At 43.8% G+C, this 60,948-nt stretch overlaps 10 pseudogenes; all 10 read right to left on the bottom strand.

The window, feature by feature from the left end:
• Positions 1-47,442: 47,442 nt before the first annotated feature.
• Positions 47,443-47,561, bottom strand: LOC142666406 (5S ribosomal RNA; annotated as a pseudogene).
• A 246-nt stretch (positions 47,562-47,807) lies between these two features.
• On the bottom strand, positions 47,808-47,925 carry LOC142711905 (5S ribosomal RNA; annotated as a pseudogene).
• A 253-nt stretch (positions 47,926-48,178) lies between these two features.
• Positions 48,179-48,297, bottom strand: LOC142689964 (5S ribosomal RNA; annotated as a pseudogene).
• Positions 48,298-48,364: 67 nt separating this feature from the next.
• LOC142706734 (5S ribosomal RNA) lies at positions 48,365-48,483 on the bottom strand (annotated as a pseudogene).
• A 68-nt stretch (positions 48,484-48,551) lies between these two features.
• On the bottom strand, positions 48,552-48,670 carry LOC142707419 (5S ribosomal RNA; annotated as a pseudogene).
• Positions 48,671-49,668: 998 nt separating this feature from the next.
• Positions 49,669-49,787, bottom strand: LOC142692444 (5S ribosomal RNA; annotated as a pseudogene).
• A 1,730-nt stretch (positions 49,788-51,517) lies between these two features.
• Positions 51,518-51,636, bottom strand: LOC142692455 (5S ribosomal RNA; annotated as a pseudogene).
• Positions 51,637-51,704: 68 nt separating this feature from the next.
• LOC142695954 (5S ribosomal RNA) lies at positions 51,705-51,823 on the bottom strand (annotated as a pseudogene).
• A 67-nt stretch (positions 51,824-51,890) lies between these two features.
• On the bottom strand, positions 51,891-52,009 carry LOC142702906 (5S ribosomal RNA; annotated as a pseudogene).
• Positions 52,010-59,741: 7,732 nt separating this feature from the next.
• Positions 59,742-59,860, bottom strand: LOC142736070 (5S ribosomal RNA; annotated as a pseudogene).
• Between the last annotated feature and the right edge of the window lie 1,088 nt (positions 59,861-60,948).

The raw sequence follows: 60,948 nt of genomic DNA on the forward strand, positions 1-60,948 counted from the left end.
TGAGGGCATTGTGTCTGGCAGGGGTCATGGCTAGCATGGGGATTTGTGTCTGTCATGTGCTAGTTGGCAAAGGGGGAAGTGAGCGCATTGTTGCTTTTTATTGCAGCATAGTGGCTCGTAAAGGGATATTGCCAGTTTTTAAATACCGCTTGGGCATAGGGGCTGGCTTAAAGGGCATTGATTATTGCATGGAAGAGAGTTGATTGTGACTTAAAAGGAGGCAATATGGCTGGCATAAGGCATAGTGGCTCTTATAAGAACCTGGTGGCTGGCATGGGGCATAGTAAACGGCATAAGGTACTTTGTGGGTGTTATGGGGGCATTATGGCTGGCCTGAAGAGCATTGTGGCTTTTTTTGGGGTATTGTGGCTGGTATAGAGGGCACTCTGGTTGTCATGTGGGAATTTTGGTTGGCCTAGCAGGTATTGTGGCTTGCATAGGGTTCATTAAAGGCATTGTGGTTGTCATGGGGAAAGGTGGTTGGCACTGAGGACTTTGTGGCAGGTACTGCAGCTTTTTAGGTATTTTTGTTCTCAAACGGGCATTGTGCTGTGATTGGAACATTGTGACTTTCGTGACTTCTTAATTCAGGAGAGCAAAGAAGAAAAAATAACTTTACTCAAAAGGGTTTTTGTTCCAGGAGGCATAAATTAAGTGAGAAATGGTTACTTATACTTTTGGGTAAAAGTATGTTTTCAGTCTTTTGTGGGGCTAATAAATGTTGATAAAATTACTCTTGAAAGTATTATCATTACGTAAAGTAGGTGTGATAGAAATAATTCACACAGTTTTGATAATAAAATGATTTTGAGTTGGATTTCCCTGGTCAGGTTGTGTTTTGGTTGTGGTTTGCAAAAGGTTTTTTTTTCGATAGTAATTGTTCTTGTAGGATATTCTTGAGAATGTGATTGGTGAGTAAATTAGGGAATGTGGTCAGAGACATTTCTATGCTACTTGTGGCTTCTAGTCAGAATGGGGTGGACGGTGCAGATTCTTGGATAGGAATTCTTCAGGTGGGATCTCTAGTTTGGCTCATCAGAAGGTATCCCAGAAAGGGTTCAATTGCCCTTTTAAAATTACTTTTGTTTTATGAGAAACTAGGCACACTAACATCTCTTTACTGATCCAATACATCTATAGCATATACCAGGAACGTATTATCACACCTTTTTTTTTTTCTAGGTGTCTATTTGAAAGTGAAAAGAAGCAAGATATGGAATCCTCCAATCAGCGGCAATAGAGGAATCAGAGAACCGGTAATTAATATTATTATTAATTACTGATAATTATCAGGCTAGTTTCTAGCTCTGGACTTTCAGAGGTGTGGTAATACCTTCTTAGTATATAAGAATACATGTCTAGTAGTACATATATTGGCTACAGATATTTCAGGGCATTGTAAATGCCTTTGCATTATGCACATGGATTCACTGCATTTACATTCCAACATACACATTCATCACCATCTCCCCTTTCCCAATAGGAAATTTTTGCTGTCATGTGGGCATTGTGGCAGGTATAGCGGGCCCTGTGGCCGGCATTGAGAGAAATGAGGTAACTGTGGCTGTCATGGGGCATTATGACTGGCAAAAGCAGAAATGATGGCATTTTGCCTGGCATAGAGGACATTTTGGCTGTCATGGAGATATTGTGGCCGGGATAAGGGACATTGTGGGTAAAATTTGTTCAAAGTGGCTCTTATGGGAGTATTATGGCTTGCATTTAGGCATTGTTGCTTGAATCGGAGCCATTTTGGCTGGCGTTGGAGCATTCCAGGTGGAATAAGGCATATAGCGGGTGTCATGTGGGCATTGTGGCTTAAGTTAGCGGCATTATGGTTAGAACAAGGCCATTCTAGTTTGCATAGGCTAATAATGGCATTGTGACTGGCATGGAGGGCATTGTGGCTGACATGTGCCATCATTGCTGGCATAGGGATTTGTGACTGTCATGTGGACATTGTGGTTGACAAAGAGGAAATGAGTACATTGTAGCTGGCATGAAGGGCTTTGTTTTTAGGCAAATGAGAGCATTTTGTCTGTCATGGGCATTGATTATATGTAGCTGTCAGTGTGTCCTTGTGGCTGGCATAAGGGGCATTGGCAGCATTGTTACTGGCTGTTATGGCGGCATTTTGACTGGAATAACAGACATATCGGGTGTTATTGTGGCTGGCATGGGGGCTTTGTGGTTGTCATGTTGTCATTGTTTTTGGCCAAGGGTGAAGTGAGGGCGTTGTGACTGGCATGGATGGTATTGTGTCTCGGAAAAGGGGATGTGAGGACATTTTGGCTGTCATGGAGGCAATATGGTTGGTATACGGGCATTGGAGGTTTATGGTTGTCGTTTTGACAATTTGGCTGGCATAAGGGGTATTGTTTCCGGGATTAAGTACATTGTATCTGGCATTGTGGCTGGAATGTGGAATTATGGCTGGCATGAGGGCTTTGTGGTTGCCTTGGGGATATTGTGGTTGGCTAAAAGGAAATTAAGGGCATTCTGGCTGGCATGGAGGTCATTGTAACTGGCAAAGGAGGAAGTGAGGGCATTTTGGTTATAGTGGGGATTTGTGGCTGGCATAAGGGCATTAAAGGCTTTTGCTGGTCAAAGAGGCATTGTGGCGAGCATAAGGTGCATTGACAGCATTGTTGCTTTAATAAAGTACATTGTGGCTGGCATAGGGGATTTGTGACTGCGAAAATGGATATAGCTGTTGTCATTTTGGCTTTGTAGATTGCACAGGAGCATTGTGGGTGGTATGGAGACTTTCCTTTTGGAAAGGTGGCGATGAGGGCATTCTGGCTGGCATGAATTTAATTGTGGCTGTAATAAGGACATAGTAGCTGAGATAAGAGATATTGTGGATGTCATGGTGGCATATTGGCTCTTATGGTCAGCATTGTGACTGGAAAATATGAGTTTTTGCTGGCATGGAGCATTATAGCTGGTATAAAGGCTATGATGGCCTTCATGGGGCAATGAGACTGATTAGAGGATCATTAAGCTTATTGCAGTTGTCTTTGAGGAATTCTAATTCAGTGTGGCTGTCATGGGGGCATTTTAATAGTTATGAAGGTATTAGGGCTGGCATGGAGGGCATTGAGGTATTTATGTGGGCATTATGACTGGTAAAATGGGCAATGAGAGCATTGTACTTGTAATTGGGGCATTTTGGCCATTGTAGGGCAATAGTTTCTGTCATGGGCACTGTGGCTCTCATGTGGGCTTTATTGTGAGTTTCATGGGGTATTGTGACTGGGATTATGAACATTGTGGATGTCATGAGGGCATTTTGAGGAGATAAGGAATATTGCAGATGGGGGTTTAGTAAATTTCATGGAGTAATTTTGGCTGGCAAGATGACTTTTTTGACTGTCATAGGGCATTATAGTTGTCATAGGGGCACTGAGGCCATTGTGGTTGTCATGGTTTTATTGTGATTGGCTAAGAGGGCATTGAGGGCAATGTGTCTGAAATAAGGGGAATTGTGAGAGGTATAAAGGATACTGGGGACATTGTAGCTGTAATGGGGGCATTTTGGTTTGGATATGGGATATTGCTGATTTCATATAAGCATGTTGTCTGCCACGGGGTACTTTGACTGTCATGGTGTTATTGTGGTTAGTTAGCATTGTGGCTGGCATGGATGAAATTGTGGCTAACATTGGGGGCATTTTAACTGGGATAAGGGACATAGCAGGGGTCATGAGGGCATTGTGTCTGGCAGGGGTCATGGCTAGCATGGGGATTTGTGTCTGTCATGTGCTAGTTGGCAAAGGGGGAAGTGAGCGCATTGTTGCTTTTTATTGCGGTATAGTGGCTCGTAAAGGGATATTGCCAGTTTTTAAATACCGCTTGGGCATAGGGGCTGGCTTAAAGGGCATTGATTATTGCATGGAAGAGAGTTGATTGTGACTTAAAAGGAGGCAATATGGCTGGCATAAGGCATAGTGGCTCTTATAAGAACCTGGTGGCTGGCATGGGGCATAGTAAATGGCATAAGGTACTTTGTGGGTGTCATGGGGGCATTATGGCTGGCCTGAAGAGCATTGTGGCTTTTTTTGGGGTATTGTGGCTGGTATAGAGGGCACTCTGGTTGTCATGTGGGAATTTTGGTTGGCCTAGCAGGTATTGTGGCTTGCATAGGGTTCATTAAAGGCATTGTGGTTGTCATGGGGAAAGGTGGTTGGCACTGAGGACTTTGTGGCAGGTACTGCAGCTTTTTAGGTATTTTTGTTCTCAAACGGGCATTGTGCTGTGATTGGAACATTGTGACTTTCGTGACTTCTTAATTCAGGAGAGCAAAGAAGAAAAAATAACTTTACTCAAAAGGGTTTTTGTTCCAGGAGGCATAAATTAAGTGAGAAATGGTTACTTATACTTTTGGGTAAAAGTATGTTTTCAGTCTTTTGTGGGGCTAATAAATGTTGATAAAATTACTCTTGAAAGTATTATCATTACGTAAAGTAGGTGTGATAGAAATAATTCACACAGTTTTGATAATAAAATTATTTTGAGTTGGATTTCCCTGGTCAGGTTGTGTTTTGGTTGTGGTTTGCAAAAGGTTTTTTTTTTCGATAGTAATTGTTCTTGTAGGATATTCTTGAGAATGTGATTGGTGAGTAAATTAGGGAATGTGGTCAGAGACATTTCTATGCTACTTGTGGCTTCTAGTCAGAATGGGGTGGACGGTGCAGATTCTTGGATAGGAATTCTTCAGGTGGGATCTCTAGTTTGGCTCATCAGAAGGTATCCCAGAAAGGGTTCAATTGCCCTTTTAAAATTACTTTTGTTTTATGAGAAACTAGGCACACTAACATCTCTTTACTGATCCAATACATCTATAGCATATACCAGGAACGTATTATCACACCTTTTTTTTTTTCTAGGTGTCTATTTGAAAGTGAAAAGAAGCAAGATATGGAATCCTCCAATCAGCGGCAATAGAGGAATCAGAGAACCGGTAATTAATATTATTATTAATTACTGATAATTATCAGGCTAGTTTCTAGCTCTGGACTTTCAGAGGTGTGGTAATACCTTCTTAGTATATAAGAATACATGTCTAGTAGTACATATATTGGCTACAGATATTTCAGGGCATTGTAAATGCCTTTGCATTATGCACATGGATTCACTGCATTTACATTCCAACATACACATTCATCACCATCTCCCCTTTCCCAATAGGAAATTTTTGCTGTCATGTGGGCATTGTGGCAGGTATAGCGGGCCCTGTGGCCGGCATTGAGAGAAATGAGGTAACTGTGGCTGTCATGGGGCATTATGACTGGCAAAAGCAGAAATGAGGGCATTTTGCCTGGCATAGAGGACATTTTGGCTGTCATGGAGATATTGTGGCCGGGATAAGGGACATTGTGGGTAAAATGGGTTCAAAGTGGCTCTTATGGGAGTATTATGGCTTGCATTTAGGCATTGTTGCTTGAATGGGAGCCATTTTGGCTGGCGTTGGAGCATTCCAGGTGGAATAAGGCATATAGCGGGTGTCATGTGGGCATTGTGGCTTAAATTAGCGGCATTATGGTTAGAACAAGGCCATTCTAGTTTGCATAGGCTAATAATGGCATTGTGACTGGCATGGAGGGCATTGTGGCTGACATGTGCCATCATTGCTGGCATAGGGATTTGTGACTGTCATGTGGACATTGTGGTTGACAAAGAGGAAATGAGTACATTGTAGCTGGCATGAAGGGCTTTGTTTTTAGGCAAATGAGAGCATTTTGTCTGTCATATGGGCATTGATTATATGTAGCTGTCAGTGTGTCCTGTCCTTGTGGTTGGCATAAGGGGCATTGGCAGCATTGTTACTGGCTGTTATGGCGGCATTTTGACTGGAATAACAGACATATCGAGTGTTATTGTGGCTGGCATGGGGGCTTTGTGGTTGTCATGTTGTCATTGTTTTTGGCCAAGGGTGAAGTGAGGGCATTGTGACTGGCATGGATGGTATTGTGTCTCGGAAAAGGGGATGTGAGGACATTTTGGCTGTCATGGAGGCAATATGGTTGGTATACGGGCATTGGAGGTTTATGGTTGTCGTTTTGACAATTTGGCTGGCATAAGGGGTATTGTTTCCGGGATTAAGTACATTGTATCTGGCATTGTGGCTGGAATGTGGAATTATGGCTGGCATGAGGGCTTTGTGGTTGCCTTGGGGATATTGTGGTTGGCTAAAAGGAAATTAAGGGCATTCTGGCTGGCATGGAGGTCATTGTAACTGGCAAAGGAGGAAGTGAGGGCATTTTGGTTATAGTGGGGATATGTGGCTGGCATAAGGGCATTAAAGGCTTTTGCTGGTCAAAGAGGCATTGTGGCGAGCATAAGGTGCATTGACAGCATTGTTGCTTTAATAAAGTACATTGTGGCTGGCATAGGGGATTTGTGACTGCGAAAATGGATATAGCTGTTGTCATTTTGGCTTTGTAGATTGCACAGGAGCATTGTGGGTGGTATGGAGACTTTCCTTTTGGAAAGGTGGCGATGAGGGCATTCTGGCTGGCATGAATTTAATTGTGGCTGTAATAAGGACATAGTGGCTGAGATAAGAGATATTGTGGATGTCATGGTGGCATATTGGCTCTTATGGTCAGCATTGTGACTGGAAAATATGAGTTTTTGCTGGCATGGAGCATTATAGCTGGTATAAAGGCTATGATGGCCTTCATGGGGCAATGAGATTGATTAGAGGATCATTAAGCTTATTGCAGTTGTCTTTGAGGAATTCTAATTCAGTGTGGCTGTCATGGGGGCATTTTAATAGTTATGAAGGTATTAGGGCTGGCATGGAGGGCATTGAGGTATTTATGTGGGCATTATGACTGGTAAAATGGGCAATGAGAGCAATGTACTTGTAATTGGGGCATTTTGGCCATTGTAGGGCAATAGTTTCTGTCATGGGCACTGTGGCTCTCATGTGGGCTTTATTGTGAGTTTCATGGGGTATTGTGACTGGGATTATGAACATTGTGGATGTCATGAGGGCATTTTGAGGAGATAAGGAATATTGCAGATGGGGGTTTAGTAAATTTCATGGAGTCATTTTGGCTGGCAAGATGACTTTTTTGACTGTCATAGGGCATTATAGTTGTCATAGGGGCACTGAGGCCATTGTGGTTGTCATGGTTTTATTGCGATTGGCTAAGAGGGCATTGAGGGCAATGTGTCTGAAATAAGGGGAATTGTGAGAGGTATAAAGGATACTGGGGACATTGTAGCTGTAATGGGGGCATTTTGGTTTGGATATGGGATATTGCTGATTTCATATAAGCATGTTGTCTGCCACGGGGTACTTTGACTGTCATGGTGTTTTTGTGGTTAGTTAGCATTGTGGCTGGCATGGATGAAATTGTGGCTAACATTGGGGGCATTTTAACTGGGATAAGGGACATAGCAGGGGTCATGAGGGCATTGTGTCTGGCAGGGGTCATGGCTAGCATGGGGATTTGTGTCTGTCATGTGCTAGTTGGCAAAGGGGGAAGTGAGCGCATTGTTGCTTTTTATTGCAGCATAGTGGCTCGTAAAGGGATATTGCCAGTTTTTAAATACCGCTTGGGCATAGGGGCTGGCTTAAAGGGCATTGATTATTGCATGGAAGAGAGTTGATTGTGACTTAAAAGGAGGCAATATGGCTGGCATAAGGCATAGTGGCTCTTATAAGAACCTGGTGGCTGGCATGGGGCATAGTAAATGGCATAAGGTACTTTGTGGGTGTTATGGGGGCATTATGGCTGGCCTGAAGAGCATTGTGGCTTTTTTTGGGGTATTGTGGCTGGTATAGAGGGCACTCTGGTTGTCATGTGGGAATTTTGGTTGGCCTAGCAGGTATTGTGGCTTGCATAGGGTTCATTAAAGGCATTGTGGTTGTCATGGGGAAAGGTGGTTGGCACTGAGGACTTTGTGGCAGGTACTGCAGCTTTTTAGGTATTTTTGTTCTCAAACGGGCATTGTGCTGTGATTGGAACATTGTGACTTTCGTGACTTCTTAATTCAGGAGAGCAAAGAAGAAAAAATAACTTTACTCAAAAGGGTTTTTGTTCCAGGAGGCATAAATTAAGTGAGAAATGGTTACTTATACTTTTGGGTAAAAGTATGTTTTCAGTCTTTTGTGGGGCTAATAAATGTTGATAAAATTACTCTTGAAAGTATTATCATTACGTAAAGTAGGTGTGATAGAAATAATTCACACAGTTTTGATAATAAAATGATTTTGAGTTGGATTTCCCTGGTCAGGTTGTGTTTTGGTTGTGGTTTGCAAAAGGTTTTTTTTTCGATAGTAATTGTTCTTGTAGGATATTCTTGAGAATGTGATTGGTGAGTAAATTAGGGAATGTGGTCAGAGACATTTCTATGCTACTTGTGGCTTCTAGTCAGAATGGGGTGGACGGTGCAGATTCTTGGATAGGAATTCTTCAGGTGGGATCTCTAGTTTGGCTCATCAGAAGGTATCCCAGAAAGGGTTCAATTGCCCTTTTAAAATTACTTTTGTTTTATGAGAAACTAGGCACACTAACATCTCTTTACTGATCCAATACATCTATAGCATATACAAGGAACGTATTATCACACCTCTTTTTTTTTTTCTAGGTGTCTATTTGAAAGTGAAAAGAAGCAAGATATGGAATCCTCCAGTCAGCGGCAATAGAGGAATCCGAGAACTGGTAATTAATATTATTATTAATTACTGATAATTATCAGGCTAGTTTCTAGCTCTGGACTTTCAGAGGTGTGGTAATACCTTCTTAGTATATAAGAATACATGTCTTTTTTTTTTTAATCAGTTCAAGTTTATTCAACAAAACTCCACATTATTACAGGTCATTGTACGTTCTCATACAGTGTACAAGCAATTTTTAACAGACCCAATTCTTTACATTTAATCAAACATTCCCTTCCCCCCAACTCCCCCCTGTATCCCCCCCAGCCGATCTTCTCAGTACCACTTTTCCAATCCTCTCCCCTCAGTGGCCCTATACCTGCACTTGTTGCCTTAGTGTCATTAGCTCCACAGAAGCATACCCAGATTGATCAATCCACCTAGCCCATTGTTTATCGAACTTGACCCTGGACCCCCTCTTGGAGTATATCCTATACTCCATCAGAACCTGTGAGTTAAGTGCCCCTATGATTTCTTGTTTTGATGGTGGCTCCGCATCTAGCCAGTGCTTTGCAATTCCTTTCCGAACTTGATACAGTATTTTAGCAATTGCCAACCCTGACATCCTATCTCCCCCCAAATCTCCAACATACCCTAGCAGCATTACTACAGGATCCCATGGGATCTGTACCTCAAACACTCTCCCCACTAGTTCCAATATTTCCGTCCATAGACTCCCCAGCTTCCCACATGTCCAGAACATATGAAGGATGTCTGCTTTTTCTTCCGGGCACCTAGGGCATTTTGCATCCGCTCTTAATCCCATTTGTTTCAGCACCCACGGGGTCCTGTACACCCTATGTATCAGAAACAACTGCGATCTTCTTTGTGCTATATTAATGGACAAGGTACATGTTGCTGCCAATACCGCCTCCCAGTGGTCTGTTGTAATAGGCCCCACATCTCTTTCCCATACTGCTTTCACTGGTGCCATAGGATCTCCCAGATGTTCCACCAACAACCTGCGATAAACCAATGAGATTAATCCTTTTGACGTTACTGCCTTTGCAATATGCTCCAACACCCCCGCGGCATGTATCGTCAGGTCCACACTGACTGCTTGTGTTTGCACTGCGTGCCGAATCTGCAGGTACTGATAAAACATGCGGGAGTCCAGTTGAAACTCCTCCCTTACTTGCTGAAAAGATTTGAGTATGTCTCCCTCATACAACTGATTCAACCGTATTATGCCTTGCTGCTCCCACCCCTGCATCCCTTCCAATTTACCCAATTCCCCCAAATAAGCATTTCTCCAAAGCGGTGTATATTTAGTGCACTCCCCTATCCCCAGCAATTGCTTGCACTGCCACCACACCTTATGTATGAGAAGCAGAGTGGGTCTGGTACTCGCCATCTGTTTATATCTGTGCGCTTCCAGTCCTGCCAGCGGGTTCTCCCCCCCCCAGATATGATAGGATGCGCGCACTGGACCCCCATGTCTCTTCCTGCTCCCACCCCCAGAAATGCTGACATTGGGCAGCTAAATAATACACCCAAGCATTGGGAACAGCCAGGCCCCCCTCCTCCTTTGGCAGCTGTAATTTCTCCAGTTTAATCCTAGGTACCCCCTTTTTCCATACTAGGTCCCTAAAAAGGTTATGCAATCTCCTGAACCAATATTTGGGGATCCATACCGGTGAGTTATGTAGTACATACAACACCTGGGGCATAAGGATCATTTTAATCAAATTTGTCCTACCCAGAGCCGATAGGGGCAACTTATTCCACGCCTCTACTTTGGCTTTTATCTTTGTTAACAGTGGCATTACATTAAGGGACATATAATCCTGTACTTTCGCCGTCACCCTCACCCCCAAGTACTTAAACTCCTTCACCACAGGTATCTCCACCTCCTCTTCCCCATTCTGAACTTCCCCCGGGTCCATGAGCATTAGGGCCGATTTTGACCAATTAATGAGTAGTCCTGAGTATTTCCCAAACCGCTTAATTAGGGCCATCACTAACGGTAATGTGCGTTCGGTATCCGCCATGAATAGCAGCATATCATCTGCGTATAATGCAATTCTTTCCTCCACCCCCCCATATCTCAACCCCTGAATTTGTTCATGCTGTCTCACTGCACACGCCAAGGGTTCCACCGCCAACGCAAACAACAATGGGGACAATGGACATCCCTGACGCGTTCCCCGCTCCAGCGCAAACCGATCCGATAACACCCCATTCACCCTTATCTTTGCTGTCGGGGCTACATACAACAATTTTACCCATTTTATATAATTCGGGCCAAATCCCATTTTTCCCAGAACTGACCACAAATAGTTCCACTCCACACAATCGAATGCTTTGGCCGCATCTAAGGACATTATGGCTCTCCCCCCACGATTATCCGGCATAACTTGTAGATTCAAAAACAGCCTCCTCAGATTTACCGCCGTCGATTTGGATGGCATAAAACCGGCCTGATCTCCGTGTACCACCCCAGCTACTACTTTAGCTAGTCGAAGCGCCAATACTTTCGCCATGATTTTAATATCCGCCGTCAGCAGTGAGACTGGTCTATAAGAGCCCGGGAGTTGAGGATCCTTCCCCTCTTTAGGCAGAACTACTATAGTCGCTTCATACATTGTTTCTGGAAGCCGCCCCCTATTGAAGCTATCCAAAAGAGTGGCCAGTAACTGCGGCGCAAGCTCTTCCCCATATTCCTTAAAAACTTCCACCGGAAGACCGTCCGGCCCCGGCGCCTTTTCACTGGCTAGTATCCCTATAGCCGCCTGTATTTCCTCCAGAGATATTGGCTCCTCCAATGTCCCTCTCTCCTCCCCCCCCAACCTAGGAAATTCTATCTCCCCTATATACTCTTCCAGCTGTTGAGGTGTGTGCTCTGCCCTAGAGGCATACAAATCCGAGTAGAACTGCTGAAACACTTTCAAAATCTGTCCTGTATCAGTCTCCAACTTCCCCCCCTCCCCTTTAATGGTGTGTACGTAGTTATTCTCCCTCTGAGCCTGCGCCATCCTTGCCAGTAACCGTCCAGTGGTTTCCCCCTCCTCATAGTATTGGCGTTTTAAAAACATCCTTTTGTTATCTGCCCTCTCCAACTGATGTTGCTTTAACAACCGCTGCGCCTCCACCCAATGCTTCAATGTGTCTGTTGTGTTATCTATTATATGCAGCCTTTCTGTCTCCTCTACCCTTTCCAACAGCGCTTCTCCTAATTGTCTAGACCTTGTTTTTACTGCTGAAATGTGCTGGATGAACACCCCTCTCAGCCACGCCTTCATCGCGTCCCACAGTATCTCTTGCGGTACCGTTCCTGAATTGAACTGAAAGTATTCCTTTATGAGGTTTAAAATTTGTTTATTGTCTATCAGCTTTAGCCAAAAGGCATTAAGTTTCCAGCACCCTTGCCCCCGCCCTGTCCTCTCCTCTGTCTCTACCTTCATTAACACAGGAGAATGATCCGATAACGCTCTTTGCAAGTATTCTATCTGAGCTACAAATGGTACCGCTGTCGGTGAGCACAAGATTAAGTCTATCCTGGATAACGACTGATATGTGGAAGACGCACAAGAATACTGAAAGCTATTTGGATGTTTATCCCTCCATATGTCCCGCCAGCCCATTTCCGCAACCAGATGGCCAAAAGCTGTTACACCTCCCCCTGTCATGCCAAATTTATCCATATTAGTATTCAATACTGCGTTAAAATCCCCCATCACTAGTAACGGCACCTCCGGGTACCTAGCCAGTTCCTCCACCACTTTCTTGATACATCCACTAGAAAACGGAGGGGGTACATACAACACCACCAACACACAGTTCCAATGATACATAGTACAGTGTACCCCCACATACCGCCCCTCCCCATCCTGGAAGGAGTCGTGACATACAAATGGCACTGCCCTATGTATGAGAAGACTCACCCCCCTTGAATATGTAGTATGATAAGAATGAAAACTATGGCCTACCCAGGCCCTATGCATCATGGAAACTGAATCCCTAGTCATATGTGTCTCTTGTAGTCCTATCACCCTCGACTCCTGTTTTCTAATAAAATCAAATACCGCCTGTCGTTTTCTGGCTTCCCGCAGGCCCCGTACATTCCAGGACAAACAATTAAGTGATCCCATCATCCCTCCACATATCACAGCTCCTCCTATCCTGTTCTCTTAATTTTACATATCCGACCGGCTGGGTCTTTTTTCCCTCCCTCCCCTGCACCCTCCCCTCCCCCCCCTGCAACCTCCCCCGTAAACCTACCCCTTTCCAAGGGTTGGGGCAACAGAACGTATCTGCCATTACCCATAACAAACATCGGCAGGTCAACTCCGCCCACCATACATTCAACAATGCCATAACTCGTTATGTGCTTTTCCCGCTTAACTGACCATCCCTCCCGCTGCCATTTTCTTACAAATAAACTACCATCCCTTCAGCATATCAATACCCCTCAATGTCCATAAACACATTCCTCCTCTTCCGGTCTTCCGCGGTTCCCGCAACCATGCCCTCCAACTCCAAGTCCAATCAAATGCCAAATCTTGCAATTTTTCCTACGACACCTGGTTCAGTCCTGCATCCCCAGCCTCCTTTTGCCAACCGGTCTGTTCCGGATCAACGCCGTCCCTCTGCCGGTCTCAGCTGACTTTCATGGCTATCCAACCATCTAACCGCTTCTCTCGGTGTCTCAAAAAAGGAAGTTGTTCCCAGCGCCACCACTCTCAAACGGGCAGGATACATCATCGAATATTGCACTTGTAATGCCCTTAGTCGTCTTTTTATATCCATAAACTGTGATCTTTTCCGTTGTACTTCCAAAGAGAAATCCGGGAAAAAGGACACTTTCACCCCATTAAAGGAGATGTCTTGACGTTCTCTAGCTTTCCTCAGGATCTTGTCTCTATCTTTATAATGTAGAATCTTTATCAGCACCGGTCTCGGCGGCCTTCCGGGAGGGCCAGGTCTGGTCGGCACCCTGTGCGCTCTCTCCACCGCAAATAAAGGGGTCAATTCCTCTCTACCAAATGTGTCTATCAGCCACTTTTCGAAGAAGTCATCCGGATTCGTTCCCTCCACTCTTTCCGGAACCCCCACCAGGCGCACATTATTTCGTCTCAGCCGATTTTCCATATCGTCTGTCTTAGCCATCAATGTCGCCACTGCCTGCGAATGTGCCTGTACATCCTGCTTTATATGAGGAATCGCATCCTCCATGTCTGAGACTCTCCCTTCCACGGCAGTGGTGCGTTCCGCAACTTTCTGCAAATCATTCCTGAGCAGCAAAATGTCCTCCTTCAATCCACCCATCTGATTTGCTAAGGTGTTAAGGACCATAGAATTCTGCTTCACCGCTGCCAAAATGTCCTTTAGGGAGGGTTCCTCCTTCCTTACTCCACTTTTCCCTCCAGCACCTGGCTGATCCTGCATGGCGCCACTCATCTCCTCCTCCTCCTCCTCCTCCTCACTTCTCATGTCCCCCGCCAAAGGAGAATACCTGGATCCATATGATGAGCCTCCAGCTGCCTGATCTCCAGCCGACTTTCGCTGCTGTGCAGCCGCCCCCCCTGCTCTCGGCGTGCGGGCGAACCTCTCCAGCTTTTCCACAACTTCCTGCCGGAGGCCTCTATTGCGGCCTTCCTTCTCCTCGGCGCCATCTTGAGCGCGGGACCCGGGACTCGCTGGCGGCGACTTCTGCTTCTTAGAGCGCGTCATTATGACCGGGTATTCGTGCTCCTCCACCTCCAGACTCTGGTAAGCCCCTAGGGAAGCTATTTTCCCCGAGTTTTACGGGATATATGTACTTTAACGGATGAGTACAGCAGGAGCTCCGGTCACACACGTCCTCTCACATTCACCTCTAGGCCACGCCCCCAAGAATACATGTCTAGTAGTACATATATTGGCTACAGATATTTCAGGGCATTGTAAATGCCTTTGCATTATGCACATGGATTCACTGCATTTACATTCCAACATACACATTCATCACCATCTCCCCTTTCCCAATAGGAAATTTTTGCTGTCATGTGGGCATTGTGGCAGGTATAGAGGGCCCTGTGGCCGGCATTGAGAGAAATGAGGTAACTGTGGCTGTCATGGGGCATTATGACTGGCAAAAGCAGAAATGAGGGCATTTTGCCTGGCATAGAGGACATTTTGGCTGTCATGGAGATATTGTGGCCGGGATAAGGGACATTGTGGGTAAAATGGGTTCAAAGTGGCTCTTATGGGAGTATTATGGCTTGCATTTAGGCATTGTTGCTTGAATGGGAGCCATTTTGGCTGGCGTTGGAGCATTCCAGGTGGAATAAGGCATATAGCGGGTGTCATGTGGGCATTGTGGCTTAAATTAGCGGCATTATGGTTAGAACAAGGCCATTCTAGTTTGCATAGGCTAATAATGGCATTGTGACTGGCATGGAGGGCATTGTGGCTGACATGTGCCATCATTGCTGGCATAGGGATTTGTGACTGTCATGTGGACATTGTGGTTGACAAAGAGGAAATGAGTACATTGTAGCTGGCATGAAGGGCTTTGTTTTTAAGCAAATGAGAGCATTTTGTCTGTCATATGGGCATTGATTATATGTAGCTGTCAGTGTGTCCTTGTGGTTGGCATAAGGGGCATTGGCAGCATTGTTACTGGCTGTTATGGCGGCATTTTGACTGGAATAACAGACATATCGGGTGTTATTGTGGCTGGCATGGGGGCTTTGTGGTTGTCATGTTGTCATTGTTTTTGGCCAAGGGTGAAGTGAGGGCGTTGTGACTGGCATGGATGGTATTGTGTCTCGGAAAAGGGGATGTGAGGACATTTTGGCTGTCATGGAGGCAATATGGTTGGTATACGGGCATTGGAGGTTTATGGTTGTCGTTTTGGCAATTTGGCTGGCATAAGGGGTATTGTTTCCGGGATTAAGTACATTGTATATGGCATTGTGGCTGGAATGTGGAATTATGGCTGGCATGAGGGCTTTGTGGTTGCCTTGGGGATATTGTGGTTGGCTAAAAGGAAATTAAGGGCATTCTGGCTGGCATGGAGGTCATTGTAACTGGCAAAGGAGGAAGTGAGGGCATTTTGGTTATAGTGGGGATTCGTGGCTGGCATAAGGGCATTAAAGGCTTTTGCTGGTCAAAGAGGCATTGTGGCGAGCATAAGGTGCATTGACAGCATTGTTGCTTTAATAAAGTACATTGTGGCTGGCATGGGGGATTTGTGACTGCGAAAATGGATATAGCTGTTGTCATTTTGGCTTTGTAGATTGCACAGGAGCATTGTGGGTGGTATGGAGACTTTCCTTTTGGAAAGGTGGCGATGAGGGCATTCTGGCTGGCATGAATTTAATTGTGGCTGTAATAAGGACATAGTGGCTGAGATAAGAGATATTGTGGATGTCATGGTGGCATATTGGCTCTTATGGTCAGCATTGTGACTGGAAAATATGAGTTTTTGCTGGCATGGAGCATTATAGCTGGTATAAAGGCTATGATGGCCTTCATGGGGCAATGAGACTGATTAGAGGATCATTAAGCTTATTGCAGTTGTCTTTGAGGAATTCTAATTCAGTGTGGCTGTCATGGGGGCATTTTAATAGTTATGAAGGTATTAGGGCTGGCATGGAGGGCATTGAGGTATTTATGTGGGCATTGTGACTGGTAAAATGGGCAATGAGAGCATTGTACTTGTCATTGGGGCATTTTGGCCATTGTAGGGCAATAGTTTCTGTCATGGGCACTGTGGCTCTCATGTGGGCTTTATTGTGAGTTTCATGGGGTATTGTGACTGGGATTATGAACATTGTGGATGTCATGAGGGCATTTTGAGGAGATAAGGAATATTGCAGATGAGGGTTTAGTAAATTTCATGGAGTCATTGTGGCTGGCAAGATGACTTTTTTGACTGTCATAGGGCATTATAGTTGTCATAGGGGCACTGAGGCCATTGTGGTTGTCATGCTTTTATTGCGGTTGGCTAAGGGGGCATTGAGGGCAATGTGTCTGGAATAAGGGGAATTGTGAGAGTTATAAAGGATACTGGGGACATTGTAGCTGTAATGGGGGCATTTTGGTTTGGATATGGGATATTGCTGACTTCATATAAGCATGTTGTCTGCCACGGGGTACTTTGACTGTCATGGTGTTTGTGTGGTTAGTTAGCATTGTGGCTGGCATGGATGAAATTGTGGCTAACATTGGGGGCATTTTAACTGGGATAAGGGACATAGCAGGGGTCATGAGGGCATTGTGTCTGGCAGGTGTCATGGCTAGCATGGGGATTTGTATCTGTCATGTGCTAGTTGGCAAAGGGGGAAGTGAGCGCATTGTTGCTTTTTATTGCAGCATAGTGGCTCGTAAAGGGATACTGCCAGTTTTTAAATACCGCTTGGGCATAGGGGCTGGCTTAAAGGGCATTGATTATTGCATGGAAGAGAGTTGATTGTGACTTAAAAGGAGGCAATATGGCTGGCATAAGGCATAGTGGCTCTTATAAGAACCTGGTGGCTGGCATGGGGCATAGTAAATGGCATAAGGTACTTTGTGGGTGTTATGGGGGCATTATGGCTAGCCTGAAGAGCATTGTGGCTTTTTTTGGGGTATTGTGGCTGGTATAGAGGGCACTCTGGTTGTCATGTGGGAATTTTGGTTGGCCTAGCAGGTATTGTGGCTTGCATAGGGTTCATTAAAGGCATTGTGGTTGTCATGGGGAAAGGTGGTTGGCACTGAGGACTTTGTGGCAGGTACTGCAGCTTTTTAGGTATTTTTGTTCTCAAACGGGCATTGTGCTGTGATTGGAACATTGTGACTTTCGTGACTTCTTAATTCAGGAGAGCAAAGAAGAAAAAATAACTTTACTCAAAAGGGTTTTTGTTCCAGGAGGCATAAATTAAGTGAGAAATGGTTACTTATACTTTTGGGTAAAAGTATGTTTTCAGTCTTTTGTGGGGCTAATAAATGTTGATAAAATTACTCTTGAAAGTATTATCATTACGTAAAGTAGGTGTGATAGAAATAATTCACACAGTTTTGATAATAAAATGATTTTGAGTTGGATTTCCCTGGTCAGGTTGTGTTTTGGTTGTGGTTTGCAAAAGGTTTTTTTTTTCGATAGTAATTGTTCTTGTAGGATATTCTTGAGAATGTGATTGGTGAGTAAATTAGGGAATGTGGTCAGAGACATTTCTATGCTACTTGTGGCTTCTAGTCAGGATGGGGTGGACGGTGCAGATTCTTGGATAGGAATTCTTCAGGTGGGATCTCTAGTTTGGCTCATCAGAAGGTATCCCAGAAAGGGTTCAATTGCCCTTTTAAAATTACTTTTGTTTTATGAGAAACTAGGCACACTAACATCTCTTTACTGATCCAATACATCTATAGCATATACAAGGAACGTATTATCACACCTCTTTTTTTTTTCTAGGTGTCTATTTGAAAGTGAAAAGAAGCAAGATATGGAATCCTCCAGTCAGCGGCAATAGAGGAATCCGAGAACTGGTAATTAATATTATTATTAATTACTGATAATTATCAGGCTAGTTTCTAGCTCTGGACTTTCAGAGGTGTGGTAATACCTTCTTAGTATATAAGAATACATGTCTAGTAGTACATATATTGGCTACAGATATTTCAGGGCATTGTAAATGCCTTTGCATTATGCACATGGATTCACTGCATTTACATTCCAACATACACATTCATCACCATCTCCCCTTTCCCAATAGGAAATTTTTGCTGTCATGTGGGCATTGTGGCAGGTATAGAGGGCCCTGTGGCCGGCATTGAGAGAAATGAGGTAACTGTGGCTGTCATGGGGCATTATGACTGGCAAAAGCAGAAATGAGGGCATTTTGCCTGGCATAGAGGACATTTTGGCTGTCATGGAGATATTGTGGCCGGGATAAGGGACATTGTGGGTAAAATGGGTTCAAAGTGGCTCTTATGGGAGTATTATGGCTTGCATTTAGGCATTGTTGCTTGAATGGGAGCCATTTTGGCTGGCGTTGGAGCATTCCAGGTGGAATAAGGCATATAGCGGGTGTCATGTGGGCATTCTGGCTTAAATTAGCGGCATTATGGTTAGAACAAGGCCATTCTAGTTTGCATAGGCTAATAATGGCATTGTGACTGGCATGGAGGGCATTGTGGCTGACATGTGCCATCATTGCTGGCATAGGGATTTGTGACTGTCATGTGGACATTGTGGTTGACAAAGAGGAAATGAGTACATTGTAGCTGGCATGAAGGGCTTTGTTTTTAAGCAAATGAGAGCATTTTGTCTGTCATATGGGCATTGATTATATGTAGCTGTCAGTGTGTCCTTGTGGTTGGCATAAGGGGCATTGGCAGCATTGTTACTGGCTGTTATGGCGGCATTTTGACTGGAATAACAGACATATCGGGTGTTATTGTGGCTGGCATGGGGGCTTTGTGGTTGTCATGTTGTCATTGTTTTTGGCCAAGGGTGAAGTGAGGGCGTTGTGACTGGCATGGATGGTATTGTGTCTCGGAAAAGGGGATGTGAGGACATTTTGGCTGTCATGGAGGCAATATGGTTGGTATACGGGCATTGGAGGTTTATGGTTGTCGTTTTGGCAATTTGGCTGGCATAAGGGGTATTGTTTCCGGGATTAAGTACATTGTATATGGCATTGTGGCTGGAATGTGGAATTATGGCTGGCATGAGGGCTTTGTGGTTGCCTTGGGGATATTGTGGTTGGCTAAAAGGAAATTAAGGGCATTCTGGCTGGCATGGAGGTCATTGTAACTGGCAAAGGAGGAAGTGAGGGCATTTTGGTTATAGTGGGGATTTGTGGCTGGCATAAGGGCATTAAAGGCTTTTGCTGGTCAAAGAGGCATTGTGGCGAGCATAAGGTGCATTGACAGCATTGTTGCTTTAATAAAGTACATTGTGGCTGGCATAGGGGATTTGTGACTGCGAAAATGGATATAGCTGTTGTCATTTTGGCTTTGTAGATTGCACAGGAGCATTGTGGGTGGTATGGAGACTTTCCTTTTGGAAAGGTGGCGATGAGGGCATTCTGGCTGGCATGAATTTAATTGTGGCTGTAATAAGGACATAGTAGCTGAGATAAGAGATATTGTGGATGTCATGGTGGCATATTGGCTCTTATGGTCAGCATTGTGACTGGAAAATATGAGTTTTTGCTGGCATGGAGCATTATAGCTGGTATAAAGGCTATGATGGCCTTCATGGGGCAATGAGACTGATTAGAGGATCATTAAGCTTATTGCAGTTGTCTTTGAGGAATTCTAATTCAGTGTGGCTGTCATGGGGGCATTTTAATAGTTATGAAGGTATTAGGGCTGGCATGGAGGGCATTGAGGTATTTATGTGGGCATTATGACTGGTAAAATGGGCAATGAGAGCATTGTACTTGTAATTGGGGCATTTTGGCCATTGTAGGGCAATAGTTTCTGTCATGGGCACTGTGGCTCTCATGTGGGCTTTATTGTGAGTTTCATGGGGTATTGTGACTGGGATTATGAACATTGTGGATGTCATGAGGGCATTTTGAGGAGATAAGGAATATTGCAGATGGGGGTTTAGTAAATTTCATGGAGTCATTTTGGCTGGCAAGATGACTTTTTTGACTGTCATAGGGCATTATAGTTGTCATAGGGGCACTGAGGCCATTGTGGTTGTCATGGTTTTATTGCGATTGGCTAAGAGGGCATTGAGGGCAATGTGTCTGAAATAAGGGGAATTGTGAGAGGTATAAAGGATACTGGGGACATTGTAGCTGTAATGGGGGCATTTTGGTTTGGATATGGGATATTGCTGATTTCATATAAGCATGTTGTCTGCCACGGGGTACTTTGACTGTCATGGTGTTATTGTGGTTAGTTAGCATTGTGGCTGGCATGGATGAAATTGTGGCTAACATTGGGGGCATTTTAACTGGGATAAGGGACATAGCAGGGGTCATGAGGGCATTGTGTCTGGCAGGGGTCATGGCTAGCATGGGGATTTGTGTCTGTCATGTGCTAGTTGGCAAAGGGGGAAGTGAGCGCATTGTTGCTTTTTATTGCAGTATAGTGGCTCGTAAAGGGATATTGCCAGTTTTTAAATACCGCTTGGGCATAGGGGCTGGCTTAAAGGGCATTGATTATTGCATGGAAGAGAGTTGATTGTGACTTAAAAGGAGGCAATATGGCTGGCATAAGGCATAGTGGCTCTTATAAGAACCTGGTGGCTGGCATGGGGCATAGTAAATGGCATAAGGTACTTTGTGGGTGTTATGGGGGCATTATGGCTGGCCTGAAGAGCATTGTGGCTTTTTTTGGGGTATTGTGGCTGGTATAGAGGGCACTCTGGTTGTCATGTGGGAATTTTGGTTGGCCTAGCAGGTATTGTGGCTTGCATAGGGTTCATTAAAGGCATTGTGGTTGTCATGGGGAAAGGTGGTTGGCACTGAGGACTTTGTGGCAGGTACTGCAGCTTTTTAGGTATTTTTGTTCTCAAACGGGCATTGTGCTGTGATTGGAACATTGTGACTTTCGTGACTTCTTAATTCAGGAGAGCAAAGAAGAAAAAATAACTTTACTCAAAAGGGTTTTTGTTCCAGGAGGCATAAATTAAGTGAGAAATGGTTACTTATACTTTTGGGTAAAAGTATGTTTTCAGTCTTTTGTGGGGCTAATAAATGTTGATAAAATTACTCTTGAAAGTATTATCATTACGTAAAGTAGGTGTGATAGAAATAATTCACACAGTTTTGATAATAAAATGATTTTGAGTTGGATTTCCCTGGTCAGGTTGTGTTTTGGTTGTGGTTTGCAAAAGGTTTTTTTTTCGATAGTAATTGTTCTTGTAGGATATTCTTGAGAATGTGATTGGTGAGTAAATTAGGGAATGTGGTCAGAGACATTTCTATGCTACTTGTGGCTTCTAGTCAGAATGGGGTGGACGGTGCAGATTCTTGGATAGGAATTCTTCAGGTGGGATCTCTAGTTTGGCTCATCAGAAGGTATCCCAGAAAGGGTTCAATTGCCCTTTTAAAATTACTTTTGTTTTATGAGAAACTAGGCACACTAACATCTCTTTACTGATCCAATACATCTATAGCATATACCAGGAACGTATTATCACACCTTTTTTTTTTTCTAGGTGTCTATTTGAAAGTGAAAAGAAGCAAGATATGGAATCCTCCAATCAGCGGCAATAGAGGAATCAGAGAACCGGTAATTAATATTATTATTAATTACTGATAATTATCAGGCTAGTTTCTAGCTCTGGACTTTCAGAGGTGTGGTAATACCTTCTTAGTATATAAGAATACATGTCTAGTAGTACATATATTGGCTACAGATATTTCAGGGCATTGTAAATGCCTTTGCATTATGCACATGGATTCACTGCATTTACATTCCAACATACACATTCATCACCATCTCCCCTTTCCCAATAGGAAATTTTTGCTGTCATGTGGGCATTGTGGCAGGTATAGCGGGCCCTGTGGCCGGCATTGAGAGAAATGAGGTAACTGTGGCTGTCATGGGGCATTATGACTGGCAAAAGCAGAAATGAGGGCATTTTGCCTGGCATAGAGGACATTTTGGCTGTCATGGAGATATTGTGGCCGGGATAAGGGACATTGTGGGTAAAATGGGTTCAAAGTGGCTCTTATGGGAGTATTATGGCTTGCATTTAGGCATTGTTGCTTGAATGGGAGCCATTTTGGCTGGCGTTGGAGCATTCCAGGTGGAATAAGGCATATAGCGGGTGTCATGTGGGCATTCTGGCTTAAATTAGCGGCATTATGGTTAGAACAAGGCCATTCTAGTTTGCATAGGCTAATAATGGCATTGTGACTGGCATGGAGGGCATTGTGGCTGACATGTGCCATCATTGCTGGCATAGGGATTTGTGACTGTCATGTGGACATTGTGGTTGACAAAGAGGAAATGAGTACATTGTAGCTGGCATGAAGGGCTTTGTTTTTAGGCAAATGAGAGCATTTTGTCTGTCATATGGGCATTGATTATATGTAGCTGTCAGTGTGTCCTTGTGGTTGGCATAAGGGGCATTGGCAGCATTGTTACTGGCTGTTATGGCGGCATTTTGACTGGAATAACAGACATATCGGGTGATATTGTGGCTGGCATGGGGGCTTTGTGGTTGTCATGTTGTCATTGTTTTTGGCCAAGGGTGAAGTGAGGGCGTTGTGACTGGCATGGATGGTATTGTGTCTCGGAAAAGGGGATGTGAGGACATTTTGGCTGTCATGGAGGCAATATGGTTGGTATACGGGCATTGAAGGTTTATGGTTGTCGTTTTGGCAATTTGGCTGGCATAAGGGGTATTGTTTTCGGGATTAAGTACATTGTATATGGCATTGTGGCTGGAATGTGGAATTATGGCTGGCATGAGGGCTTTGTGGTTGCCTTGGGGATATTGTGGTTGGCTAAAAGGAAATTAAGGGCATTCTGGCTGGCATGGAGGTCATTGTAACTGGCAAAGGAGGAAGTGAGGGCATTTTGGTTATAGTGGGGATTCGTGGCTGGCATAAGGGCATTAAAGGCTTTTGCTGGTCAAAGAGACATTGTGGCGAGCATAAGGTGCATTGACAGCATTGTTGCTTTAATAAAGTACATTGTGGCTGGTATGGGGGATTTGTGACTGCGAAAATGGATATAGCTGTTGTCATTTTGGCTTTGTAGATTGCACAGGAGCATTATGGGTGGTATGGAGACTTTCCTTTTGGAAAGGTGGCGATGAGGGCATTCTGGCTGGCATGAATTTAATTGTGGCTGTAATAAGGACATAGTGGCTGAGATAAGAGATATTGTGGATGTCATGGTGGCATATTGGCTCTTATGGTCAGCATTGTGACTGGAAAATATGAGTTTTTGCTGGCATGAAGCATTATAGCTGGTATAAAGGCTATGATGGCCTTCATGGGGCAATGAGACTGATTAGAGGATCATTAAGCTTATTGCAGTTGTCTTTGAGGAATTATAATTCAGTGTGGCTGTCATGGGGGCATTTTAATAGTTATGAAGGTATTAGGGCTGGCATGGAGGGCATTGAGGTATTTATGTGGGCATTGTGACTGGTAAAATGGGCAATGAGAGCATTGTACTTGTCATTGGGGCATTTTGGCCATTGTAGGGCAATAGTTTCTGTCATGGGCACTGTGGCTCTCATGTGGGCTTTATTGTGAGTTTCATGGGGTATTGTGACAGGGATTATGAACATTGTGGATGTCATGAGGGCATTTTGAGGAGATAAGGAATATTGCAGATGGGGGTTTAGTAAATTTCATGGAGTCATTTTGGCTGGCAAGATGACTTTTTTGACTGTCATAGGGCATTATAGTTGTCATAGGGGCACTGAGGCCATTGTGGTTGTCATGGTTTTATTGCGATTGGCTAAGGGGGCATTGAGGGCAATGTGTCTGGAATAAGGGGAATTGTGAGAGGTATAAAGGATACTGGGGACATTGTAGCTGTAATGGGGGCATTTTGGTTTGGATATGGGATATTGCTGACTTCATATAAGCATGTTGTCTGCCACGGGGTACTTTGACTGTCATGGTGTTTTTGTGGTTAGTTAGCATTGTGGCTGGCATGGATAAAATTGTGGCTAACATTGGGGGCATTTTAACTGGGATAAGGGACATAGCAGGGGTCATGAGGGCATTGTGTCTGGCAGGTGTCATGGCTAGCATGGGGATTTGTGTCTGTCATGTGCTACTTGGCAAAGGGGGAAGTGAGCGCATTGTTGCTTTTTATTGCAGCATAGTGGCTCGTAAAGGGATATTGCCAGTATTTAAATACCTCTTGGGCATAGGGGCTGGCTTAAAGGGCATTGATTATTGCATGGAAGAGAGTTGATTGTGACTTAAAAGGAGGCAATATGGCTGGCATAAGGCATAGTGGCTCTTATAAGAACCTGGTGGCTGGCATGGGGCATAGTAAATGGCATAAGGTACTTTGTGGGTGTTATGGGGGCATTATGGCTGGCCTGAAGAGCATTGTGGCTTTTTTTGGGGTATTGTGGCTGGTATAGAGGGCACTCTGGTTGTCATGTGGGAATTTTGGTTGGCCTAGCAGGTATTGTGGCTTGCATAGGGTTCATTAAAGGCATTGTGGTTGTCATGGGGAAAGGTGGTTGGCACTGAGGACTTTGTGGCAGGTACTGCAGCTTTTTAGGTATTTTTGTTCTCAAACGGGCATTGTGCTGTGATTGTGATTGGAACATTGTGACTTTCGTGACTTCTTAATTCAGGAGAGCAAAGAAGAAAAAATAACTTTACTCAAAAGGGTTTTTGTTCCAGGAGGCATAAATTAAGTGAGAAATGGTTACTTATACTTTTGGGTAAAAGTATGTTTTCAGTCTTTTGTGGGGCTAATAAATGTTGATAAAATTACTCTTGAAAGTATTATCATTACGTAAAGTAGGTGTGATAGAAATAATTCACACAGTTTTGATAATAAAATGATTTTGAGTTGGATTTCCCTGGTCAGGTTGTGTTTTGGTTGTGGTTTGCAAAAGGTTTTTTTTTTCGATAGTAATTGTTCTTGTAGGATATTCTTGAGAATGTGATTGGTGAGTAAATTAGGGAATGTGGTCAGAGACATTTCTATGCTACTTGTGGCTTCTAGTCAGGATGGGGTGGACGGTGCAGATTCTTGGATAGGAATTCTTCAGGTGGGATCTCTAGTTTGGCTCATCAGAAGGTATCCCAGAAAGGGTTCAATTGCCCTTTTAAAATTACTTTTGTTTTATGAGAAACTAGGCACACTAACATCTCTTTACTGATCCAATACATCTTATAGCATATACCAGGAACGTATTATCACACCTCTTTTTTTTTTCTAGGTGTCTATTTGAAAGTGAAAAGAAGCAAGATATGGAATCCTCCAGTCAGCGGCAATAGAGGAATCCGAGAACTGGTAATTAATATTATTATTAATTACTGATAATTATCAGGCTAGTTTCTAGCTCTGGACTTTCAGAGGTGTGGTAATACCTTCTTAGTATATAAGAATACATGTCTAGTAGTACATATATTGGCTACAGATATTTCAGGGCATTGTAAATGCCTTTGCATTATGCACATGGATTCACTGCATTTACATTCCAACATACACATTCATCACCATCTCCCCTTTCCCAATAGGAAATTTTTGCTGTCATGTGGGCATTGTGGCAGGTATAGAGGGCCCTGTGGCCGGCATTGAGAGAAATGAGGTAACTGTGGCTGTCATGGGGCATTATGACTGGCAAAAGCAGAAATGAGGGCATTTTGGCTGGCATAGAGGACATTTTGGCTGTCATGGAGATATTGTGGCCGGGATAAGGGACATTGTGGGTAAAATGGGTTCAAAGTGGCTCTTATGGGAGTATTATGGCTTGCATTTAGGCATTGTTGCTTGAATGGGAGCCATTTTGGCTGGCGTTGGAGCATTCCAGGTGGAATAAGGCATATAGCGGGTGTCATGTGGGCATTGTGGCTTAAATTAGCGGCATTATGGTTAGAACAAGGCCATTCTAGTTTGCATAGGCTAATAATGGCATTGTGACTGGCATGGAGGGCATTGTGGCTGACATGTGCCATCATTGCTGGCATAGGGATTTGTGACTGTCATGTGGACATTGTGGTTGACAAAGAGGAAATGAGTACATTGTAGCTGGCATGAAGGGCTTTGTTTTAGGCAAATGAGAGCATTTTGTCTGTCATATGGGCTTTGATTATATGTAGCTGTCAGTGTGTCCTTGTGGGTTGGCATAAGGGGCATTGGCAGCATTGTTACTGGCTGTTATGGCGGCATTTTGACTGGAATAACAGACATATCGGGTGTTATTGTGGCTGGCATGGGGGCTTTGTGGTTGTCATGTTGTCATTGTTTTTGGCCAAGGGTGAAGTGAGGGCGTTGTGACTGGCATGGATGGTATTGTGTCTCGGAAAAGGGGATGTGAGGACATTTTGGCTGTCATGGAGGCAATATGGTTGGTATACGGGCATTTTATGGTTGTCGTTTTGACAATTTGGCTGGCATAAGGGGTATTGTTTCCGGGATTAAGTACATTGTATCTGGCATTGTGGCTGGAATGTGGAATTATGGCTGGCATGAGGGCTTTGTGGTTGCCTTGGGGATATTGTGGTTGGCTAAAAGGAAATTAAGGGCATTCTGGCTGGCATGGAGGTCATTGTAACTGGCAAAGGAGGAAGTGAGGGCATTTTGGTTATAGTGGGGATTTGTGGCTGGCATAAGGGCATTAAAGGCTTTTGCTGGTCAAAGAGGCATTGTGGCGAGCATAAGGTGCATTGACAGCATTGTTGCTTTAATAAAGTACATTGTGGCTGGCATAGGGGATTTGTGACTGCGAAAATGGATATAGCTGTTGTCATTTTGGCTTTGTAGATTGCACAGGAGCATTGTGGGTGGTATGGAGACTTTCCTTTTGGAAAGGTGGCGATGAGGGCATTCTGGCTGGCATGAATTTAATTGTGGCTGTAATAAGGACATAGTGGCTGAGATAAGAGATATTGTGGATGTCATGGTGGCATATTGGCTCTTATGGTCAGCATTGTGACTGGAAAATATGAGTTTTTGCTGGCATGGAGCATTATAGCTGGTATAAAGGCTATGATGGCCTTCATGGGGCAATGAGACTGATTAGAGGATCATTAAGCTTATTGCAGTTGTCTTTGAGGAATTCTAATTCAGTGTGGCTGTCATGGGGGCATTTTAATAGTTATGAAGGTATTAGGGCTGGCATGGAGGGCATTGAGGTATTTATGTGGGCATTATGACTGGTAAAATAGGCAATGAGAGCATTGTACTTGTAATTTGGGCATTTTGGCCATTGTAGGGCAATAGTTTCTGTCATGGGCACTGTGGCTCTCATGTGGGCTTTATTGTGAGTTTCATGGGGTATTGTGACTGGGATTATGAACATTGTGGATGTCATGAGGGCATTTTGAGGAGATAAGGAATATTGCAGATGGGGGTTTAGTAAATTTCATGGAGTCATTTTGGCTGGCAAGATGACTTTTTTGACTGTCATAGGGCATTATAGTTGTCATAGGGGCACTGAGGCCATTGTGGTTGTCATGGTTTTATTGCGATTGGCTAAGAGGGCATTGAGGGCAATGTGTCTGAAATAAGGGGAATTGTGAGAGGTATAAAGGATACTGGGGACATTGTAGCTGTAATGGGGGCATTTTGGTTTGGATATGGGATATTGCTGATTTCATATAAGCATGTTGTCTGCCACGGGGTACTTTGACTGTCATGGTGTTTTTGTGGTTAGTTAGCATTGTGGCTGGCATGGATGAAATTGTGGCTAACATTGGGGGCATTTTAACTGGGATAAGGGACATAGCAGGGGTCATGAGGGCATTGTGTCTGGCAGGGGTCATGGCTAGCATGGGGATTTGTGTCTGTCATGTGCTAGTTGGCAAAGGGGGAAGTGAGCGCATTGTTGCTTTTTATTGCAGCATAGTGGCTCGTAAAGGGATATTGCCAGTTTTTAAATACCGCTTGGGCATAGGGGCTGGCTTAAAGGGCATTGATTATTGCATGGAAGAGAGTTGATTGTGACTTAAAAGGAGGCAATATGGCTGGTATAAGGCATAGTGGCTCTTATAAGAACCTGGTGGCTGGCATGGGGCATAGTAAATGGCATAAGGTACTTTGTGGGTGTTATGGGGGCATTATGGCTGGCCTGAAGAGCATTGTGGCTTTTTTTGGGGTATTGTGGCTGGTATAGAGGGCACTCTGGTTGTCATGTGGGAATTTTGGTTGGCCTAGCAGGTATTGTGGCTTGCATAGGGTTCATTAAAGGCATTGTGGTTGTCATGGGGAAAGGTGGTTGGCACTGAGGACTTTGTGGCAGGTACTGCAGCTTTTTAGGTATTTTTGTTCTCAAACGGGCATTGTGCTGTGATTGGAACATTGTGACTTTCGTGACTTCTTAATTCAGGAGAGCAAAGAAGAAAAAATAACTTTACTCAAAAGGGTTTTTGTTCCAGGAGGCATAAATTAAGTGAGAAATGGTTACTTATACTTTTGGGTAAAAGTATGTTTTCAGTCTTTTGTGGGGCTAATAAATGTTGATAAAATTACTCTTGAAAGTATTATCATTACGTAAAGTAGGTGTGATAGAAATAATTCACACAGTTTTGATAAAAAAATGATTTTGAGTTGGATTTCGATGGTCAGGTTGTGTTTTGGTTGTGGTTTGCAAAAGGTTTTTTTTTTCGATAATAATTGTTCTTGTAGGATATTCTTGAGAATGTGATTGGTGAGTAAATTAGGGAATGTGGTCAGAGGCATTTCTATGCTACTTGTGGCTTCTAGTCAGGATGGGGTGGAGGGTGCAGATTTTTGGATAGGAATTCTTCAGGTGGGATCTCTAGTTTGGCTCATCAGAAGGTATCCCAGAAAGGGTTTAATTGCCCTTTTAAAATTACTTTTGTTTTATGAGAAACTAGGCACACTAACATCTCTTTACTGATCCAATACATCTATAGCATATACCAGGAACGTATTATCACACCTCTTTTTTTTCTAGGTGTCTATTTGAAAGTGAAAAGAAGCAAGATATGGAATCCTCCAGTCAGCGGCAATAGATGAATCAGAGAACTGGTAATTAATATTATTATTAATTACTGATAATTATCAGGCTAGTTTCTAGCTCTGGACTTTCAGAGGTGTGGTAATACCTTCCTAGTATATAAGAATACATGTCTAGTAGTACATATATTGGCTACAGATATTTCAGGGCATTGTAAATGCCTTTGCATTATGCACATGGATTCACTGCATTTACATTCCAACATACACATTCATCACCATCTCCCCTTTCCCAATAGGAAATTTTTGCTGTCATGTGGGCATTGTGGCAGGTATGGAAGGCCCTGTGGCCGGCATTGAGAGAAATGAGGTAACTGTGGCTGTCATGGGGCATTATGACTGGCAAAAGCAGAAATGAGGGCATTTTGGCTGGCATAGAGGACATTTTGGCTGTCATGGTGATATTGTGGCCGGGATAAGGGACATTGTGGGTAAAATGGGTTCAAAGTGGCTCTTATGGGAGTATTATGGCTTGCATTTAGGCATTGTTGCTTGAATGGGAGCCATTATGGCTGGCGTTGGAGCATTCCAGATGGAATAAGGCATATAGCGGTGTCATGTGGGCATTGTGGCTTAAATTAGGTTAGAACAAGGCCATTCTAGTTTGCATAGGCTAATAATGGCATTGTGACTGGCATGGAGGGCATTGTGGCTGACATGTGGCATCATTGCTGGCATAGGGATTTGTGACTGTCATGTGGACATTGTGGTTGACAAAGAGGAAATGAGTACATTGTAGCTGGCATGAAGGGCTTTGTTTTTAAGCAAATGAGAGCATTTTGTCTGTCATATGGGCATTGATTATATGTAGCTGTCAGTGTGTCCTTGTGGTTGGCATAAGGGGCATTGGCAGCATTGTTACTGGCTGTTATGGCGGCATTTTGACTGGAATAACAGACATATCGGGTGTTATTGTGGCTGGCATGGGGGCTTTGTGGTTGTCATGTTGTCATTGTTTTTGGCCAAGGGTGAAGTGAGGGCGTTGTGACTGGCATGGATGGTATTGTGTCTCGGAAAAGGGGATGTGAGGACATTTTGGCTGTCATGAAGGCAATATGGTTGGTATACGGGCATTGGAGGTTTATGGTTGTCGTTTTGGCAATTTGGCTGGCATAAGGGGTATTGTTTCCGGGATTAAGTACATTGTATATGGCATTGTGGCTGGAATGTGGAATTATGGCTGGCATGAGGGCTTTGTGGTTGCCTTGGGGATATTGTGGTTGGCTAAAAGGAAATTAAGGGCATTCTGGCTGGCATGGAGGTCATTGTAACTGGCAAAGGAGGAAGTGAGGGCATTTTGGTTATTTTGGGGATTCGTGGCTGGCATAAGGGCATTAAAGGCTTTTGCTGGTCAAAGAGGCATTGTGGCGAGCATAAGGTGCATTGACAGCATTGTTGCTTTAATAAAGTACATTGTGGCTGGCATGGGGGATTTGTGACTGCGAAAATGGATATAGCTGTTGTCATTTTGGCTTTGTAGATTGCACAGGAGCATTGTGGGTGGTATGGAGACTTTCCTTTTGGAAAGGTGGCGATGAGGGCATTCTGGCTGGCATGAATTTAATTGTGGCTGTAATAAGGACATAGTGGCTGAGATAAGAGATATTGTGGATGTCATGGTGGCATATTGGCTCTTATGGTCAGCATTGTGACTGGAAAATATGAGTTTTTGCTGGCATGGAGCATTATAGCTGGTATAAAGGCTATGATGGCCTTCATGGGGCAATGAGACTGATTAGAGGATCATTAAGCTTATTGCAGTTGTCTTTGAGGAATTCTAATTCAGTGTGGCTGTCATGGGGGCATTTTAATAGTTATGAAGGTATTAGGGCTGGCATGGAGGGCATTGAGGTTTTTATGTGGGCATTGTGACTGGTAAAATGGGCAATGAGAGCATTGTACTTGTCATTGGGGCATTTTGGCCATTGTAGGGCAATAGTTTCTGTCATGGGCACTGTGGCTCTCATGTGGGCTTTATTGTGAGTTTCATGGGGTATTGTGACTGGGATTATGAACATTGTGGATGTCATGAGGGCATTTTGAGGAGATAAGGAATATTGCAGATGAGGGTTTAGTAAATTTCATGGAGTCATTGTGGCTGGCAAGATGACTTTTTTGACTGTCATAGGGCATTATAGTTGTCATAGGGGCACTGAGGCCATTGTGGTTGTCATGCTTTTATTGCGGTTGGCTAAGGGGGCATTGAGGGCAATGTGTCTGGAATAAGGGGAATTGTGAGAGTTATAAAGGATACTGGGGACATTGTAGCTGTAATGGGGGCATTTTGGTTTGGATATGGGATATTGCTGATTTCATATAAGCATGTTGTCTGCCACGGGGTACTTTGACTGTCATGGTGTTTGTGTGGTTAGTTAGCATTGTGGCTGGCATGGATGAAATTGTGGCTAACATTGGGGGCATTTTAACTGGGATAAGGGACATAGCAGGGGTCATGAGGGCATTGTGTCTGGCAGGGGTCATGGCTAGCATGGGGATTTGTGTCTGTCATGTGCTAGTTGGCAAAGGGGGAAGTGAGCGCATTGTTGCTTTTTATTGCAGCATAGTGGCTCGTAAAGGGATATTGCCAGTTTTTAAATACCGCTTGGGCATAGGGGCTGGCTTAAAGGGCATTGATTATTGCATGGAAGAGAGTTGATTGTGACTTAAAAGGAGGCAATATGGCTGGCATAAGGCATAGTGGCTCTTATAAGAACCTGGTGGCTGGCATGGGGCATAGTAAATGGCATAAGGTACTTTGTGGGTGTTATGGGGGCATTATGGCTGGCCTGAAGAGCATTGTGGCTTTTTTTGGGGTATTGTGGCTGGTATAGAGGGCACTCTGGTTGTCATGTGGGAATTTTGGTTGGCCTAGCAGGTATTGTGGCTTGCATAGGGTTCATTAAAGGCATTGTGGTTGTCATGGGGAAAGGTGGTTGGCACTGAGGACTTTGTGGCAGGTACTGCAGCTTTTTAGGTATTTTTGTTCTCAAACGGGCATTGTGCTGTGATTGGAACATTGTGACTTTCGTGACTTCTTAATTCAGGAGAGCAAAGAAGAAAAAATAACTTTACTCAAAAGGGTTTTTGTTCCAGGAGGCATAAATTAAGTGAGAAATGGTTACTTATACTTTTGGGTAAAAGTATGTTTTCAGTCTTTTGTGGGGCTAATAAATGTTGATAAAATTACTCTTGAAAGTATTATCATTACGTAAAGTAGGTGTGATAGAAATAATTCACACAGTTTTGATAATAAAATGATTTTGAGTTGGATTTCCCTGGTCAGGTTGTGTTTTGGTTGTGGTTTGCAAAAGGTTTTTTTTTCGATAGTAATTGTTCTTGTAGGATATTCTTGAGAATGTGATTGGTGAGTAAATTAGGGAATGTGGTCAGAGACATTTCTATGCTACTTGTGGCTTCTAGTCAGAATGGGGTGGACGGTGCAGATTCTTGGATAGGAATTCTTCAGGTGGGATCTCTAGTTTGGCTCATCAGAAGGTATCCCAGAAAGGGTTCAATTGCCCTTTTAAAATTACTTTTGTTTTATGAGAAACTAGGCACACTAACATCTCTTTACTGATCCAATACATCTATAGCATATACCAGGAACGTATTATCACACCTTTTTTTTTTTTCTAGGTGTCTATTTGAAAGTGAAAAGAAGCAAGATATGGAATCCTCCAGTCAGCGGCAATAGAGGAATCAGAGAACCGGTAATTAATATTATTATTAATTACTGATAATTATCAGGCTAGTTTCTAGCTCTGGACTTTCAGAGGTGTGGTAATACCTTCTTAGTATATAAGAATACATGTCTAGTAGTACATATATTGGCTACAGATATTTCAGGGCATTGTAAATGCCTTTGCATTATGCACATGGATTCACTGCATTTACATTCCAACATACACATTCATCACCATCTCCCCTTTCCCAATAGGAAATTTTTGCTGTCATGTGGGCATTGTGGCAGGTATAGCGGGCCCTGTGGCCGGCATTGAGAGAAATGAGGTAACTGTGGCTGTCATGGGGCATTATGACTGGCAAAAGCAGAAATGAGGGCATTTTGCCTGGCATAGAGGACATTTTGGCTGTCATGGAGATATTGTGGCCGGGATAAGGGACATTGTGGGTAAAATGGGTTCAAAGTGGCTCTTATGGGAGTATTATGGCTTGCATTTAGGCATTGTTGCTTGAATGGGAGCCATTTTGGCTGGCGTTGGAGCATTCCAGGTGGAATAAGGCATATAGCGGGTGTCATGTGGGCATTGTGGCTTAAATTAGCGGCATTATGGTTAGAACAAGGCCATTCTAGTTTGCATAGGCTAATAATGGCATTGTGACTGGCATGGAGGGCATTGTGGCTGACATGTGCCATCATTGCTGGCATAGGGATTTGTGACTGTCATGTGGACATTGTGGTTGACAAAGAGGAAATGAGTACATTGTAGCTGGCATGAAGGGCTTTGTTTTTAGGCAAATGAGAGCATTTTGTCTGTCATATGGGCATTGATTATATGTAGCTGTCAGTGTGTCCTTGTGGTTGGCATAAGGGGCATTGGCAGCATTGTTACTGGCTGTTATGGCGGCATTTTGACTGGAATAACAGACATATCGGGTGTTATTGTGGCTGGCATGGGGGCTTTGTGGTTGTCATGTTGTCATTGTTTTTGGCCAAGGGTGAAGTGAGGGCGTTGTGACTGGCATGGATGGTATTGTGTCTCGGAAAAGGGGATGTGAGGACATTTTGGCTGTCATGGAGGCAATATGGTTGGTATACGGGCATTGGAGGTTTATGGTTGTCGTTTTGACAATTTGGCTGGCATAAGGGGTATTGTTTCCGGGATTAAGTACATTGTATCTGGCATTGTGGCTGGAATGTGGAATTATGGCTGGCATGAGGGCTTTGTGGTTGCCTTGGGGATATTGTGGTTGGCTAAAAGGAAATTAAGGGCATTCTGGCTGGCATGGAGGTCATTGTAACTGGCAAAGGAGGAAGTGAGGGCATTTTGGTTATAGTGGGGATTTGTGGCTGGCATAAGGGCATTAAAGGCTTTTGCTGGTCAAAGAGGCATTGTGGCGAGCATAAGGTGCATTGACAGCATTGTTGCTTTAATAAAGTACATTGTGGCTGGCATAGGGGATTTGTGACTGCGAAAATGGATATAGCTGTTGTCATTTTGGCTTTGTAGATTGCACAGGAGCATTGTGGGTGGTATGGAGACTTTCCTTTTGGAAAGGTGGCGATGAGGGCATTCTGGCTGGCATGAATTTAATTGTGGCTGTAATAAGGACATAGTAGCTGAGATAAGAGATATTGTGGATGTCATGGTGGCATATTGGCTCTTATGGTCAGCATTGTGACTGGAAAATATGAGTTTTTGCTGGCATGGAGCATTATAGCTGGTATAAAGGCTATGATGGCCTTCATGGGGCAATGAGACTGATTAGAGGATCATTAAGCTTATTGCAGTTGTCTTTGAGGAATTCTAATTCAGTGTGGCTGTCATGGGGGCATTTTAATAGTTATGAAGGTATTAGGGCTGGCATGGAGGGCATTGAGGTATTTATGTGGGCATTATGACTGGTAAAATGGGCAATGAGAGCATTGTACTTGTAATTGGGGCATTTTGGCCATTGTAGGGCAATAGTTTCTGTCATGGGCACTGTGGCTCTCATGTGGGCTTTATTGTGAGTTTCATGGGGTATTGTGACTGGGATTATGAACATTGTGGATGTCATGAGGGCATTTTGAGGAGATAAGGAATATTGCAGATGGGGGTTTAGTAAATTTCATGGAGTCATTTTGGCTGGCAAGATGACTTTTTTGACTGTCATAGGGCATTATAGTTGTCATAGGGGCACTGAGGCCATTGTGGTTGTCATGGTTTTATTGCGATTGGCTAAGAGGGCATTGAGGGCAATGTGTCTGAAATAAGGGGAATTGTGAGAGGTATAAAGGATACTGGGGACATTGTAGCTGTAATGGGGGCATTTTGGTTTGGATATGGGATATTGCTGATTTCATATAAGCATGTTGTCTGCCACGGGGTACTTTGACTGTCATGGTGTTATTGTGGTTAGTTAGCATTGTGGCTGGCATGGATGAAATTGTGGCTAACATTGGGGGCATTTTAACTGGGATAAGGGACATAGCAGGGGTCATGAGGGCATTGTGTCTGGCAGGGGTCATGGCTAGCATGGGGATTTGTGTCTGTCATGTGCTAGTTGGCAAAGGGGGAAGTGAGCGCATTGTTGCTTTTTATTGCAGCATAGTGGCTCGTAAAGGGATATTGCCAGTTTTTAAATACCGCTTGGGCATAGGGGCTGGCTTAAAGGGCATTGATTATTGCATGGAAGAGAGTTGATTGTGACTTAAAAGGAGGCAATATGGCTGGCATAAGGCATAGTGGCTCTTATAAGAACCTGGTGGCTGGCATGGGGCATAGTAAACGGCATAAGGTACTTTGTGGGTGTTATGGGGGCATTATGGCTGGCCTGAAGAGCATTGTGGCTTTTTTTGGGGTATTGTGGCTGGTATAGAGGGCACTCTGGTTGTCATGTGGGAATTTTGGTTGGCCTAGCAGGTATTGTGGCTTGCATAGGGTTCATTAAAGGCATTGTGGTTGTCATGGGGAAAGGTGGTTGGCACTGAGGACTTTGTGGCAGGTACTGCAGCTTTTTAGGTATTTTTGTTCTCAAACGGGCATTGTGCTGTGATTGGAACATTGTGACTTTCGTGACTTCTTAATTCAGGAGAGCAAAGAAGAAAAAATAACTTTACTCAAAAGGGTTTTTGTTCCAGGAGGCATAAATTAAGTGAGAAATGGTTACTTATACTTTTGGGTAAAAGTATGTTTTCAGTCTTTTGTGGGGCTAATAAATGTTGATAAAATTACTCTTGAAAGTATTATCATTACGTAAAGTAGGTGTGATAGAAATAATTCACACAGTTTTGATAATAAAATGATTTTGAGTTGGATTTCCCTGGTCAGGTTGTGTTTTGGTTGTGGTTTGCAAAAGGTTTTTTTTTCGATAGTAATTGTTCTTGTAGGATATTCTTGAGAATGTGATTGGTGAGTAAATTAGGGAATGTGGTCAGAGACATTTCTATGCTACTTGTGGCTTCTAGTCAGAATGGGGTGGACGGTGCAGATTCTTGGATAGGAATTCTTCAGGTGGGATCTCTAGTTTGGCTCATCAGAAGGTATCCCAGAAAGGGTTCAATTGCCCTTTTAAAATTACTTTTGTTTTATGAGAAACTAGGCACACTAACATCTCTTTACTGATCCAATACATCTATAGCATATACCAGGAACGTATTATCACACCTTTTTTTTTTTCTAGGTGTCTATTTGAAAGTGAAAAGAAGCAAGATATGGAATCCTCCAATCAGCGGCAATAGAGGAATCAGAGAACCGGTAATTAATATTATTATTAATTACTGATAATTATCAGGCTAGTTTCTAGCTCTGGACTTTCAGAGGTGTGGTAATACCTTCTTAGTATATAAGAATACATGTCTAGTAGTACATATATTGGCTACAGATATTTCAGGGCATTGTAAATGCCTTTGCATTATGCACATGGATTCACTGCATTTACATTCCAACATACACATTCATCACCATCTCCCCTTTCCCAATAGGAAATTTTTGCTGTCATGTGGGCATTGTGGCAGGTATAGCGGGCCCTGTGGCCGGCATTGAGAGAAATGAGGTAACTGTGGCTGTCATGGGGCATTATGACTGGCAAAAGCAGAAATGATGGCATTTTGCCTGGCATAGAGGACATTTTGGCTGTCATGGAGATATTGTGGCCGGGATAAGGGACATTGTGGGTAAAATTTGTTCAAAGTGGCTCTTATGGGAGTATTATGGCTTGCATTTAGGCATTGTTGCTTGAATCGGAGCCATTTTGGCTGGCGTTGGAGCATTCCAGGTGGAATAAGGCATATAGCGGGTGTCATGTGGGCATTGTGGCTTAAGTTAGCGGCATTATGGTTAGAACAAGGCCATTCTAGTTTGCATAGGCTAATAATGGCATTGTGACTGGCATGGAGGGCATTGTGGCTGACATGTGCCATCATTGCTGGCATAGGGATTTGTGACTGTCATGTGGACATTGTGGTTGACAAAGAGGAAATGAGTACATTGTAGCTGGCATGAAGGGCTTTGTTTTTAGGCAAATGAGAGCATTTTGTCTGTCATGGGCATTGATTATATGTAGCTGTCAGTGTGTCCTTGTGGCTGGCATAAGGGGCATTGGCAGCATTGTTACTGGCTGTTATGGCGGCATTTTGACTGGAATAACAGACATATCGGGTGTTATTGTGGCTGGCATGGGGGCTTTGTGGTTGTCATGTTGTCATTGTTTTTGGCCAAGGGTGAAGTGAGGGCGTTGTGACTGGCATGGATGGTATTGTGTCTCGGAAAAGGGGATGTGAGGACATTTTGGCTGTCATGGAGGCAATATGGTTGGTATACGGGCATTGGAGGTTTATGGTTGTCGTTTTGACAATTTGGCTGGCATAAGGGGTATTGTTTCCGGGATTAAGTACATTGTATCTGGCATTGTGGCTGGAATGTGGAATTATGGCTGGCATGAGGGCTTTGTGGTTGCCTTGGGGATATTGTGGTTGGCTAAAAGGAAATTAAGGGCATTCTGGCTGGCATGGAGGTCATTGTAACTGGCAAAGGAGGAAGTGAGGGCATTTTGGTTATAGTGGGGATTTGTGGCTGGCATAAGGGCATTAAAGGCTTTTGCTGGTCAAAGAGGCATTGTGGCGAGCATAAGGTGCATTGACAGCATTGTTGCTTTAATAAAGTACATTGTGGCTGGCATAGGGGATTTGTGACTGCGAAAATGGATATAGCTGTTGTCATTTTGGCTTTGTAGATTGCACAGGAGCATTGTGGGTGGTATGGAGACTTTCCTTTTGGAAAGGTGGCGATGAGGGCATTCTGGCTGGCATGAATTTAATTGTGGCTGTAATAAGGACATAGTAGCTGAGATAAGAGATATTGTGGATGTCATGGTGGCATATTGGCTCTTATGGTCAGCATTGTGACTGGAAAATATGAGTTTTTGCTGGCATGGAGCATTATAGCTGGTATAAAGGCTATGATGGCCTTCATGGGGCAATGAGACTGATTAGAGGATCATTAAGCTTATTGCAGTTGTCTTTGAGGAATTCTAATTCAGTGTGGCTGTCATGGGGGCATTTTAATAGTTATGAAGGTATTAGGGCTGGCATGGAGGGCATTGAGGTATTTATGTGGGCATTATGACTGGTAAAATGGGCAATGAGAGCATTGTACTTGTAATTGGGGCATTTTGGCCATTGTAGGGCAATAGTTTCTGTCATGGGCACTGTGGCTCTCATGTGGGCTTTATTGTGAGTTTCATGGGGTATTGTGACTGGGATTATGAACATTGTGGATGTCATGAGGGCATTTTGAGGAGATAAGGAATATTGCAGATGGGGGTTTAGTAAATTTCATGGAGTAATTTTGGCTGGCAAGATGACTTTTTTGACTGTCATAGGGCATTATAGTTGTCATAGGGGCACTGAGGCCATTGTGGTTGTCATGGTTTTATTGTGATTGGCTAAGAGGGCATTGAGGGCAATGTGTCTGAAATAAGGGGAATTGTGAGAGGTATAAAGGATACTGGGGACATTGTAGCTGTAATGGGGGCATTTTGGTTTGGATATGGGATATTGCTGATTTCATATAAGCATGTTGTCTGCCACGGGGTACTTTGACTGTCATGGTGTTATTGTGGTTAGTTAGCATTGTGGCTGGCATGGATGAAATTGTGGCTAACATTGGGGGCATTTTAACTGGGATAAGGGACATAGCAGGGGTCATGAGGGCATTGTGTCTGGCAGGGGTCATGGCTAGCATGGGGATTTGTGTCTGTCATGTGCTAGTTGGCAAAGGGGGAAGTGAGCGCATTGTTGCTTTTTATTGCGGTATAGTGGCTCGTAAAGGGATATTGCCAGTTTTTAAATACCGCTTGGGCATAGGGGCTGGCTTAAAGGGCATTGATTATTGCATGGAAGAGAGTTGATTGTGACTTAAAAGGAGGCAATATGGCTGGCATAAGGCATAGTGGCTCTTATAAGAACCTGGTGGCTGGCATGGGGCATAGTAAATGGCATAAGGTACTTTGTGGGTGTCATGGGGGCATTATGGCTGGCCTGAAGAGCATTGTGGCTTTTTTTGGGGTATTGTGGCTGGTATAGAGGGCACTCTGGTTGTCATGTGGGAATTTTGGTTGGCCTAGCAGGTATTGTGGCTTGCATAGGGTTCATTAAAGGCATTGTGGTTGTCATGGGGAAAGGTGGTTGGCACTGAGGACTTTGTGGCAGGTACTGCAGCTTTTTAGGTATTTTTGTTCTCAAACGGGCATTGTGCTGTGATTGGAACATTGTGACTTTCGTGACTTCTTAATTCAGGAGAGCAAAGAAGAAAAAATAACTTTACTCAAAAGGGTTTTTGTTCCAGGAGGCATAAATTAAGTGAGAAATGGTTACTTATACTTTTGGGTAAAAGTATGTTTTCAGTCTTTTGTGGGGCTAATAAATGTTGATAAAATTACTCTTGAAAGTATTATCATTACGTAAAGTAGGTGTGATAGAAATAATTCACACAGTTTTGATAATAAAATGATTTTGAGTTGGATTTCCCTGGTCAGGTTGTGTTTTGGTTGTGGTTTGCAAAAGGTTTTTTTTTTCGATAGTAATTGTTCTTGTAGGATATTCTTGAGAATGTGATTGGTGAGTAAATTAGGGAATGTGGTCAGAGACATTTCTATGCTACTTGTGGCTTCTAGTCAGGATGGGGTGGACGGTGCAGATTCTTGGATAGGAATTCTTCAGGTGGGATCTCTAGTTTGGCTCATCAGAAGGTATCCCAGAAAGGGTTCAATTGCCCTTTTAAAATTACTTTTGTTTTATGAGAAACTAGGCACACTAACATCTCTTTACTGATCCAATACATCTATAGCATATACCAGGAACGTATTATCACACCTTTTTTTTTTTTCTAGGTGTCTATTTGAAAGTGAAAAGAAGCAAGATATGGAATCCTCCAGTCAGCGGCAATAGAGGAATCAGAGAACCGGTAATTAATATTATTATTAATTACTGATAATTATCAGGCTAGTTTCTAGCTCTGGACTTTCAGAGGTGTGGTAATACCTTCTTAGTATATAAGAATACATGTCTAGTAGTACATATATTGGCTACAGATATTTCAGGGCATTGTAAATGCCTTTGCATTATGCACATGGATTCACTGCATTTACATTCCAACATACACATTCATCACCATCTCCCCTTTCCCAATAGGAAATTTTTGCTGTCATGTGGGCATTGTGGCAGGTATAGCGGGCCCTGTGGCCGGCATTGAGAGAAATGAGGTAACTGTGGCTGTCATGGGGCATTATGACTGGCAAAAGCAGAAATGAGGGCATTTTGCCTGGCATAGAGGACATTTTGGCTGTCATGGAGATATTGTGGCCGGGATAAGGGACATTGTGGGTAAAATGGGTTCAAAGTGGCTCTTATGGGAGTATTATGGCTTGCATTTAGGCATTGTTGCTTGAATGGGAGCCATTTTGGCTGGCGTTGGAGCATTCCAGGTGGAATAAGGCATATAGCGGGTGTCATGTGGGCATTGTGGCTTAAATTAGCGGCATTATGGTTAGAACAAGGCCATTCTAGTTTGCATAGGCTAATAATGGCATTGTGACTGGCATGGAGGGCATTGTGGCTGACATGTGCCATCATTGCTGGCATAGGGATTTGTGACTGTCATGTGGACATTGTGGTTGACAAAGAGGAAATGAGTACATTGTAGCTGGCATGAAGGGCTTTGTTTTTAGGCAAATGAGAGCATTTTGTCTGTCATATGGGCATTGATTATATGTAGCTGTCAGTGTGTCCTTGTGGTTGGCATAAGGGGCATTGGCAGCATTGTTACTGGCTGTTATGGCGGCATTTTGACTGGAATAACAGACATATCGGGTGTTATTGTGGCTGGCATGGGGGCTTTGTGGTTGTCATGTTGTCATTGTTTTTGGCCAAGGGTGAAGTGAGGGCGTTGTGACTGGCATGGATGGTATTGTGTCTCGGAAAAGGGGATGTGAGGACATTTTGGCTGTCATGGAGGCAATATGGTTGGTATACGGGCATTGGAGGTTTATGGTTGTCGTTTTGACAATTTGGCTGGCATAAGGGGTATTGTTTCCGGGATTAAGTACATTGTATCTGGCATTGTGGCTGGAATGTGGAATTATGGCTGGCATGAGGGCTTTGTGGTTGCCTTGGGGATATTGTGGTTGGCTAAAAGGAAATTAAGGGCATTCTGGCTGGCATGGAGGTCATTGTAACTGGCAAAGGAGGAAGTGAGGGCATTTTGGTTATAGTGGGGATTTGTGGCTGGCATAAGGGCATTAAAGGCTTTTGCTGGTCAAAGAGGCATTGTGGCGAGCATAAGGTGCATTGACAGCATTGTTGCTTTAATAAAGTACATTGTGGCTGGCATAGGGGATTTGTGACTGCGAAAATGGATATAGCTGTTGTCATTTTGGCTTTGTAGATTGCACAGGAGCATTGTGGGTGGTATGGAGACTTTCCTTTTGGAAAGGTGGCGATGAGGGCATTCTGGCTGGCATGAATTTAATTGTGGCTGTAATAAGGACATAGTGGCTGAGATAAGAGATATTGTGGATGTCATGGTGGCATATTGGCTCTTATGGTCAGCATTGTGACTGGAAAATATGAGTTTTTGCTGGCATGGAGCATTATAGCTGGTATAAAGGCTATGATGGCCTTCATGGGGCAATGAGACTGATTAGAGGATCATTAAGCTTATTGCAGTTGTTTTTGAGGAATTCTAATTCAGTGTGGCTGTCATGGGGGCATTTTAATAGTTATGAAGGTATTAGGGCTGGCATGGAGGGCATTGAGGTATTTATGTGGGCATTATGACTGGTAAAATGGGCAATGAGAGCATTGTACTTGTAATTGGGGCATTTTGGCCATTGTAGGGCAATAGTTTCTGTCATGGGCACTGTGGCTCTCATGTGGGCTTTATTGTGAGTTTCATGGGGTATTGTGACTGGGATTATGAACATTGTGGATGTCATGAGGGCATTTTGAGGAGATAAGGAATATTGCAGATGGGGGTTTAGTAAATTTCATGGAGTCATTTTGGCTGGCAAGATGACTTTTTTGACTGTCATAGGGTATTATAGTTGTCATAAGGGGCACTGAGGCCATTGTGGTTGTCATGGTTTTATTGCGATTGGCTAAGAGGGCATTGAGGGCAATGTGTCTGAAATAAGGGGAATTGTGAGAGGTATAAAGGATACTGGGGACATTGTAGCTGTAATGGGGGCATTTTGGTTTGGATATGGGATATTGCTGATTTCATATAAGCATGTTGTCTGCCACGGGGTACTTTGACTGTCATGGTGTTTTTGTGGTTAGTTAGCATTGTGGCTGGCATGGATGAAATTGTGGCTAACATTGGGGGCATTTTAACTGGGATAAGGGACATAGCAGGGGTCATGAGGGCATTGTGTCTGGCAGGGGTCATGGCTAGCATGGGGATTTGTTTCTGTCATGTGCTAGTTGGCAAAGGGGGAAGTGAGCGCATTGTTGCTTTTTATTGCAGCATAGTGGCTCGTAAAGGGATATTGCCAGTTTTTAAATACCGCTTGGGCATAGGGGCTGGCTTAAAGGGCATTGATTATTGCATGGAAGAGAGTTGATTGTGACTTAAAAGGAGGCAATATGGCTGGCATAAGGCATAGTGGCTCTTATAAGAACCTGGTGGCTGGCATGGGGCATAGTAAATGGCATAAGGTACTTTGTGGGTGTTATGGGGGCATTATGGCTGGCCTGAAGAGCATTGTGGCTTTTTTTGGGGTATTGTGGCTGGTATAGAGGGCACTCTGGTTGTCATGTGGGAATTTTGGTTGGCCTAGCAGGTATTGTGGCTTGCAAAGGGTTCATTAAAGGCATTGTGGTTGTCATGGGGAAAGGTGGTTGGCACTGAGGACTTTGTGGCAGGTACTGCAGCTTTTTAGGTATTTTTGTTCTCAAACGGGCATTGTGCTGTGATTGGAACATTGTGACTTTCGTGACTTCTTAATTCAGGAGAGCAAAGAAGAAAAAATAACTTTACTCAAAAGGGTTTTTGTTCCAGGAGGCATAAATTAAGTGAGAAATGGTTACTTATACTTTTGGGTAAAAGTATGTTTTCAGTCTTTTGTGGGGCTAATAAATGTTGATAAAATTACTCTTGAAAGTATTATCATTACGTAAAGTAGGTGTGATAGAAATAATTCACACAGTTTTGATAATAAAATGATTTTGAGTTGGATTTCCCTGGTCAGGTTGTGTTTTGGTTGTGGTTTGCAAAAGGTTTTTTTTTCGATAGTAATTGTTCTTGTAGGATATTCTTGAGAATGTGATTGGTGAGTAAATTAGGGAATGTGGTCAGAGACATTTCTATGCTACTTGTGGCTTCTAGTCAGAATGGGGTGGACGGTGCAGATTCTTGGATAGGAATTCTTCAGGTGGGATCTCTAGTTTGGCTCATCAGAAGGTATCCCAGAAAGGGTTCAATTGCCCTTTTAAAATTACTTTTGTTTTATGAGAAACTAGGCACACTAACATCTCTTTACTGATCCAATACATCTATAGCATATACCAGGAACGTATTATCACACCTCTTTTTTTTTCTAGGTGTCTATTTGAAAGTGAAAAGAAGCAATATATGGAATCCTCCAGTCAGCGGCAATAGAGGAATCAGAGAACCGGTAATTAATATTATTATTAATTACTGATAATTATCAGGCTAGTTTCTAGCTCTGGACTTTCAGAGGTGTGGTAATACCTTCTTAGTATATAAGAATACATGTCTAGTAGTACATATATTGGCTACAGATATTTCAGGGCATTGTAAATGCCTTTGCATTATGCACATGGATTCACTGCATTTACATTCCAACATACACATTCATCACCATCTCCCCTTTCCCAATAGGAAATTTTTGCTGTCATGTGGGCATTGTGGCAGGTATAGCGGGCCCTGTGGCCGGCATTGAGAGAAATGAGGTAACTGTGGCTGTCATGGGGCATTATGACTGGCAAAAGCAGAAATGAGGGCATTTTGCCTGGCATAGAGGACATTTTGGCTGTCATGGAGATATTGTGGCCGGGATAAGGGACATTGTGGGTAAAATGGGTTCAAAGTGGCTCTTATGGGAGTATTATGGCTTGCATTTAGGCATTGTTGCTTGAATGGGAGCCATTTTGGCTGGCGTTGGAGCATTCCAGGTGGAATAAGGCATATAGCGGGTGTCATGTGGGCATTGTGGCTTAAATTAGCGGCATTATGGTTAGAACAAGGCCATTCTAGTTTGCATAGGCTAATAATGGCATTGTGACTGGCATGGAGGGCATTGTGGCTGACATGTGCCATCATTGCTGGCATAGGGATTTGTGACTGTCATGTGGACATTGTGGTTGACAAAGAGGAAATGAGTACATTGTAGCTGGCATGAAGGGCTTTGTTTTTAGGCAAATGAGAGCATTTTGTCTGTCATATGGGCATTGATTATATGTAGCTGTCAGTGTGTCCTGTCCTTGTGGTTGGCATAAGGGGCATTGGCAGCATTGTTACTGGCTGTTATGGCGGCATTTTGACTGGAATAACAGACATATCGAGTGTTATTGTGGCTGGCATGGGGGCTTTGTGGTTGTCATGTTGTCATTGTTTTTGGCCAAGGGTGAAGTGAGGGCATTGTGACTGGCATGGATGGTATTGTGTCTCGGAAAAGGGGATGTGAGGACATTTTGGCTGTCATGGAGGCAATATGGTTGGTATACGGGCATTGGAGGTTTATGGTTGTCGTTTTGACAATTTGGCTGGCATAAGGGGTATTGTTTCCGGGATTAAGTACATTGTATCTGGCATTGTGGCTGGAATGTGGAATTATGGCTGGCATGAGGGCTTTGTGGTTGCCTTGGGGATATTGTGGTTGGCTAAAAGGAAATTAAGGGCATTCTGGCTGGCATGGAGGTCATTGTAACTGGCAAAGGAGGAAGTGAGGGCATTTTGGTTATAGTGGGGATATGTGGCTGGCATAAGGGCATTAAAGGCTTTTGCTGGTCAAAGAGGCATTGTGGCGAGCATAAGGTGCATTGACAGCATTGTTGCTTTAATAAAGTACATTGTGGCTGGCATAGGGGATTTGTGACTGCGAAAATGGATATAGCTGTTGTCATTTTGGCTTTGTAGATTGCACAGGAGCATTGTGGGTGGTATGGAGACTTTCCTTTTGGAAAGGTGGCGATGAGGGCATTCTGGCTGGCATGAATTTAATTGTGGCTGTAATAAGGACATAGTGGCTGAGATAAGAGATATTGTGGATGTCATGGTGGCATATTGGCTCTTATGGTCAGCATTGTGACTGGAAAATATGAGTTTTTGCTGGCATGGAGCATTATAGCTGGTATAAAGGCTATGATGGCCTTCATGGGGCAATGAGATTGATTAGAGGATCATAAAGCTTATTGCAGTTGTCTTTGAGGAATTCTAATTCAGTGTGGCTGTCATGGGGGCATTTTAATAGTTATCAAGGTATTAGGGCTGGCATGGAGGGCATTGAGGTATTTATGTGGGCATTATGACTGGTAAAATGGGCAATGAGAGCAATGTACTTGTAATTGGGGCATTTTGGCCATTGTAGGGCAATAGTTTCTGTCATGGGCACTGTGGCTCTCATGTGGGCTTTATTGTGAGTTTCATGGGGTATTGTGACTGGGATTATGAACATTGTGGATGTCATGAGGGCATTTTGAGGAGATAAGGAATATTGCAGATGGGGGTTTAGTAAATTTCATGGAGTCATTTTGGCTGGCAAGATGACTTTTTTGACTGTCATAGGGCATTATAGTTGTCATAGGGGCACTGAGGCCATTGTGGTTGTCATGGTTTTATTGCGATTGGCTAAGAGGGCATTGAGGGCAATGTGTCTGAAATAAGGGGAATTGTGAGAGGTATAAAGGATACTGGGGACATTGTAGCTGTAATGGGGGCATTTTGGTTTGGATATGGGATATTGCTGATTTCATATAAGCATGTTGTCTGCCACGGGGTACTTTGACTGTCATGGTGTTTTTGTGGTTAGTTAGCATTGTGGCTGGCATGGATGAAATTGTGGCTAACATTGGGGGCATTTTAACTGGGATAAGGGACATAGCAGGGGTCATGAGGGCATTGTGTCTGGCAGGTGTCATGGCTAGCATGGGGATTTGTGTCTGTCATGTGCTAGTTGGCAAAGGGGGAAGTGAGTGCATTGTTGCTTTTTATTGCAGCATAGTGGCTCGTAAAGGGATATTGCCAGTATTTAAATACCGCTTGGGCATAGGGGCTGGCTTAAAGGGCATTGATTATTGCATGGAAGATAGTTGATTGTGGCTTAAAAGGAGGCAATATGGCTGGCATAAGGCATAGTGGCTCTTATAAGAACCTGGTGGCTGGCATGGGGCATAGTAAATGGCATAAGGTACTTTGTGGGTGTTATGGGGGCATTATGGCTGGCCTGAAGAGCATTGTGGCTTTTTTTGGGGTATTGTGGCTGGTATAGAGGGCACTCTGTTTGTCATGTGGGAATTTTGGTTGGCCTAGCAGGTATTGTGGCTTGCATAGGGTTTATTAAAGGCATTGTGGTTGTCATGGGGAAAGGTGGTTGGCACTGAGGACTTTGTGGCAGGTACTGCAGCTTTTTAGGTATTGTTGTTCTCAAACGTGCATTGTGCTGTGATTGGAACATTGTGACTGTCGTGACTTCTTAATTCAGGAGAGCAAAGAAGAAAAAATAACTTTACTCAAAAGGGTTTTTGTTCCAGGGGGCATAAGTTAAGTGAGAAATGGTTACTTATACTTTTGGGTAAAAGTATGTTTTCAGTCTTTTGTGGGGCTAATAAATGTTGATAAAATTACTCTTGAAAGTATTATCATTACGTAAAGTAGGTGTGATAGAAATAATTCACACAGTTTTGATAATAAAATGATTTTGAGTTAAATTTCCCTGGTCAGGTTGTTTGGTTGTGGTTTGCTTTAATCCATAGTCCTTTTTAATCGATTGTGAAAGAAAATCTAAACGACATAATAAAAAGTCAACCGCACCACGGATTCCCAGACAGTCTCCCACACTGGTACTAGCGAGGCCTTAAGCTGTATAACTTCTGCGATCTGATGAGAGCAGGCAAATTCAGCTTAGAATGGCCATTAATTTTAAAGATTTAGTCTATTTTTAATCGATTGTGAAACAAATTCTAAACAGCATAACAATAGGTCAACCGCACCACTGTTTCCCAGACAGTCTCGCACACTGGTACTAGCGAGGCCTTAAGCTGTGTAACTTCTGCGATAAGTCGAGAGGAGGCACATTCAGCTTAGAATGGCCATTGACATTAAATGCTTTAATCCATAGTCCTTTTTAATCGTTTGTGAAACAAAATCTAAACGACATAATAAAAAGTCAACCGCACCACGGATTCCCAGACAGTACCCACACTGGTACTAGCGAGGCCTTAAGCTGTGTAACTTCTGCGATCTGACAGGAGCAGGCACATTCAGCTTAGAATGGCCATAGACAGCAAATGCTTTAATCCATAGTCCTTTTTAATCGATTGTGAAACATAATCTAAACGACATAATAAAAATTCAACCCCACCACAGATTCCCAGACAGTCTTCCACGCTGGTACTAGCGATGCCTTAAGCTGTGTAACTTCTGCGATCTAACAAGAGCAGGCACATTCAGCTTAGAATGGCCATTGACATTAAAAGCTTTAATCCATAGTCCTTTTTAATCGATTGTGAAACGTAATCTAAACGACATAATAAAAAGTTAACCGCACCACGGATTCCCAGACAGTCTCCCACACTGGTAATAGCGAGGCCTTAAGCTGTGTAACTTCTGCGATCTGATGAGAGCAGGCACATTCAGCTTAGAATGGCCATCGACATTAAATGCTTTAATCCATAGTCCTTTTTAATCGATTGTGAAACAAAATCTAAACGACATAATAAAAAGTCAACCGCACCACGGATTCCCAAACAGTCTCCCACACTGGAACTATGGAGGCCTTAAACTGTGTAACTTCTGCGATCTGACGAGAGCAGGCACATTCAGCTTAGAATGGCCATTGACATTAAATGCTTTAATCCATAGTCCCTTTTTAATCGATTGTAAAACAGAATCTAAACGACATAATAAAGAGTCAACCGCACCACGGATTCCCAGACAGTCTTCCACACCGGTACTAGCGAGGCCTTAAGCTGTGTAACTTCTGCAATCTGGCGAGAGCAGGCACATTCAGCTTAGAATGGCCATTGACATTAAATGCTTTAATCCATAGTCCTTTTTAATCGATTGTGAAACAGAATCTAAACGACATAATAAAAAGGCAACCGCACCACGGATTCCCAGAGTGTCTCCCGCAATGGTACTAGCGTGGCCTTAAGCTGTGTAACTAATGCGATCTGAGAAGAGGAGGCACATTCAGCTTACAATCACCATTGACATTAAATTCTTTAATCCATAGTCCTTTTTAATCGATTGTGAAACAAAATCTATACGACATAATAAAAAATCAACCGCACCACGGATTCCCAGACTGTCTCCCACACAGGTTCTAGCGAGGTCTTTATCTGTTTAACTTCTGAGATCTGGCGAGAGCACGCAAATTCAGCTTAGAATGGCTATTGACATTAAGTGCTTTAATCCATACTCCTTTTTAATCGATTGTGAAACAAAATCTAAACGACATAATAAATAGTCAACCGCACCACGGATTCCCAGACAGTTTCCCACACTGGTATTAGCTAGGACTTAAGCTGTGTAACTTCTGCGATCTGACGAGAGCAGGCACATTCAGCTTAGAATGGCCATTGACGTTAAATGCTTTAATCCATAGTCCTTTTTAATCGATTGTGAAACAAAATCTAAACGACATAATAAAAAGTTAACCGCACCACGGATTCCAAGAGAGTCTCCCACACTGGTACTAGCGAGGCCTTTAAGCTGTGTAACTTCTGCGATCTGACAAGAAGAGGCACATTCAGCTTAGAATGGCCATTGACATTAAATGCTTTAATCCATAGTCCTTTTTAATCGATTATGAAACAAAATCTAAACGACATAATAAAAAGGGAACCGCACCACGGATTCCCAGACAGTCTCCCACACTGGTACTAGCGAGGACTTAAACTGTGTAACTTCTGCGATCTGACAAGAGCAGGAACATTCAGCTTAGAATAGCCATTGACATTAAATGTTATAATCCTAAATCTTTTTTAATCGATTGTGAAACAAAATGTAAACGACATAATAAAATGTCAACCGCACCTCGGATTCCCAGACAGTCTCCCACACTGGTACTAGCGAGGCCTTAAACTGTGTAACTACTGCGATCTGACGAGAGCAGGCACATTCACCTTAGAATGGCCATTGACATTAAATGCTTTAATCCATAGTCCTTTTTTAATCGATTGTGAAACAAAATCTAAACGACATAATAAAAAGTCAACCGCACCATGGATTCCCAGACAGTCTCCCACAATGGTACTAATGAGGCCTTAAGCTGTGTAACTTCTGCGATCTGACGAGAGGAGGAACATTCAGCTTAGAATGGCCATTGACTTTAAATGCTTTAATACATATTCCTTTTTAATCGATTGTGAAACATAATCTAAACAACATAATAAAAAGTCAACCGCACCACGGATTCCCAGACAGTCTCCCACACTGGTATTAGCGAGGACTTAAGCTGTGTAACTTCTGCGATCTGACGAGAGGAGGAACATTCAGCTTAGAATGGCCATTGACATTAAATGCTTTAATACATATTCCTTTTTAATCGATTGTGAAACATAATCTAAACGACATAATAAATAGTCAACCGCACCACGGATTCCCAGACAGTCTCCCACACTGGTTACTAGCTAGGTCTTAAGCTGTGTAACTTCTGCGATCTGACGAGAGCAGGCACTTTCAGCTTTGAATGGCCATTGACAATGAATGCTTTAATCCATAGTCCTTTTTAATCGATTGTGAAACAAAATCTAAACGATATAATGAAAAATCAACCACACCACAGTTTCCCAGACAGTCTCCCACACTGGTACTAGCGAGGTGTTATGCGGTGTTACTTCTGTGATCTGACAAGAGCAGGCATATTCAGCTTAGAATGGCCATTGACATTAAATGCTTTAATCCATAGTCCTTTTTAATCGATTGTGAAACAAAATCTAAACGACAACCACACCACGGATTCCCAGACAGCCTCCCACACTGGTACTAGCTATGCCTTAAGCTGTGTAACTTCTGCGATTTGACAAGAGCAGGCACATTCAGCTTAGAATGGCCATTGACTTTAAATTGTTTAATCCATAGTCCTTTTTAATCGATTGTGAAACAAAATCTAAACGACATAATAAAAAGGCAACCGCACGACGGATTCCCAGACAGTACCCACACTGGTACTAGCGAGGCCTTAAGCTGTGTAACTTCTGCGATCTGACAAGAGCAGGCACATTCAGCTTAGAATGGCCATTGACATTAAATGCTTTAATCCATAGTCCTTTTTAATCGATTGTGAAACAAAATCTAAACGATATAATGAAAAATCAACCACACCACGGATTCCCAGACAGTCTCCCACACTGGTTACTAGCAAGGTCTTAAGCTGTGTAACTTCTGCGATCTGACGAGAGCAGGCACTTTCAGCTTAGAATGGCCATTGACATTAAATGCTTTAATCCATAGTCCTTTTTAATCGATTGTGAAACAAAATCTAAACGACATAATAAAATGTCAACCACACCACGGATTCCCAGACAGCCTCCCACACTGGTACTAGCTATGCCTTAAGCTGTGTAACTTCTGCGATTTGACAAGAGCAGGCACATTCAGCTTAGAATGGCCATTGACTTTAAATTGTTTAATCCATAGTCCTTTTTAATCGATTGTGAAACAAAATCTAAACGACATAATAAAAAGGGAACCGCACCACGGATTCCCAGACAGTCTCCCACACTGGTACTAGCGAGGACTTAAACTGTGTAACTTCTGCGATCTGACAAGAGCAGGAACATTCAGCTTAGAATAGCCATTGACATTAAATGTTATAATCCTAAATCTTTTTTAATCGATTGTGAAACAAAATGTAAACGACATAATAAAATGTCAACCGCACCTCGGATTCCCAGACAGTCTCCCACACTGGTACTAGCGAGGCCTTAAACTGTGTAACTACTGCGATCTGACGAGAGCAGGCACATTCACCTTAGAATGGCCATTGACATTAAATGCTTTAATCCATAGTCCTTTTTTAATCGATTGTGAAACAAAATCTAAACGACATAATAAAAAGTCAACCGCACCATGGATTCCCAGACAGTCTCCCACAATGGTACTAATGAGGCCTTAAGCTGTGTAACTTCTGCGATCTGACAAGAGCAGGCACATTCAGCTTAGAATGGCCATTGACTTTAAATGCTTTAATACATATTCCTTTTTAATCGATTGTGAAACAAAATCTAAACGACATAATAAAAAGTCAACCGCACCACGGATCCCCAGACAGTCTCCCACACTGGTACTAGCGAGGCCTTAAGCTGTGTAACTTCTGCGATCTGACGAGAGTAGGAACATTCAGCTTAGAATGGCCATTGACTATAAATGCTTGTTTTTTTTTCATAATCTAAATTTTTATTACGAATTTTAACAAATACAAAAGCAAACAAGCCAAAGAAAACATCTCAATATACATACATGTTATTATTTGCATTGTCTGTAGTTCTCCTAGGTAAGACATTAGCATGTTTCAACATATTACACACACACCTTATCTGCGAAATTCACGTCTCGAACTATAGACATTATCTCTCCTTAATAAGGTCTCATCATAATAGTAAATCCAAGGCTTTGTGTAAAGCGTGTGATATCATTCCAAGTCCCACGAAAGGAGGGAGGAAGAAGAGAAGGGAAAGAGAGAAGTGGGGAAAGATCAAGGAAAGAGATAGAAGCCCAGAGCTAGAAGACCTGGGCCACCAAGAGACTCCCTGTGTCCCACCTACCCAGTGGGGACAAAGAGAGGATGGACTGGGAAGGAAAGAAGGGGTTCCCCTCTCCCAGACGGAAGCCACTGAATTAACAGACTGCTCCTGACCGACCCCTCTATGGGGGGGTTCCGCCTAGTCATTTAGCAAAGTGTGGACCAGATTTGAAGGACGACCATGCATTCCACAGAGAAAGAACCCTACCAAAGCGATCACTGTCCTCTGTAACCAGAGATTCCATTCGACATAAAGAATCCATCTCCGCCACCCATTCGACAACTGAAGACGGCACAGTAGACTTCCAATGTCTAGGAATAACTGTTCGTGCCGCAGTCAAGAAATGCCGTAGTAGCCCCTTCCTAATACTGGGCAAAGGACCCGGAATTAGGGATAGCAAAGCCATCTGAGGAGTGGGCACCAGCTGCGTACCTTCCACTTCTGTGTAGATTTCAAAAATCGCTTTCCAGAAGGTCTGCAATACTCGACATGACCACCAAATGTGCAACATGACCACCAAATGTGCAACATTGTTACGGTCTCAGTCCCACACCACCAACACAAGTCTGACACCTCAGGGTACATTCTGCTCAGAATCTGTGGGCAACGGTACCATCTAGTCAGTATCTTGAAGTTCTTTTCCTGTGCATGACATGCCACCGGCATTTTGTGAGACAGAAAAAATATTCAATCCCAATCAGCCAGTGACAGGGTTATTCCTAGTTCTCGCTCCCATGCGCTGACGTATGCAGGAGGCTGATCATCACAGGCCTCTAGAAGTAAGGTATACAGGTTAGATATCACCCGGCCGGAGGCTCGGTTTGAAGCAACAACGACTCAAATGCAGTGCTAGTGACGATATGCATCCCGCCCGGTAGGGCCGAACGTAAAAAGGTGGACAATTGGGTATGTTCCATCCATGAAAGCGTCCACCCCGGGCAAGTCCCGCACAACTCTGACAAAGGAGGGAGCCTCCCCCCATCCGACATTACCTGACATTATCTCGTGTCTTCAGAAGAGGACCAAATCAGAAACTGTTTCGTATTGACCGCTGGTAAAAATTCCGGGTTATCAAACAGCGGGCTAAGGAGCCCGGGTCTATGTGAAAGGCCCTTTCTAACCATCAGTCTGACCCACAAAGTGAGACAGTGCTGGGTTAGCAATGGCAGGGTCGCAAGCGCCGGCCTATAATCAGGAAGAATCCATGGCAACGATCTAAGTGAGAGCGTGACTATGGACTGCTCAATCTCTACCCACTGTTTCTTGGATCCATTATGAAACCAGTCCACCACCCTTGCGAGAACTGCGGCCTGATGATAAGTGGGCAAATACGGGAGTCCAGCTCCCCCCTTCAGTTTTGGACGGGACAATGACTTCAGATTAAGGCGCGGCCTCAAAGTGCCCCACACAAAGTTCCGAAAGGCTTTCTCCAATGCCTTAAAAAATGTTCCAGGGATTAATACTGGAAGAGCCTGAAACAGATATAAAAACCGAGGGAGGATGTCCATTTTGATAGCGTTTATGCGGCCAAACCATGAGAGTTGCGCTCGATCGTATGAATGTAGGTTTTTGAGAGTGGTTTGCAGTAAAGGCTGATAATTGAGAGTGTAAAGATCTACTAGGTCCCTAGGAATCTGGACTCCCAAATATTTAATTGACCTCGCCTGCCATTTAAAATTAAAGGATGACTTTAAGAGCTCCAGTGTCTCAGAAGATAAGGAAATGTTGAGTGCTTCAGTTTTCGTAAAGTTTACCTTAAAGTTGCTGACCTGGCCAAATACTTTGAATTCTCTAATGAGCACTGATAAGGAAATCACAGGGTTTGTCACAAAGAGCAGGAGATCATCGGCATATAAGGTCAATTTATGACAATCTCCGTCTATTCCTATCCCTGCTATATCTGGGGAATTACGGATAGCCACAGCTAAGTGCTCCATCGTGATGACATAAAGTAATGGTGACAGGGGGCATCCCTGTCTAGTGCCGTTGGCAATCGAGAATGTTGTTGAAAGTACCCCATTTGCCCTAACTCGTGCCGTAGGTGTCTGGTATAGGGACAATATCTTATCCACAATAATGGGGCCAAGCCCAACCTGGGTTAGTGCCGATTTCAAGAACCCCAATGTACCCGATCAAAGGCTTTTTCCGCATCAATCGATATTAAACAGGTGGGTAGAGACTTTTTCAGGACATAGGATATTAAGAGAGTGGTTTTATTGGTATTATCCCTCGCCTCTCTGTCTCGATCAAATCCCGCCTGATCTCCGTGGATACAACGTGGTAGGAGTGGGGCTAGTCTATTTGCAATGGCCTTAGAATAATGTTTTACATCCACATTTATCAGGGAGAATGGACGGTAATTAGAACAGGCAGAGGGATCTTTCCCTAGTTTGGGAATCACAGTAATGGTGGCCGCTAACGTTTGCGGAGTGAATGGCATGGAGGTTGTAACTGCGTTGTATACCTTAGTCATATAGGGAAGAAGTTTAGTTACAAAGGTCTTGTAGAAGGACGCCGGGAATCCATCCGGACCCGGACTTTTACCCGACGGAGCTTACTTTATGATTGCCTGTATTTTCGATTCCGAGAAGGCCTCCCCTAGCGAGGCCGTCTCGGTCTCCTCTATAGTCGGCAAAGCCGTCTGTGCAACATAGGAATCAATCCTCCATTGAAGGGCACTTGGAGACATATCTGCCAAAGGCCCCTTGAGGTTGTATAGGGCCTGATAGTAGTCCCTAAATGTATTAACAATGTCTTCTGGCTTATGTTTGACCTCACCCTGTGTCGTTTTTATCGCCGGTATAAAGGATTGAGGAGCCCGTGGGTGTAATGATCTAGCTAATGCCCTACCGCATTTATTGGAATGTTCGTAAGCGAAACGCCTCATCCGGTCTCGAAAAGACGCGTGTGCCTGGTCTAATAAATCTCTAAGCGAATTTCGAGCTTCTAGTAGCTCCGATAAAGTCTGGGGGTGTTGGGATTGTTTGTGAGTGGTCTCTAGAGTCCGTATCTGGGACAAGAGCTTTTCAATTTTGAAAGCCCGTTCCCTTTTTAGTCTCGAGCCTTGCTGTATAAATATACCTCTTAATACACTTTTCAACGCCTCCCACTGAACCGGCAGAGGAGTGGAGTCCACCTCATGATGATCCAGAAACTCTGAGATGGATCTATTAATAGCCGTTTGGCATACCGCATCCCTCAAAAGATGGGGGTTCAACCGCCAATGCCATTCCCGCTGTTTAGTGTCTGGGAGGGTAAGAGACAAGTAAACAGGCGCATGATCCGCCCAGATCATAGTTCCAATCTGAGACTTCGGGGACCAGGAAAGTAAATGATGACTAATAAGAAACAAATCTATCCTGCTGTACATGTCATGCACCGGAGAGTAAAAGGTGTAGTCCCGTGTTTGGGGGTTGAGAATCCGCCAAATGTCTACCATTTGCATGGCGAACAGCTTAGACTTAAGGGAAGCCAATTGAGAAGCAGAAATGGAGGATCTGCCCGAGGAGGAGTCTGCAACCCTGTCCATTGTGAAGTTAAAATCTCCTGCAGTTACCAAGAGACCTTCTGCAAATTTGGAGAGTTCCGTTAAATAAGTCCTGCATACGCGCACCTGGTCATGATTAGGGAGATACAAGTTCGCTACAGTGAACAGTCGCTCACAGATTGGAAGTTTCAGAAATACAAAGCGCCCCTGGGTATCATATTGGGTAGCAACAACCGAGACCGGAAGAGATTTATGTAAAGCGATACTCACTCCTCTGGATTTCGCCTCAGGGTTGGTACTATGGAACCACTGCGTATAGTATCGATGTTTCAGAGTGGGCACATGGTCGGTCCTGAAATGAGTCTCCTGCAAAAGTAAAATCTGGACACGTTGTTTGTGCATATGATGCAGAATTTGAGCACGTTTTTGCGGGGTATTAAATCCCTGAACATTTAATGAGCAACATTTTAAGGACTCCATCTGGGAAAGAGAAGGAGAGGGGTAAGAGGGAACAGGAGAAAGAAAGAGTCAGTGAACTAATGGATTGACTACAGACAGTGATCCAGCCCCAAAACTACTCTGTTTAGGGGAAAGAAGTTAATGTAAAGTGTTCAACCGAACACGCCCTAAATGTGGGTTTGACTGGACTATGGAAGAAGGAAGCTCCCGACCAACTCCCAAATGCCCGAAGCCTTGTATAGACACACATGTAAATTATCACATCGTCAAATAATAATGATCAAACAACCCGTACCTGGCTATTGTAGGCCTAGCACCAACTACCTCCATGGAGAGGAACTGCCCCCTATCAAAGATGCCATGTATCATATCTAAACGGCTCCCATTACCATACAGGAAAGGATATCAGCTGCTATTCTGACTAAACTGCTATTTATTCCAGGCTAGGGTCCTACCCAGGGGGGGGGGTTAACCCCGAAACCATCGTGGCGGAAATGTATATAGGCCATAAGCTCTGTCATCTCCCTCCCACCATATCCAAAGGGTCTGCAGACATGATGCGAGGTGTTCCATATAAACCCACCTGGCCAATTGCCAGGGAGGAGGTATGTACCCATGATCCCGACCTTGGGGCTCATTCTGATCTGTAATGAATACAACATAAATCCCCAATGTATTCCCCTTCCCCCACATCCCCAATGCAGCATATTAGGACAACAAAGAGTAACCCCAACCACTCCTTATTGGCGAAGCAGAATGTTGCAACATCTTATTCCAGCAATCTTGACCTGGTCGTAGCCGATATCGAGGTAGCAGCCATCTGTGCTTCTCCATAGACAATTCTGCGGGGCAGGCAAGTCCTGTAATATACCTGGCAGAGAGGTCATATCTCGGGACCCGAGGAACAGAGTCCAACATATGCGACCATGGCTATCATGACCGCTGCATAACTCAGTAAGGCACTATGGAGGCAGCCGGCGGCGCATCAAAGGAGCAACCTCAAGATTCCTGAGAGGCATGAGCGGGAGCTCCCGGGCCCTGCACTATTCTGTGTCTCACAGGGGTCAAGGAATGATCCATCCGATAATTACGTCTTGGCGTACGTTGCGGCATAGGAGGGAAATACGGCCAATCTGAGATGGAAATCTGTGGGAGATCCAGGGCAGCGAGGAAATCAGGGATATCTTCCGGAGAATAGACTGAATACATGGAGGATCCACAGCGCACTTGTAGTTGGAAGGGGTATCCCCATGAATACTGGATATCTTTTTCCCTAAGTGCGACAAGTAGGGGTCGTAAGGCTCTCCTTTTTGCCAGAGTGGAACGAGAAAGATCCACCAGTAATTGCACCGGAGCCCCATCAAAGTCCAGTGTACCCCTGTTACGAGCTTGCCTCATTATAGATTCTTTAAGTTGAAAAAAGTGGATTCTACACACCACGTCTCGCGGTCTGGCCAAATCCGTGCTTTTTGGACCCAGGGTGCGGTGAGCTCTATCAATTTCCACCGGGGAATCCGCAGGTCTTTCCAGCAACATGTTAAATATACCCTGTAACGTGTGAACGAGGTCCTGGGGCCCCATAGCTTCTGGGATACCCCTGACCCTGATATTGTTCCTCCTATTTCTGTTCTCTGCATCATCCGTCATATCAAACAGCATTTGTATATGTGCAGAGTGTTGATCCAATAAAATTTGCTGGGAGGCCTGATGCTGCTGAAACTTCTGTGTTTGCACCTCAATGGCTTCCACAGATTCATTAATATGGGTAATGTCCTCTTTCAAGGATCGGATCTCATTTTTGCAAACCGCTTCAAGGCGGGAAATATAACCCTCCATATCCCGTTTAGTGGTTTAGTGGGTATGGCCGCCATTTGTGCCGTTAGTGCCCGTAGCTCAGGGCCCATAATAAGTGCTGATGCTGGGTCAGAGGCTGACTCACCCCTCTGAGGCTCCGACGAGCTATCCTGCGGCTGGGCTTGAGGAGTTGTCTTTCCCAGAGGCGGCGTCCCTGAGGCGCCGATGCGGTCCGCCATATTGGAGAGACGGGCCGGAGATGCAGGCAGGCCCGGGTCCGAGAAATAATGAGTTATGCCGCTCCTCGTCCTTGTCTGGTCGCTTCTTGCGGGTGTCGGGGGTTTGGTGCGTGATCCCCTTCGCATTAGTGCGATGTGTGTCGCAATTAGACGCTGTTAATCGGGCTTGGGAGCAGTCAGGGAGCGGGAGCTCTTACACCACGCTTCTCACCAGCGCCATGTCCAGGCCACGCCCCTCGAGTTTAAATGCTTTAATCCATAGTCCTTTTTAATCGAGTGTGAAACAAAATCTAAACGACATAACAAAAAGTCAGCCGCACCACAAATTCCAAGACAGTCTCCCACACTGGTACTAGCGAGGCCTTAAGCTGTGTATCTTCTGCGATCTGTCGAAAGCAAGCACATCCAGCTTAGAATGGCCATTGACATTAAATGCTTTAATCTATAGTTCTTTTTAATCGATTGTGAAACAAAATCTAAACGACATAATAAAAAGTCAACCACACCACGGATTCCCAGACAGTCTCCAACACTAGTAGTAGCGAGGTCTTAAGCTGTGTAACTTCTGCGATCTGACGAGTGCAGAAACATTCAGCTTAGAATGGCCATTGACATTAAATGCTTTAATCCATAGTCCATTTTAATCGATTGTGAAACAAAATCTAAGCGACATAATAAAACGTCAACCGCACCACAGTTTCCCACACTGGTACTAGCGAGGCCTTAAGGTGTGTAACTTCTGCGATCTGACGAGAGCAGGCACATTCAGCTTAGAATAGCCATTGACATTAAATGCTTTAATCCATAGTGAAAAAATCTAAACGACATAATAAAAAGTCAACCGCACCACGGATTCCCAGACAGTCTCCCTCCCTGGAACTAGCGAGGCCTTTAGCTGTGTAACTACTGCGATCTGACAAAAGCAGGCACATTTAGCTTAGACTGGCCATTGACATTACATGCTTTAATCCATAGTCCTTTTTAATCGATTGTGAAACAAAATCTAAACGACATAATAAAAAGTCAACCACACCACGGATTCCCAGACAGTCTCCCACACTGGTACTAGCGAGGTCTTAAAGTGTTATTCTTCTGCGATTCGATGAGAAAAGGCACATTTCAGGTTAGAATGGCCATTAACTTTTAAAGCTTTAGTCTATTTTTATTTTTGATCGATTGTGAAACAAAATCTAAACAGCATAACAATAGGTCAACAGCACCATGGATTCCCAGACAGTCTCCCACATTGGTAACTTCTGCAATCTGACGAGAGCAGGCACAGCCAGCTTAGAATGGCCATTGCCATTAAATGCTTTAATCCATAGTCCTTTTTAATCGATTGTGAAACAAAATCTAAACGACATAATAAAAAGTCAACCGCACCACGTATTCCCAGACAGTCTCCCACACTGGTACTAGCGAGGCCTTAAGATGTGTAACTTCTGCGATCTGACGAGAGCAGGCACATTCAGCTTAGAATGGCCATTGACATTAAAGCCTTTAATCCATAGTCCTTTTTAATCGATTGTGAAACTAAATCTAAACTACATAATAAAAAGTCAACCGCACCACGGATTCCCGGACAGTATCTGTAGTGCAGTGCATTAGAGCTGTCAGCTACTCACTGACAGCAAGCAGGAACCACTAGCCTTCCATCAATGGCATAGCCGGACGCCATTGTTTGGTGTCTGGTTGCCATAGTCACCTTCGCCGGCCGCTATCGTGTAGCAGGCCGGCGATGGCAGCTTAACCCCTAAAAAGCCGCGTTCTCTATTGAACATGGCTTTTAAGGGGTTAATCAGCGGGGACACGGCGATCGGTCCCCGCTGTAGGAGCTGCGGCAGCTGCTGTATGAGACAGCAGCTGTCACAGCTCCTGTATGTGTCGGGAGGACGGCCGAAATGGCCGTTACTCCCGAGACGTACTATTGTCATGGAGCGCGAACGCTATGGTTACCATGACCTAATAGTACGTCCAGGAGCGGGAAGGGGTTAATCGACACAATTGCCAATTGCATATGGTGTAGGAACACTAAAAAATAGGAATTAGACCTACCGGTAATTGTATTTCCAGGAATCCATCATGACAGCACCACAGGAGGTTGCCCTATTGACCTCTGTATGGACAGGAAGACAGAGAGGTTAAAAGGCCCCTCCCACCACCCACTTGCCAGTGTTTTTAAATTACTACACCAGAATGGATGCAACCCTATTTTATTTCTAGGGATAATAACTGACATGTTAATTGCACAAATCAGAATTTCAATAAGGGTGGGATTGTAAGGGTGCTGTCATGATGGATTCCTGGAAATACAATTACCGGTAGGTCTAATTCCTATTTTCCAGTACATCCCTCATGACAGCACCACAGGAGCAATACCAGATTATAATGCTCAGGGCGGGACTACGGATTGGAGGACTTTCCGTCCAAAACTTAAATCCGTATCGGACAGAACATCGAGCCTATAATGTTGGCAAAATGTATGATGGCTTGACCAAGTGGCAGCTCTGCAGATTTGGTCCATAGAGGCTTCTCTTCTTTCTGCCCAGGATGCCGAAACTGCCCTCGTTGAATGGGC

The sequence above is a fragment of the Rhinoderma darwinii genome, chromosome 1, assembly GCF_050947455.1.
Source record: "Rhinoderma darwinii isolate aRhiDar2 chromosome 1, aRhiDar2.hap1, whole genome shotgun sequence".
In the NCBI taxonomy this organism is placed as follows: domain Eukaryota; kingdom Metazoa; phylum Chordata; class Amphibia; order Anura; family Rhinodermatidae; genus Rhinoderma; species Rhinoderma darwinii.